Raw genomic sequence first — 72,089 nt, forward strand, 5'->3', positions numbered from 1 at the left:
ATTTACCTCTATTTCCCCTATTGGGCCCCCCGCCCCTCCTGCCCCCGGGGAGTCAGAGTCAAACTTTATACAAGTTCTGTTCCCCTTCCCCCAAGGATGTTTGTGGCCAAATTTGGTTACAATCCATGCAGAACTCTAGGACAAGTAGCGATTTATAGGATTTACCTCTATTTCCCCTATTGGGCCCCGCCCCTCATGCCCCGGGGGTCAGAGCCTAACTTTATACAAGTGCTGTTCCCCTACCCCCAAGGATGTTTGTGGCCAAATTTGGTTACAATCCATGCAGAACTCTAGGACAAGTAGCGATTTATAGGATTTACCTCTATTTCCCCTATTGGGCCCCGCCCCTCCTGCCCCCGGGGGGTCAGAACCAAACTTTATACAAGTTCTGTTCCCCTTCCCCCAAGGATGTTTGTGGCCAAATTTGGTTACAATCCATGCAGAACTCTATGACTAGTAGCGATTTAAAGGAAATGTTGACGGACGGACGACGGACGGACGACGGAGGACGGACGCCGCGCCATGACATAAGCTCACCGGCCCTTCGGGCCAGGTGAGCTAATGATAGAAGATAACTTTCCGACGTATTCTGGGAAAGAAGTTGTCTTAGCAGGTATTTGGTATTTAATAACATTACTTATTGCCAATCTATAAATTAACTTTTTATTACCTTTAATTATCTGTAATGCACCAGCAATAAACTCATTACACTTCAAACTTCTAAACTGCCTTGGATTAAAGCTGACAATGCAATTTAAAAAACATACATTTAAATAAAATATATATATATTTAATTGAAGCTGCTACTCTCCAAACATGGTGCAGATTGTATGTTTGTTTGATTTTTAAACGTCCTATTAACAGCCAGGGTCATGAAAGGACGGCCTACCATGTATGCAGTATGTGTGAAGTGCGAAGTGCGTGTTTGTGGAGACTGCGGTATATTAGTGTTGTGTCTTCATGCATAGTGGAACTATTGCCCTTTTTATAGTGCTATATAACTGAAGCATGCCGCCGAAGACACCAAGCACCACCCGGTCACATTTAACTGATAACGGACGAACCAGTCGTCCCACTCCCTAGTATGAAATAGTAAGTTTACATAATGATATATGTATTTTCCAGATCAAATTTATCATAATAAACGATATCCGCTAACATTTCTTCTGCGAGAAAGAACCCGGTTTTCCGTGTCGTTTTCTCGGTGAATGATTTTGATAAGAGATGACATCCCTCCGCTGTGACGTCATCTGAGCCAAACACAAATGAGGGATGACAGCTGAGGGTACCAAATGTCAAATGGTGCATTTAATTGTAGGAACAGAACGGGTAGCACAGGGAAGATCAGCTTGTTTACGTTCCCGAAGTTCCCAAGGCTACCTAAATAGTGGACTCATTCGATTAAAGAGGAAAGACTTCGTGCCGACTGATCACAGCAGGCTGTGTCAGATACACGTCTCACCGGAATTTTTCACCGAAGATCCCCGCATTGTAAGCTGCATCGGTTATCTTAATCGAAGTCTTTTAAGACTGAAGCCGGATGGTGTCCCCACCATTTTTAACTTTTCATCGCCTACATCTAGAGATGCAGCCCCAATTGTAGATAGTCAAAGAGCAAGTATGGATCGAACCCCTTCTGTTTATGAAACACCAAACAGGAAACCGAGGTATATTTTATTGTTTATGCATTTTAATTAAACATACTCTTTTTATGTGTGAAAAAGGATTTTTAACGAAAAATAATCAGTATGTTGCCCTTTTTATAGTGCTATATCACTGAAACATTCCACCGAAAACACCAAGAGAGCGTTCGCCTCTGTAAGGAAGACTTTGGGTTCTTTTTTGTTTGTTTAATTAATTACCGTCCTATTAACAGCTATGGTCATGTAAGGACGGTCTCCCATGTATGCGGTGTGTTGCGTTCCCTGACCGAGACACACCAAAGTTTTTAAAGTGGTAGTTTCTACTCCTGCTTTGCGCCCAGCATACATGGAGTGGGATGACTGGTAAAATGGGCAACAGTTCCACTATACAAGAAGACACAACACGAACATACCGCAGTCTCCCAAAACACGTACTTCGTACTTTACACACTATAAGTTAAATCAAAACCATTTATATGGAATATAATATATTCAGCCACTATAGGGCCTTCTTCAGTCCAAAATAACACTAACACAACGTGTTCGTCTACATGTTTATTTACATATATTGTGCGCAGATATTAAATGAAGTATCACCCATACTGTGAATCTTGCAAAAAAAATTGTTTCAATGTAGAACAACAAATAGAACATTGTAAGACATCAAGATGCAATGGTTCTAATGCAGTCTGTCCAAGTTATTTTGTTTCTGGTAAACTTGCCATTCAATTGAAAGAAATTCTGGAGCGTGAAGGTATGTGGAGCTCAGTATTGGAGTTGAGACATGAATCAGAAGCAAAAACATCAATCTCAGATATCAGAATTGGGCTACAAGAAGCTGCAAGAAATCAATTTTTGGATGGAACACCCAACATAACGCTTTCCCCCTTCATAGATGGTATTCCCCTGTATAAAAGTCCATTCGTTTCATTATGGCCTGTCTATCTGTTGATCAACAAGATACCTCTGAAAAACCGTTTTCGGAAAAACAAGAGGCCCATGGGCCTTAACGGTCATCTGAATATTTGTATAATACAACATAGTCGTTTTAAGATTTAAGCCTATTTGACCCCTGTGACCTTCATTGAAGATCAAGGTTATTCATTTGAACAAACTTGGTAGCCCTTCATCCCACAGGCCCAATATCAGGTCTCTTAGTTATTCACAATAAGTTGTTAACAGATTTTAGCCTATTTGACCCCCGTGACCTTGAATGAAAGTGAATGTCATTTATTTGAACAAACTTGGTAGCCCTTCATCCCAGCATGCCACTGGCCCAATATCGGGTCTCTAAGCCTCTTATTTATTCACAAGAAGCCCTTCATACCAGCATGCCCAATATGAGTTTGTTTGTTTGTTTGTTTGATTAATTAACGTCCTATTAACAGCTATGGTCATGTAAGGACGGCCTCCCATGTATGCGGGTGTGTTGCGTGTATGTTGTGCGAGGTGCGTGTTTTTGGAGACTGCTGTATATTCATGTTGTGTCTTCTTGTACCCTAGGCCTTGTGTTTCTTGAGAAGTCGTTTAAAGATTTTAGCCTTTTAGACCCCTGTGACCTTGATTGAAGGTCAAGGTCATTCATTTGAACAAACTTGGTAGCTCTTCATCCTAGCATGCCACAGGCCAAATATCAGGTCTATTGGCCTCTTAGTTATTCACAAGTTAATTTTTTTTAACCTTTTTGACCCCTGTGACCTTGAATGAAGGTCAAGGTCATTCATTAGAACAGACTTGGTAGCCCTTCTTCCCAGCATGTTACAGGCCAAATATCAGTTCCCTGGGCAAATTATTTATTGGGAAGAAGTCGTTTGAATGAAAAGTTTACTAACGGTGGACAGCGCACGACGACGCACGATGCATGATGATAAAAGGTCATCTTTGGATATGGCACTCCTAATTGCGGGATATTTCATTATATATATATATATTTTATTTCAAATGTATGTTTTTTAAATTGCATTGTCAGCTTTAAATCTCGCACCCCATTCTGTGATCTCTCAAACAGTATTCAAGACAATGTATTCCCAATAGAGCGCTCGTAAAAAAGAGGGGCAAGAAGAATGGCGTGTAAAGAGTGATCAACAACCCGACTGATTTGTAGAATTTTGGAGTGGAAAAACTAACATTTTGTGAAAATATAGGTCACTATCCTTATATAACTTTTTTTTTTATTATTTTAGTGTATGTCTTGGTGTTGACCACATCGAAGAACACCGCTTGGTTTTCGAAAAAAATGCAAGCACATATAAACAATTACGAACAAAAACCTCAATAACAAAAATAAAGTATTTTCTTCAAAATCCGAAATAGCTGACGCCTTTGCCAAATATTTTGGTAACAATTCATCCGTCAGAAATCATTCAAAAAAAAAATCAAAAAATTAAAAAGGAAAAGGAACGTCTTAATTTTAAATCCTCCAATAGTGAAAGTTACAATAGCCCTTTCGAGATACCAGAATTGCTCGAGTCCCTTGAGAAATCAAAGGACTCGGCAGCTGGACCAGACGAAATTCCATATATGTTTTTAAAACAATTACCAGACTCTTCACTAAAATGTCTTTTAACTATATTTAACCAAGTTTAATCTTCAGGCAAAATTCCCGAGTCTTGGAAGGAATCTACTATTATACCCCTTCCGAAGGCCGGGAAAGATGCTACTGATGCCAATAACTATTGTCCTATTTCATTGACGAGTTGTATTTGTAAAACTCTAGAACGTATGATAAATACTAGATTACTTTGGTTCCTGGAATCAAACAATATTTTAAGTCCTTTGCAAAGCGGCTTTAGAAACCGCAGGGGAGCGGTAGACCACCTAGTTAGACTAGAAACATTTATACGAGAAGCATTTGCCAAGAAAGAACATCTTCAATCTGATTAAAATACAGATCCTTATTATCACTACGTTTGATAAGAGGATCTGAGAAAATCCCATTAGGGGTCATGTCCAGATGACCTTTAAAAATAGCCAATCAAATTGCTACTTGCAAAATTTTGACAGTGAATTTCAGGGGACGAAATAGTTTGAAAAACTGTCAGAATTATTTTGGTTTATGTAGTCATCTCGTACAAAGAGCACAACAAAGGTAATTGTGTATGTATAGTGGGACGAAATATCGTTTTCAATTGATGTAGCAAGGTTAGAAAATGGATTGGGTATGAATACCACGTGGTATAAAGGTCATCTGGATGTGACCCCCTATGGGATTTTCTCAGATCCTATATTTAACAAAGTGGTTGTAAGGATCTTTATTTTAATCAGATTGGAACATCTTGTGGCCGTATTCTTTGACCTTGAAAAGGCATACGACACAACTTGGCAATATGGAATCATGAAAGATCATGAACGATCTCCATGATATCGGTATACGTGGTAATTTGCCAAAGTTTATTTCAAATTTCATATCTGACAAGCATTTCAAAGTTCGAACGGGTTCAACTTATTCAGAAACAGAAACACAGGAGATGGGCGTCCCCCAGGGTGGTATCCTGTCCGTCAAACTACTAAATGTCTTGGCCAATCTACGGAAGGGTCTCTATTTGTGGATGATTTTTTGATCTGTTACAGATAAAAAAAACATGCACACCATAGAACGACAACTACAACAATGTTTAGGCAAATTACAAAATTGGGCTGACGAAAATGGCTTTAGATTTTCAAGATCAAAAACTGTCTGCATGCATTTCTGTCAAAAACGAAACCACACAACGATCCAGACCTCACATTCAATGGAATTAAAATTCCAGTAGTTGAACAAACTAAATTTCTTGGATTAATATTTGATTTGAAACTGTCCTTTGTTCCACACATAAAACACCTTAAGGATAAGTGCTCGAAGGCGCTGAACGTTTTACGTGTTATGTCCCATTCTGATTGGGGTGCAGACCGTGAAATGCTTCTGCGTATCTACCGGGCACTTGTTAGATCAAAACTTGACTACGGCTCGATTGTCTATGGATCGGCTCGCAGCTCCTATCTTCAGATGCTTGACCCTATCCAGAATCAGAGACTGCGTCTGGCACTTGGAGCTTTTCGAACAACACCTGTGAAGAGTCTCCATGTGGAAGCTAATGAGCCATCTCTAGACGATCGACGAAAGAAATTATCCTTACAGTATGCTGCTCAACTGAAATCCAATCCAAAAAACCCCGCATTCGATCTTGTATTTAATCCACAACACCAGGACATATTCAGACAAAATCAAAAGCTCATACCAACATTTGGCATCAGAATTTCAAAGTTTTTGCAGGAACTAAATATAAATTTCGACACCATTGACGAGTACACCATATCGGATGTACCACCATGGCTCATTCAAACACCTGATATCAATTTATCTTTGCATGAGAGGGCAAAGTCCAGTGCATTACCCGAAGAACATAAATCTTCCTTTCTGGAGTGCATCAGAGCTTTCCCCGATCATGTTAAGATCTACACTGACGGCTCAAAAGATGGTGATAAAGTTGCGGCAGCATGCTGTACATCTAATCACTGTCCACTATCCGACTTCCAGATGTTGCCTCCATTTTCTCTGCGGAATCTTGTGCTGTTGGTCTGGCTCTTGACCACATCGAAGAACACCGCATTGAAAAGGCAATCATCTGTTCAGACTCTCTTCCGGTTCTTCAGTGTAGGAGTGTAGAGTATACGAAGAGTGAGGTGCGTGTTTGTGTCTTCTTGTGGAACTGTTGCCCTTTTTATTAGCCCACAATTATCACATGATTGGCTATTCTAATTGCCTTTCGTCCATGGTCCGTCATCCATCCATCCGTTAACATTTCTTGTTACTGCTAATTCTCAGAAATTTCAGAAGGGATCTCTCTCAAATCTCATATGTAGGTTACCTTAGGACCCTAGTTGTGCATATTGCGGCTATCTTGGATTTTGACAATTGACGTTTGTTACCGCTATTTCTCAGAAAGTACTGAAGGGATCATTCTAAAATTTCATGTGCAGGTTCCCTTAGGTCCTTACTTATACATAGTACGTTTTGGGACTGATTAGTCAACAAGATGGCCGATAGGCCACCATATATTATATCATAAGAGAAATTTGAGTTTTATTTTATTTTTAAAATTTGAATTTGAATCTTCAATTCCCTATTTATGTTAGGAAACAATTTGGTCAAATTTAACTATTCTAGTTTTCGTCTTTATAGTGCAGTATTTTGTAAATAAGTTATTGAGAAAACATGTATATGAATTACAATTGTTTAGAAAGACGGTCCTTTGAATTCTACCTTCCTGTTGTAATATTTGAGTAAAAGATATCAGCTGATTAGACAGACGCTGTCAATTTTTCTATCAAACAAGATTAATGAACAAACATTGCTTTGTACATAAATTTCGTATTTCCGTTCTGAGAGATTTATTATTTACCTATACTCTTTAAAGGTTTACCTCCGGCTACCGAGTGACACCAGCCTTTGTATTCAAGTTAATTTTTACGTCCTAATGTCATTAAGTATATAATACCCTTCACGTAAGGTTACCTAGGGATTACCTGCATATAGATCACTTCAGGGTCCGAACCCACGCGTAGTTCTGCGCATGCCTCTACAGTCCTTAGGGCTACACTATTTACATATCTAAAGGAAATCTCCAAAATGACCAATCAAATCATGTAATTAACTCTCACCTTGGAACAGCGATATTTAACTTTCCAAAATATCGCCCAGGTCCTCACTTTCGGACTGGACGAATAAAGAGAAACATCTATTTGAAAAGCTCTCTCCATTATATTTTACAGGTGAGAAAATGTTTTATTTTACAATCTTAATTGTATATATGATTTTGTATTGTAATTGTTCTATGTTTTCTTGTGAACTATTCTGTATTGTTATTCTAAAATGATTGTTCTCATATAGAATTTTTCTAGCATTACATGTATTTTCATTACACATTATTTAATTATTATTTTTATTAAAGAGAAATGAATGGTAACATTTTAATAACTCTTCAACAGTTCTAAATTGTTATCCTTAAATTATTGATCAAGTATTGTTTTTTCCTAGCACTTTGAATGTATTTCATTGCTTTTTCATTGCAAATTATCATTTTTGTTATTTTGTTAAAACCAAAATATGATAGCATTTGAATCACTTATATTCCTTTTTGGTAACCATTTCACTTTATTAATCATTCTAAACATTTACTGAAAACACCTATAAGTGAATCTAACCAGATCTATCAATCTGTTAATTGCCTTGTTACTTTTAATTTTAGGGAATTACCTCCCTTGTATTTATTGAGTGTTAATTAAAATCTTACGGAGTTACCTCCCTTGATTTGATCAAATTATACAATTTGTCATATAGAGTTATCCCCCTTGTTAACTTGTCAACTTCCCTTTATGTGAATGCTGAGACTAGAAAGAACTGATTGAAAAGTTTATAATTATGACTTTCAATAATGTAATCGATTGATTACGATGTAAAGTTAAGAAGGTAATTGTTGATAGAATAATCATCGAATGCGATTTTGATTAGACTATGTTTCATAGATTTCAAATACATGTAGATTTACTTTATAATAATGTGTTGTGGCACAGCAGGTATAATTATATTGTTTCTGAACATTTGTTCTATTCTATTTTTAAATACAATCTTTGTATTTTCACTGTATAGGATGACCAGTTATTGTTTATGTTTTGAATATAGACTATCAGGAATATTTACAAACAATGTTTCTAAACAGTATTGTACATCAAGTAATATAATTATATTTCAAACTTCTAAATTATAAAGTAATTATAACTTGTTTGGTTAACCTGACTTATACGTTATTTACATTTTAATTATCAGTTGTAAAGTGTTCAATAATTTCTTATCAAACTTGTAATCATAATCTTCAGCAGCCTTCATCCTAAACTTCTCATGCCAAGCTATATACTAATTTTCCCCATGTACATTATTATTCTCTGGTTGTATCTTAATCTCTGGTCTCCTATAATAATATAGGTTTACGCTATAGATTGTTGTTTGTAACTTTTACTGTATAACTACGGATTGTCATTATTATCTTTATAACTTTTGTGATTTTGTTTACTCACTTTCGGACTGGACGAATAAAGAGAAACATCTATTTGAAAAGATGTCTCCATTATATTTTACAGAAAAACCAACAAAAACTTTATAAAAACTTGGTGGAGCGATCCAAAAATTCCGTGGATGAAGAGGCTGCAAAACAACCGTCCAATCAACTACAACAAAGGTCCAAAGTCTCAGCCCTCAACAGTTCCGAGGTATAATTTACGCAGTTTCACCATGGCAAAGATTTTATAGGCAAAGCCCTGAGGTTAAGGCTGAAATGAATCGTCAAATTCAGGAAATGCTTGATAACGACATCATTGAGGAATCTACATCTATGTGGCAAAGTCCAGTTGTAATGGTCAAAAAGAACAAGAGGCCCATGGGCCTTAACGGTCATCTGACTCATGGCACAAAACAACAAAGTCACAGTATAAAGTATTGGTTAACGATTAATATAAACAATACAAGGAACTCCTTAGTTGAATATGTAAGTTTCTGAAAAAGGTAAATGTCATTTGTTGAACAAACTTGGTAGCCCTTCATCCAAATATGGTCGAAACCCATTCAAGGATTAATATAAGGAGGAGTCAGATTTTAAAGCCAAATTTCAGCAAAGCTCCCATTTTGGACCTCGGTCATACTATCCCCATGGGTCTTACCTCGGTCCTTTATAAAATATGATTGTCCTTACCTAAAGTTCCCCCTTCTGAATCAATTAAAACCACTATAGACCAATTTTCATAAAGATCGGAGACTGAAACCTTAAAACAGGAAGTGGGCCAGCGGCCATCTTGGAATACCAAAATCTTTAAGAAATTTTTTGCATGTTGTTCGGCATCAATTAAAACCCTTATAGACCAATTTTCATTGAGATCGGAGACTGAAACCTTAAAACAGGAAGTGGGCCAGCGGCCATCTTGGAATACCAAAATCTTTACGAAAATGTTTGCATGTTGTTCGGCATCAATTAAAACCTCTATAGACCAATTTTCATTGAGATCGGAGACTGAAACCTTAAAACAGGAAGGGGGACAGCGACCATCTTGGAATACCAAAATCTTTACGAAAATGTTTGCATGTTGTTCGGCATCAATTAAAACCCCTATAGACCAATTTTCATTGAGATCGGAGACTGAAACCTTAAAATAGGAAGTGAGCCAGCTAAAATTAAGAAAATTTGCCCTTTTGGGGCCCCACCCCTCAGTTCCTAGGGTTCAGACCAGACTCATTTATATAAAATATAATTGTGTTTCCCCAATGATGCTTCACACCAAATATGGATAAAATTCATCCAAGGATGGAGGAGGAGTAGTATTTTAAAGCTAAAATTAAGAAAATTTCCCCATTTGGGGCCCCACCCCTCAGCCCCTAGGGGTCGGACCAGGCTCATTTGTAATAATATTGTCCTTCCCCAATGATGTTTCACACCAAATATGGATAAAATTCATCCAAGGATGGAGGATGAGTAGGATTTTAAAGCTAAAATTAAGAAAATTTCCCCATTTGGGGCCCACCTCTCAGCCCCTAGGGGTCAGACCAGGCTCATTTATATCAAATATGATTGTCCGTCCCCAATGATTTTTCACATCAAATATGGATGAAATCCATCCAAGGATGAAGGAGGAGTAGGATTTTAAAGCTAAAATTAAGAAAATTTGCCCATTTGGGGCCCCACCCCTCAGCCCCTAGGGGTTGGACCACGCTCATTTACATCAAATATGATTATCCTTCCCCAATAATGTTTTACACTAAATATAGATGAAATCCATCCAAGGAAGGAGGAGTAGGATTTTAAAGCTAAAATTAAGAAAATTTGCCCTATGGGGGCCCCACCCCTCAGCCCCTAGGGGTTGGACCACGCTCATTTATATAAAATATGATTGTCCGTCCCAAATAATGTTTCACACCAAATATGGATGAAATCCATCCAAGGATGAAGGAGAAGTAGGATTTTAAAGCTAAAATTAAGAAAATTTGCCTTTTTGGGGCCCTACCCCTCAGCCCCTAGGGGTCAGACCAGGCTCATTTATATAAAATATGATTGTCCTTCCCTAATGAAGTTTCACACCAAATATGGATGAAATCCATCCAAGGATGAAGGAGGAGTAGGATTTTAAAGCTAAAATAAGAAAATTTGCCCTTTTTGTGCCCTGCCCCTCTGACCCTAGGGGTCGGACAAAGCTCATTTATATAAAATATGATTGTCCTTCCCCAATGAAGTTTCACACCAAATATGGATGAAATTCATCCAAGGATGAAGGAGGAGTAGGATTTTAAAGCTTAAAATAAGAAAATTTGCCCTTTTGGTGCCCCACCCCTCAGCCCCTAGGGGTCGGACCAGGCTCATTTATATAAAATATGATTGTCCTTCCCTAATGATGCTTCAAACCAAATATGGATGAAATCCATCAAAGGATGAAGGAGGAGTAGGCTTTTGTATAAATAGTCTTACGCACGACGCACGGCGGACGGCGCACGGCGCAGGACGACGGACGAAACACGATGACAATAGGTCATCCTGACCTTCGGTCAGATGACCTAAAAATGGACAAATGCGGTTTGCTGTAGATTATAGAAAACTTAACGCAGTCACAGAACAAATGTCATTTCCATTACCTCGTTTAGATGATGTTTTTGATTCAATTGGTGACACTAAAGCTTCAATCTTTTCTACACTTGACCTAGCATCCGGTTTTTGGCAGATACCTATGGATCCAGAAACAGCACATAAATCAGCATTTGTAACACCTTCAGGTACTTTTCAGTGGAAACGTATGCCATTTGGCAAATGGTTTAGGTAAGTGTAATATAAGAATTCGTGGTGGTATTAAAGTTATCTTAAAACGTTCTTGTTGTTTTAGACATTTTAATAATATGTATACACATATAAAAACACATGATGGATCAAGAATGAAAGTTAACTTTTTTCCCCCATATGATTATATACCAAGTATAATACATGTAGTATATTGAAAAAGAAAATTGGATAATCACTGTAATAGTGTCAGAAAGTGAAATAATTTGTGAGTATATATGATAATACATAATTTTATAGCCAAATGAAGTGAAAAACTCCTACGGTATGGAACTTGAAGGGCTTAAACAGGCACTGCATAATCTCCATGAAGAATGTGCCAATATCAGACTTAGTAACAGATAGACACAGTCAGGTAAAAAAGTTCATGAGAACATAATGTCCCAGTATCAGCCATTTGTTTGAGGTGTGGCGTGTTGGAAAAGGCAAGTGTTTTAATTTTAATCCCATATGTTTCAAAAGAAAAATTAAATAAATAGTACTTTCTTCTTTTAGCTAATAAATTGTTATGAATACACATAAGTTAATTTATAGTAGGAATTATCACAAAAATCACTACATTGTATTTAAGGAGTCCCTGTATTCTACCAGGTAGGGCGTTTGATCGTAAAAGGCGACAAAATTTAGGATATTATCTTTTCTCTTTATATTTATATAAATTAAACACATTTATTTTTGGGTTCGTGCAGCCTGAAGTTGATATTGTGGTAAGAATCCCTTGTTGGGTATAAACATGCGCAAAGCATTACATTTTACCACGCGGTCGACCGGGTTTCAGTCTCAGTAGTTTGTTTGTTTGTTTGATTTATTAACGTCCTATTAACAGCTATGGTCATGTAAGGACGGCCTCCCATGTATGCGGTTTGTTGCGTGTATGTTGTGCGAGGTGAGTGTACTGGGAGACTGCGGTATGTTCGTGTAGTGTCTTCTTGCATAGTGGAACTATTGCCCTTTTTATAGTGCTATATCACTGAAGTCTCAGTAGTACCATAGTTGAACAAAAGTAACAGTTTTAAGATACCGGTATATAAGAGTCAGGTTGCAGGAAGAAAAAGGCCGGCGGGTACCCAATCAAGGCCGTGAATGGAGAGGAAAAAGAACGAGGCCTTAACGGCCATCTGACTACCTCGGCAATAGTCAAATTAATCATACATGGTGTCATGGAAGCTTCGATTTGGCATCAACCAGATCATATCAGGATCATTTCATGCAAGTTTCAGCTAAATCGCACTAGTAGAACTTGAGAAGAAATTAACAATATGTTTTCAAGATGGCGGCTGTGGCGGCCATCTTCTAATTCGGATCGACCCGAAAAATAACAACACTTTGTCGGGACCATGTCAGGATCATTTCATGCAAGTGTCAGCTAAATCGCACTTGTAGAACTTGAGAAGAAGCTCAAAAAGTGTTTTCAAGATGGCGGCTGTGGCGGCGATCTTGGATTTCGGATCGACCCAAAAAATAACACTTTGTTGGGACCATGTCAGGATTATATCATGCAAGTTTCAACTAAATCGCACTTGTACAACTTGAGAAGAAGTTCAAAATGTGTTTTCAAGATGGCGGCTGCAGCCATCTTTGATTTTGAATCGATCCGAAAAACACTTTGTCGGATCCATGTCAGGATCATTTCATGCAAGTTTCAGCTAAATCACACTTGTTGAACTTAAGAAATAGTTCAAAATGTGTTTTCAAGATGACGGCTGTTGCAGCCATCTTGGATTTCGGATCGACCCGAAAAATAATAACAATTCGTCGGGACCATGTCAAGATCATTTCCAATCTGATTAAAATACAGATCCTTATTGTCACTACGTTTGATAAGAGGATCTGAGAAAATTCAATTAAGGGTCATGTCCAGGTGACCTTTGAAAATGGTTAATCAAATTGCTACTTGCAAAATTTTGACAGTGGATTTCAGGGACGAAATAGTTTGAAAAACTGTCAGAATTATATTGGTTTACGTAGTCATCTCGCCCAAAGAGCACAATAAAGCTAATTATATATGTATATTGGTTTTCAATGGATGTGACAAGGTGTAGAAAATGTATCTTATATGAAGACCACGTGGTATAAAGGTCATCTGGACGTGACCCCTTATGGGATATTGTCAGATCCTTTATATAACGGAGTGGTTATAAGGATCTGTATTTCAATCAGATTGTGGACGACGATAACCAAGTACCAGTCAAGCCCAGCACTAGTCGTGCCCCCAGTCCCCAGAGACCTCCAAGTGTCGAACCGTCGTCGAAGGAGACTGAGCGTCAACTGGGGTATGAATGTTTTAAATAACGATAACTTTTTAGGTTACGAGTTTGTCAATTTAAACAATGTTTTGGGATAGGCAGTGTCATCTGATGTAGCGTTAGGGGGTCGCACTAATGGAATCGCGGGCCTCGTATATCTGATTAGGATAACAGGCTATTCGGATCAGGTACATGCAAACTTTACCAAGGTTAAACCCTGATGTGTCCGGTACCAGTAGGTAGATACTCAGCATAGGGTGCTCACCGTTGCATGTACCTGGATTATACATAATATAATTCTAGTCATTTATTATTTTAGGTAAAGTTCCTACATGCTTTGGTTAACCCAGGGGGAGGAAATTACCTGTTTAAGTAAATCATATTTACCTGCTCGCCACATGCATGTTTTGGGATACTGTGGTATGTTCATAACACGACCCACCTGGTCACATTATGTATGAATGTATGTATGATCACTGTTTGTTTTGTTTGATAGTCCAAGTTTAGAGAATATGTTTACGTTGGTGTACATTTTTGTATAACAAAACAGGACGCTAGATTTTGGGTCATCTGACCCAAAGCCTGCTCCGACCCATAGGGTCTGAGGGGTTGGGTCCCAAAGTAAAACAATTGTAGTTAGAAATTCCCACTCCTCTTAAACACATGTGTGGATGTCATCCAATCTGATTAAAATAAAGGACGACCATTGAATCTTATTACCAAATTTTCCATGACCGATCCCCAGGGGCCTTAGGAGCGGGGCCAAAACGGATCAAATAGGCTAAAACTTCAAAAATCTTCTTCTGAAATTCTGGAACTGGTAGAATCAAATACTCTGCACAGATGGAAAGGTCTTAAAGTCCTTTACAAAAATTGTGAATAATATGATCCTGGGGTCTCGTGTTTCCCTCTGGGGAGGGGGTCAAGTTTACTTTAGTTTATATAGTAAAAACACATTTGTGAACATTATTTGCCTATTTTTCATAGGAAATCAGTCAAACTGGGTTATAATTATTAGTCTGAAATAGCATTTTAACATCATATCCATATTGGTAATGGCCGACCCCCAGGGGCCAAAGGGGCGGAGCCAAAAGGGGTCAAAATGGTAATTTCAAAAATCTTCTTTTTGAATTCACAGATTTTATGGAACCAGATACTCTTGATAGATTGGAAGGTCTTAAGGCCCTTTACAAGTATTTGTGAATTTCATGGCCCTGGGACCTCAGATTTTCCCCTGAGGAGGGGGTCAAATTTACTATAGTTTATACAGGAAAAACACATTTAGGAACATTATTTGCGTAGTTTTCATAGGAAATTTGTCAATCTGGGTTAGAATTATTAGCCTGAGATAACATTTTAACATCATATCCATTTTGGTCCTGGCCGACCCCCAGGGGCCAGAGGGATGGGGCCAAAAGGGGTCAAAATGGATAAAATTTCAAAAAATCTTTCTTCTGAATTCACAGATTTGATTGAACCAAATAATCTTCATAAATTAAAAAGTCAAATTTATAAGATTACTGACTGATTTCAAGGGCCTGATGGGCAAATATATAGTGTTTATATGCATGTCTTAAATTCATTCTGTATCTGAACTCAGATGACCGTTAAGGCCCATGGGCCTCTTGTTCATGTTTCGGTCTCCGATCTCTATGAAAATTGTGGAAAACTTACTGTTTTTAGCTCACCTGGCCCGAAGCGCCGGTGAGCTTATGTCATGGCGCGGCGTCCGCCCGTCAACATTTCCTTTAAATCGCTACTAGTCATGGATGGATCTGCATGGATTGTAACCAAATTTGGCCACAAACATCATTGGGTGAAGGGGAACAGAACTTGTATAAATTTTGGCTCTGACCCCCCGGGGGCAGGAGGGGCAGGGCCCAATATGGGAAATAGATGTAAATCCTATAAATCGCTAGTTGTCCTAGAATTCTGCATCGATTGTAACCATTGTTGGCCACAAACATCATTGGGGGAAGGGGAACAGAACTTGTATAAATTTTGGCTCTGAACCCCCGGGGGCAGGAGGGGTGGGGCTCAATATGGGAAATAGATGTAAATCCTATAAATTGCTACTTGTCCTAGAGTTCTGCATGGAATGTAACCAAATTTGGCAACAATATCGTTGGGGGAAGGGGAACAGAACTTGTATTAAATTTTGGCTATGACCCCCCGCGGGCAGCAGGGGCGGAGCCCAATAGGGAAATAGAGGTAAATGCTTTAAATCGCTACTAGTCATACAGTTCAGCATGGAATATAACCAAATTTGGCCAGAAACATCCTTGGGGGAAGGGGAATAGAGATTGTATAAATTTTGACTCTGACCACCCGAGGGCAGGAGGGGCGGGGACTGATAGCGGAAATAGATGTAAATATTTAAATTCCTTTAGAAAAGAAACAATGAACATGGATTAAAAACATAATTTGGCATTACAAACCAGGTGAGCGATACAGGCCCTCTGGGCCTCTTGTTATATTTAGGTCTCTAAACATGAAATTTAGTGTAAAGGAGTATTAAGGAATGCTCATCAGTATAAAAAAAATGGGGCAACCTGTTTTCAATTTTTTATCTGCAATGCATTGAATATAAAAGTAAATCAAAATGTCTTTCACGATGTTCATACACTGCGACTGCATCCTTGATTTGTTGCAGATAAGGAGGGGGAAGAGGAGGGTCGTTTGGGGATCATGCATTGGTTTTCATTAAAAATGAGTACTTGTTTGAGCTTTAAAATCCTACTTCTCCTTAACCATTGAGTGGATTTCATCCATATTTTGTGTAAAACATCGTAGGGGATTGTTTGTTTGTTTGATTAATTAACGTCCTACCAACAGTTATGGTCATGTAAGGACGGCCTCCCATGCATGCGGCGTGTATGTTGTGCGAGGTGCGTGTTTTGGGAGACTGCAGTATAGTCATGATGTGTCTTCTTGTATAGTGGAACTGTTGCCATTTTTTTAGCCCACCATCATCAGATGGTGGGCTATTCAAATCGCCTTTCGTCCTTGGTCCGTCCGTCCTTCCGTCCGTTAACAATTCTTTTTGTCGCTATTACTCAGAAAGTACTGAAGGGATCTTTCTGAAATTTCATATGTAGGTTTCCCTAGGACCCTAGTTGTGCATATTGCATTTTGGGACTGACTGGTGAACAAGATGGCCGACAGGCAGCCATCTTAGATTTTGATAGTAAAAGTTTGTTACCGCTATTTCTCAAAAAGTGCTGAAGGGATCTTTCTCAAACTTCATATGTAGGTTCCCCTGGGGCCCTCGTTGTGCATAGTACCTGGCGAACCAGTTGTCCCACTCCCTGTATGCTCAGCGCTAAGCAGGAGCTGAAACTACCACTTTGATAGACTTTTGTGTGTCTCGGCTAGGGGACAGAACCCAGAGCCTTCTTCACAGGGGCGAATGCTCAACTCAAAGGCCAAAAGTGAGGCGGTGCCAAGGGAGATATTAGGAAAGATAAAGTCGGTTAGGAAGAAGAGAAAAGAGAAAATCTTAAATTTAGTCGCCTTTTACGATCATACAATAGGGGCAGCATGTACAATTCTAACGCCCTACCTGCAGGGTCATATATCGTCCAATTACAAGCTGTGATGCAATAAACGCATGTGAAACTGGTGGAATATTTAAGTGGTTAACAATTGACTGAAATTATATATAAAGTTATGCATGTATTTTGAATATATCAATGCTGATACGGAGGCAAACAACACCATAATAACTGTGGTATATTGTATACGTAATAGAGTAATGTATCGGAAGTACAATAACTTCTGGTAAATACTACTTACCAACAAACTATCTCGCCAGAACGCAAACGGGACTTCTGTACAGCGGTACAGACAAATGACCTTCTTGAGGAGGCTTTACCTTTAATACACCGGCATCAGGAGGCCGAGACTCAATCAACCAGACGTCAAATGGATGAAGTGAAAGATAAACTCAAAGATTTACATGACGTGCTAGAAACTACCAAAAAGAGAGATTCAGGAGTTGTCAGCGTACGGTACTAGAATATTTATTTATTTCAACTTCAGGTCACATTCATGGTTTTGGGATTTCTCTCTTTCCTGTGGCTGTTTATTTTCCGTTTATTTTATCAGATAAATGTGCTATCAACATCTAGGATTTAAGGATGGTCTATTACATTATCAGGTTTTATTTGTCAAATCTGTTGGCATAGACAAGTAAACGGATTCAATGTTGTACAATATCTATTGGTTAATTATTATTTTTTTATAAATAGAATTCGAAAATATTATTAATGAATGTCTCCGCTTTTGTAGTTCCTACGAGTTGTAGTGAAGCCAGACATGGTAGTCCATCTGGTGTTTACCGTGAAGAACCGTGACCAAAACTACAAAGTACTCAGAGAATGGACGAGATCATGGGGAGACATTCCTCTAAAATGTTTATAGTTTTTTTTACATGTACAGGCTGTAGGTCTAGTCATTCTTCTGGTTAATATTACTTACCAACAGAATATCTCGCCAGAACGCAAACGGGAGTCCTGTACAGCGGTACAGACAAATGACCTTCTTGAGGAGGCTTTACCTTTGATTCACCGGCATCAGGAGGCCGAGACTGAATCAAGTAAACTTCAAATGGATGAAGTTAAAGATAAACTTAGAGATTTACATGACGTGCTGGAAACTACTAAAAGAGAGATTCAGGAGTTGACAGCGTACAGTAATGGGTTATTTATCTATTTTCAATTTCAGGTCACCATTCATGGTTTTAGGATTTCTGTATTTCCCCTGGCTATTATTAGGATGTTTATTTTCCGTTTTTTATCAGTTAAATGTGCTGTTAACAGCTAGGATTTAAGGATGGTCTATAACATTATCAGATTTTATTTGTCAAATCTGATGGCCTAGACAAGTAAACGGATTCAATGTTGTACAATATCTATTGGTTAATTATTATTTTTTTTATAAATGGAATTCGAAAACATAATTTATGAATGTCTCCGCTTTTGTAGTTCCTACGAGTTGTAGTGAAGTCAGACCTGGTAGTCCATCTGGTGTTTACCGTGAAGAACCGTGACCAAAACTACCCAGTACTCAGAGAATGGCGAGATCATGAGAGTATAGAGTTTGGGGAGACATTCCTCTAAAATGTATATGTTTTTTTTACATGTACAGGCTGTAGGTCTAGTCATTCATCTGGTTAATATTACTTACAAACATATTATCTCGCCAGAACGTACACGGGAGTCCTGTACAGCGGTACAGACAAATGACCTATTGGAAGAGGTTTTACCTTTGATTCGCCAGTATCAGGAGGCCGAGACTCAATCAAGCAGACGTCAGATGGATGAAGTTAAAGATAAACTCAAAGATTTACATGACGTGCTGGAAACTACCAAAAAAGAGATTCAGGAGTTGTCAGCGTACGGTATTGGGTTATTTATCTATTTTCAATTTCAGGTCACATTCATGGTTTTAGGATTTCTGTATTTCCCCTAGATGTTATCAAGGTGGTTTTTTCCCGTTTTTTTATTAGATAAATGTGCTGTCAACAGCTAGGCTCATTTAAGGATGGTCTATTACATTATCAGGTTTTATTTGTCAAATCTGATGGCATATACAAGTAAACGGATTCAATGTTGTACAATATCTATTGATTAATTTATTATTTTTGTAAATGGAATTCGAAAACATTATTAATGGATGTCTCCGCTTTTGTAGTTCCTACGAGTTGTAGTGAAGTCAGACCTGGTAGTCCATCTGGTGTTTACCGTGAAGAACCGTGACTACACAGTACTCAGAGGATGGACGAGAGCATGAGATCATGGGGAGACACTCCTCTAAAATGTATATAGTTTTGTATACATACAGGTTGTAGGTCTAGTCATTGCAATGTCCGTCGGGACATGGCAGTTCAGTGTAGTCTGTTGAGAGTTCGGAAGCACATGAGGGAGTACGTGGTCACTAAGTCAAGGGTTGTTAACGGTGAGACGATAACGGAGAGGGCCGTTCGCTCTACTACGTGGGAGGATTTGGACAGTGAAAGTGATTAGATTGTCGTTATTTTTCGGATAAACAGATGCTGCGAATTTCAGTTATTTTTAAGGACAACTCAGATAACTTTAGTGAGTGATTATGAGGTTAACTTCGTTCATTTAATAAAACTTATTGTCGGGACGACAATCGTGGTGAAGAGGGATAAATGTAGCGTTTTCAGCTGTTTGAAAGTGTTAAATCATGCGTGTCGTGTGAGTGTGTTGTTACAGGTTGTATATACACCTGCGTTTGGGTTACCCAGGTAGTGCTGCTCGTATAAAAACATGTGTGGACAGGTAATCGGGCTCTCTATCCGAACCAAGTTGGAACTGAAAGAGGCAAGCTCGGTGTTTGGGCGGTTCGGAAGCTGCGTGAGCGCGGTTCGCCGCAGGACGAACGGGGCTCATCATGTGCAAATGATTAAACGTAAGGTTATAACCGTAAGAGTTACTTGCTTTGATTGTATATGGTCAAGTACAAGTACATGTATTTTTAACTTTATATGTCGTAATATTATAATGTATGTTCCTGTATATTAATTCCATTAATAAATTGCCGAAATGACTGAACCCAAAATCCGGATTATATTTCTACCTCAATATACCCTCCGGTTACAATATGCTCAAATTCGACAGTGAGAACACCCTACTTAACCGTAGTAGCTATATAGACTGTCAGTACTTTGACAGTTAATAACGGTAGTTATGGTATAAAACGGGAAGACCGCAAGACCAGTTCCGCTACAATTGAAGGTCGCGGTGTTTAGACGAAATTGCATATATTGAGACAAATTTTTAGCTCCGTACAAATTATAATAAGCCAAATCGGTACGTCAAATGTACTTGTATGATTAAATGAAGTTGTTTGTAGTTGTATTGTAACCGTTGACACATGATGTTGATACTTAGTTGATTCTTCGAATGTTGAATTTGCATCCATATTAAGGTCATACAAGAGTAATATTGTAGGGACGAAACAGTATCATTTCGTGACCGAAAGTGTTGCGTACTTTTTGTAGGCGTATCGCCCACCACACCTAGCCCAGGCCCAGATTTTGTAAGTTGACCATGACAATGGTGAAGTATGAATGAATGCTAAATACTTTAATTACATGTGAATATGTGCATGTGGCTACCGGGAGGGCCACATGTATCTCTATATATATATTCTACTTTCACTTTCAGTTATATCGTTTGTTTCTAAACTGTCCTTTCTTTGGGCCAGGAAACTATAAAATGACATATACGCTATCTACATTAAATTTGTTGGCATATACCAAGTTCACCGGGGCATGCTGCATTTTTTCATAAAATACATACATTTCTGAAGCTAAAACTTCAAAAATCTTCTTCTGAAATTCTGGAACTGACAGAATCAAATACTCTTCATAGATTGAAAGGTCTTAAGGTCCTTGACTAAAATTGTGAATAACACACACCACATACATGGGAGGCCGTCCTTACATGACCATAGCTGTTAATAGGACGTTAATTAATCAAACAAACAAACAAACAAAATATATATGACCCAGGCGTCTCATCTTTCCCCTGGGGACGGGGTCAAGTTTACTATAGTTTATATAGGAAAAACACATTTATGAATGTTATCTGCTTATTTTTCATAGGAAATTAGTCAAACTTGGTTAGAATTATTAGCCTGAGATAGCATTTTATCGTCATATCTATATTGGTCCTGGCCGACCCCCAGGGGCGGGTCCAAAAAGGGTCAAATAGGCTGAAACCTCATGAATCTTTTGCTGAATTCACAGATTTGATTGAACCAAATACTCATCATAGATTGGAATGTCTTCAGGCCCTTTACAAAAATTGTGAATTTCATGGCCCTGGGATCTCAGATTTTCCCCTGGGGAGAGGGTCAAATTTAATATAGTCTATATAGGAAAAACACATTAATGTACATTTTTTGCTTAGTTTAAAGAGGTAGTGTAATGGAAATGTTCCTTTATTTCTTCTGAAAGAAAATTTTTATCCAACAAAAAAAAAAGAAAAATATTATGAAAATCGATCCAGAAATATATTCAAGATCGAAATTTGCCCATTTGCACCTGTTTGAAAAACAATGAATGCAACTTCCGTTTTGGCTTCGAAGTAAAACCGGAAGTATCATGACGTCATATGAGCAACATTCCGCCGGTTTTATTACAAGATGTCCGATCATAGCAGTGAGAGCGACGAATTGGAAAGTTTTTTTGATGATTCAGGCGAGATAGAATTAACAGACATGGAATCAACTAGTCAAGCAGATATCCTACCATATCAGTTCGAGCCAGAACGAGATATAGAAGGTGATTATGATCATGAGCAGAACAACGACGTTGTGCCAAACATGGTTCAAGCTGACCAGGGCCCGACTCCTGAACACGGAATGGTAGGCCAATTTCTGTTTTACTTTCATAGGCCTATCGAGTTTAAAAGAGAAACGTAAGTTACGTAAAGCTGTGATATTGGGATGTATGTAAATATATTTTAAAGTATGTTTTTACCGTATATTAGACACAAAATAACTATAGGCCACCTACTTTTATACATATCTTAATGTTTTATCATAGACTTCTACTAGACCAGATACATGTACATTGTTCACGTACAAGCGCGTTGCTGTAGGTCTAATAGTAGTATAATGTACCTCTGAACTGGGCATTTCTGTAGTATTTTTGTACTTCATAGATTACATCACATCTTCTTTTATACAATATATACATGTACATAAAATATTTAGATGTAGACTACGTGCATGTATTGTACTTTATATCTGTGCAGTCATCTTATGGAAAATCCAGATATATGCCTAAAGGCATGTGGTATATTATTGTATATCTTTCAATTTCCCCATGTGTGAATCTGCATCAGCAAGATACTTTGGCCTCGAGACCAGACTTAGGCAATAAGACAATAAGACAGATAGATGTCTGGTGTACACGCTAACATTATTCATTTGTTATTACGTAACTATACCTGTTGCATCATAATCGTGTTATTATATGTGTGTCTTACGATATTTATGACATGGGCTGGCTGGGTGGGCCATTTATGTGATAAATGGCATGTACACCATTGTAGCCATTGTTAGATCATGAAATCATATATACTATAATTGTTGTAACTTGAAGATGCAGATGTGGAAACTGTGTGGCCATGCCAACTGTAGCAGAGAGCCAGTGTTGCAGGGAGATAGAGAGGAAATCACAGAAAATGGAAGATTTCGAATTTGAAAACGACCTGAAGTGCATTCTAGACCATCCAGGCTTTAACCCAGTTTGCCTCAACGTTTATTTGGAAACGGCATACTACCAATACCAGCAGCAATATGGAGGATAACATAAGACAGATGAACAGTAAATAATCGTCATTTTAATATAATGCAAATAAATAATATGACCTTTATATTTCGATGTCATAAATCTTTTTAAATTTTACATTCAACATTTTTTTTTAAACTTATACAGAGATTGAGTGATTACCGTATTCGACCCTGTCACCTCGCCATTGTGATCGTGGTTGCAAAATTCTCTTACAGTCAATTTCCTCTGCTGATTGGCTTAGAAATTGCTCGCAGATACTAGCGCTCCTAGCGGCAGTGTATTCAACAAGTTTGATTTTACTGGGAATTTTAAATAGCAAATTTTGAATATGAAAGTTACTGAAATAAGCATATCTGTAACGTTGAAATAGGAATAGTATATTACGGCTTTCATATCCTTACTATATACACTATCCAAAATATTCTGTTTGAAAATTTTCACCTGAATTGTTTACAAAGGAACTAGACTTTTCGTCCCTAAAATGGTGTTTACAATGAATGAAGACGTTTCGTCCCAAAATGCTTCGCTCCGAAGCTGGTTCCCCCCAGACCTTTACTCCCTATTAGTGACAGTTATCGCGCAACGGAAAAAATGAAATCAATATTTCACCTCGAACATTAAAATTGATACCATAATGAATTTTGTAATTTGAATCAAATTTGTCTCGGAGCAAATACATTTCATGGCGAAATGGAGATGCATTTATCACGGCTGTGTTATGGCACATGACCTTCATCCGGAACTCCTCGGGGAATAGATTCTCCCGATAATACCCGATGAGTTAAGGATGACATGGACGTAAAACTACAATGGAAGAAAGACAACTCTAACAAAATTTTGAACAAAGCTTAGTCTATTGATAAAATAGCACCTGACAGACGGTGAACATTTTGTCCAAGGTGGCGTAAACTTAAAACTTACGGCAGTTAATAAGGTATGAATATTTACCACATCCATAATTATCGATAATTTTATAAGCACATGTATAAATATCAGATCATATCTATATACTAAAGCACGTTCAGAGATTACTTTTAAAACATTTTAGTTATTTTCACCACAGGAGCTTGACGTTCTGATCATATACATACAGCATATTCATTAAACTAGGTAACACTAAGTAAATTTTTGGCCGAATGACATAAATCATGTATGGAATGTTCATATATCTCGAAGTGTAGTTTTTGGACTACTAGATCGACGAAAATGCCGATTTCTTTTTCATAATTCTTCCGTAAAACGGCACTTAAAAAGCTGTTTCAATCTGTAACAAATGTAGAGAAAACTGTTTATTGTTTAGCAATTATCCTTAGTTATATTTTACCAATAAGCATCAGAGATTAGCAATTAAAACTTGCATAAACATATTCCCGACTGTCACTTGCATTGTGTGATCACTTGAGCGGAACTAATCTCTACCACCTGGAACAGTCTAACAAATACAATCGCACAAAAGCCCACATGATCACTGTTTTAGTGCGATTACATCTTAGGGTGTGAACAATGTTAGTTTTTTTAACTTTTCACTCAACAAAATAGACTTTACGCTTTTCATGATCAGCACCATTTTCTGTATTACTTATTAAGTTACCACTGTACCCATGCATACGTGTGTATATTTATACTTCTTTGTCCACATTATATAACAACTGCTATATTACAATCAATTTATGAAGGACAAAACTCTTACATGTAAGAACAGGAGGACTGAAGAACAGTGGGAATTAAACTTCAATAATATTTCCTCTATGCTGGTATTGCTATTTATGATTAAAATGTTTAATTATATGATATTAACCTTTTCAGTAATTACTCTGTTAATACATTTATTGTTTCCTTATGTTTTACAGAATGTCAGCATGCATGTATCATTTCAACTGGAAACAGTCTAGGAGAAGAATTGTGTGAACAAAAAGAATAATTTTCAACTGTGGAAGCTTAATGTTGTAATCATTTTCAATCCGAAAATAATTACTATCATCATCTTCAAATTCCTTATTGTGAATTTAACTGTAATATGATTTAAGCATATACCCGATATTTGTTTATATTCTATGACATGTACATTTTGAAATGAAATGAATAAATAAAAGATTATTTAAATCTAAAACACAATATTACATTAGCTGTTTATATTTTTTTTGTCAAAAACATATTAAGCTTATCGTTCATAACACGCTAATCATCACCTTCAAGACAATTTAATGAAAATCAATTAAACATTAATTTGTATAACACAGGTTGTCTTATGTTTTCCCCGCCTTGACTATCAATGTTCCCTGATCACTCTGAAAGTATTGATTTTCACTTTTTTTCGGTCACCACATGAACTGCTTTTAAATCAATCACACCAATGAGACATACATTTACTGCATTCATTATAACACTGTAAGGCAATGCTGCAAGATCAGCGAACATTGTTGATTTACCTTGAATATCTACATGCACAGTATGGTACCATATGTATCAGGAGAGGAGAAAATGTAGCGGCAAGACCGGGATTGGATCACGGGATTCTCTGAACACTAGCTAGCTGAGTGCTCTACCGACTGAACTACCTGGTCATCGATAATCGACCCAGTCCAGTCCCGCTACACTCCTCCCTCCTTTTTTGAATACATACGAGACCCTTTCAAACACCACAACCGTTGGTTATTTAGTTGGGTGCAAATTCTGTAACAGGAGAGAAGAAAATGTAGCTCTTCCGACTGAGCTACCTGATCACCGATAATCAACCCAGTCTGATCCCGCTACAAATATTTATCTGGTTATTTTATCTCCCTTCCTATTTTCAATCTACCTTTATGACTTAGAATCTTACCTGGTGGAAGATTTTGTCTTACAAATCTTGACAAATTATGCACACTGTGATTGTAGCAAGCTAAACTACGTATCCGCTAGCTGATTGCTGTTGATTGTTAATGATCTCAAACACACTTTTTACTTATTGTGCCAATTTAAGTAAATATATCTTACTATATTCATGTGTAATATCTCAAAACATTGACATGTGCATGGAGTACGGCGGACCAGACCGCCGATGTTTTGGACATCTGCTAGATATTTCAGTTTCAGGTTACGGTGGCCAATAAAAGAAAACAAACACTATGCGGTTTTCATATGTTATTTCTTCTAAATACAACACTTTTTGTGCAAGTTGTCAAGCATTTATGGGGAATATTTTGCACTGAAATTGTCACCTTCATACATCGGTTTTGGGACTCCCTGGACATTGTTTTCCCCCATTTGTTTGATGCGCTAAATATACTGAAAGTAGGTTTTTTAAGCATTTTCAGCCCTAAAAAGTACCTGCTCAAATTATACCAGTTTTTACGGTATATGATATTGGAATGTATCCCAAACTTTTTATCATATTATTTGCCAATAACACTGTTATGATATCAGAAATATCTGATGATCTACAAGAAATATTACATGAATTTAAACAATATTGCATAACAATGGAACTTAGAACTTTAATGTCAGAAAGATAAAAATTGTTGATAATTCTCAAGACGTAAATCGGTTACAACAACACCAGTTGATGTTATTGGAATACAGAATTAGATTTATTAGAATTGTTTACATATCTAGGTACAGAAAATATAATGTTAATGGTAGCGTTTTTTAAAGAAAGGGAAAAAACCTGCTGAACAAACAATTAAATCGTGGTGAACTAAATAAAGGAATGTATCTCTTCCTGTTCATCTTAAACTGAAAATATTTGATTCACTTGTGATGATAGTTTTATTATACTCATCAGAGGTTTGGGGATTTGGAAATAAATAAATAATTGTTAGAAATAACTTCTAGATATATTAATTTTTTGTTAACAACATTCGCTGAAAGTATAAGAAAAGGTGGTACAAAACTATTGGAGAGTCTAACAATGTTATCCGGTTTGAAATGAAGTTCGGATGCTAGTTTATCAATCAACTTGCTGTTTTACAAAAGAATAATTACAAAACTTGTTAAAAGTAGACCAATTGACCAATTTATTAAAAAATCACATGGTGATATTGATAAGTCTTCTAGAGGACAGACATGTTCTATATTTAAGACATTTTGGCATAGAAAAGTATGCCTCTTGTCTTTCTCTGCTGCAAAACAATACTTGTTAACTGATACTGTGGTCCCAGGAACTTGATGACAATAGTCATTAAGAATGGATATTTTCATTAACATCAAATTAACAAGGAAAATGCTAAAGGTGTTATAAAATCATTTGACATATAACATCATAGGAAATATTAGAATGGGCTTCCAAGATTTTAGTATGTGTCTCTTATTTTACACCTTGGTGTCCAAGGAATCCTCAAAAGTCCAAACTGGAAGGAACGCCAGCCAAATTGATTTCTTATTGTACAAAACTACAGTAGTATTGACCTTAGAAATATATGCCTCCTATCATCGAGACCGAGCCATTTAGTACTTTCAGTACTTTGATTTCCTTCTTCTGACTTCTGGGTCAATGTCTGGATGAGCAGTCAGGAAATAGATTCCCATGACCATGATGGATGTTTTGGATGTGGTTTTCCAGAGAAACCCACTTGGCCCACATTATATTACCCTCACCAGGTGGTGTTGACGCAGCGCACCAAGAAAAGTGGTTTGTTAAGGACTTTATCCAGTCTGTCACCTTACCACAGTCTTTCTCCTTTGCCAGAGAACTTAAACAAACAAACAAACAAACTAACAAAGTTTTTTCTTGAGACCTAAAATGAAAGTGGTCATGGATGCTAAATCATTTTAATTTAAGCAGGTATGGTAGGGAGTGATAAATTAATCCGTATAGATATATGTAGACACACACATATATATATATGTAAGTAAATACAATGGCAACCTTCCAAATTCGAACTTAAGAGTTCATCAAGAATAAATCAATTGATATTTCTTTATTTGGTTAGAATCCTCTCATTACATGACAACTTTACATGTTACTTTAAACATAAGGCAAACAATCATTAAAATTCATCATGTCATTATACTCACCCTATGATACATGCCAGACATCATAGTAATGGTCAGTTGTTGGCAAAATCTCTCTAACCCACTTTTGAATCTATATGTGCCTGTCTGTTACCAGGGCACCAACACTCAATCCTCTCTCCTTCAACCCTCTTTCTCCATATTGTTGCTACTTTTTACCTCGTTACTCTGAAACATATCAATAATACAATTGTATGTTATATTTTAAAGAAATTGAAATAAGTTTATATTGAATAAGAGGACCAAGGGTCTAAATGGTCATCTGATAACATTTACACATTTGAATGGGAAATTGAATTTAGTTGAATTATAAGTTTTTTTTATAGTTAATATTACTGACTTTGGCATGCGTCCTGAATTTTGGACAGGATTGTTTTTTGGAGCGTCTAAATAACTAGTTTTTCACCTATACACGAAGAAGACAAATAAAAAGGTGAATTATACAGAAGTCATGTTTATAACTTTTCATGACACTTATAGATAAACACATACCTGTACTAACTGGATGTCTATTACAACACCATCTTGAAGGTTCATCAAGCCATAAGCCCATACTTGGCACTATGTCCTGGTGTGTCAGCACGGCCATCACCTCCTAACACCAATGGTGTACCTCGTGCCAAGGCATCCTGCACATAACGGGTTTGTTTGTTTGTTTGTTTGATTTATTAACGTCCTATTAACAGCTATGGTCATTTAAGGACGGCCTCCCATGTATGCGGTGTGTTGCGTGTATGTTGTGCGAGGTGCGTGTTTTGGGAGACTGCGGTATGTTAGTGTTGTGTCTTCTTGTATAGTGGAACTGTTGCCCTTTTTATAGTGCTATATCACTGAGGCATGCCGCCGAAGACACCAAGCAACACACCCCACCCGGTCACATTATACTGACAACGGGCGAACCAGTCGTCCCACTCCCTGTATGCTGAACGCTAAGCAGGAGCAGAAACTACCACTTTTATAGACTTTGGTGTGTCTCGGCCAGGGGACAGAACCCAGAGCCTTCCTCACAGGGGCGAACGCTCAACTCAAGGCCAAAAGTGAGGCGGTACCAAGGGAGGCATTAGGAAAGATAAAGTCAGTTAGGAAGAAGAGAAAAGATAAGATCCTAAATTTAGTCGCCTTTTACGATCATGCAATAGGGGCAGCAGGTACAATTCTAACGCCCTACCTGCAGGGCCAACACACAATAACGGGACTGGTGACTGTCTAGCAGAAGCTGATTGCAGGAAAAAGGTAGTAACATGAAGGTTTGTTTACTTACATGAGAAATGTTCATAAACTGAAACATTCGGAGTGCTTTTGTTGGAATTGCTCCAGAGAATAGGGTGCTTGCTGACATAGCTGAATTCACAGATGGAATAGCCCCAACAAATGGCTGACTGTACCAGTATGTAGGGAATGTACATGAAGCGCAAACAGTCTCAATTTTCACTAAAGTACACATAACATGTTTTATCTCCCCATGAGATTCATTCCCACAGAATCGACAGACCTGGAAAAGTTCAATCAGGTTGGACTCACAGACTTTGACTTTTCGTTCACCTGATTGTCCACTGGGAAAGTCCTCACTAAAACACAAAAGGAAAAGAAAATTTATTTCTAAAAGTTATAAACTGTGAACAGACATTTGATCATACCATACCTTGTTAAGCTACAGTATATTTTTTCAGTATTAATTTCCTCCATCCCTTAACCTGACACATCCTTACTAAATGACTCTGGCTGTTACATTACTGTAATTCATGTAAATTTGCACATTACAGAGTTATCTGTTCTTATGAGTAGGTAATGATTGTGAAATCATACCAATATTATTGTGCAATGGGAGCTATTAACAACATTGTACCAAAATTATCGTACAATGGGAGCTAACTTTTCCGAAACTATTAACCAGCATAATGGTATTTGTAAACAAGAGGCTCAGAGGGTCTGTATTGCGCACCTGGATTTTTAGCCAATTTATGTTCTGAATACAGGTTCATTGTTTCTTTTCTAATTTTAAAGTAAGAAATTTAAATATTTACCTCTATTTCCCCAATCACCTATCAATCCCCGACTCCCCACCCCTCCTGTCCCCCCGGGGAGGGGGGGTGTTCAGAGTCAAAATTTATGCAAACTCTGTTCTCCTTTCCCCCTTTTGGTTACAATCTATGTAGAACTCTATGACTAGTAGCTATTTAAAGGAAATGTTGACAGACGACCGGATGGTGGACGACGCCATGGCATAAGCTCATACTGTATCTTCGTAGTGTATCTTGTAAAATATTTGTTTTTGTATTCATATAAAGAAACAACAATGTAAATTTATAATATTGGTTTCAATGACACAATGTTATTTTGTACAAATTATATTTTCTTTCTAATTACATACTCACTGGCTATCAATGTCACTGTCTGATGAGTTATCTGGCAAAGATGGTTGATATAGAGACGCATCTTCATCAGATAATGAATTAAGGGTGTCTACACTATCCACAACTGATATTACAGGACAGGACTTTTGGTGCAGGAATAGGAGGCTCCGGATCAGTAACTTTTCCCCTTGGCTCACTGGGCAACAGATCACACTGTATACCTATACTTCTTCAATCTGATTAAAATACAGATCCTTATTATCACTACGTTTGATAAGAGGATCTGAGAAAATCCCATTAGGGGTCATGTCCAGATGACCTTTAAAAATAGCCAATCAAATTGCTACTTGCAAAATTTTGACAGTGAATTTCATGGGACGAAATAGTTTGAAAAACTGTCAGAATTATTTTGGTTTATGTAGTCATCTCGTCCAAAGAGCACAACAAAGGTAATTTTGTATGTATAGTGGGACGAAATATCGTTTTCAATTGATGTAGCAAGGTTAGAAAATGGATTGGGTATGAATACCACGTGGTATAAAGGTCATCTGGATGTGACCCCCTATGGGATTTTCTCAGATCCTATATTTAACAAAGTGATTGTAAGGATCTTTATTTTAATCAGATTGATACTTCTTATACATGGTGAGATGTCAACACCTATACTTAAAGGAAAACAGATGTAAACATTCTTATTAATTGTCTTTTTTTATATCTTTGTAAAATCAATTGCAATAGCTGGTGTACAAAATAATACTAAGTCCATGTGTTGTGTGCAAAACAAAATAGATATACGATTAATAATGTGGTACAGTAGAATATATCAGACATAAGCTTACATTTGTAAGTGGCAATGCGAAATAGTTTAACGAGCACTGAAATCACTTTTATCATGTATAATACAGTATTCTAAGAGGAGCTTTCAAATTTCCTTACTGGTAATATATAATTCGATAAAAATTTATGAGATCTATATCAAATACCTTATAAGCATTAGATTACAGTCATCAGAAAGTTTAAAAACTAAATTATTATCCCCCGCCCAACGAAGTTGGCGGGGGATATACAAATGGGTTCCAAGCCCTGCAGGTAGGGCGTTAGAATTGTACCTGCTACCCTATTGCATGATCGTAAAAGGCGACTAAATTTAGGATCTTATCTTTTCTCTTCTTCCTAACTGACTTGATCTTTCCTAATGCCTCCCTTGGCATCGCCTCACTTTTGGCCTTGAGTTGAGCGTTCGCCCTGTGAGGAAGGCTCTGGGTTCTGTCCCCTGGCCGAGACACACCAAAGTCTATAAAAGTGGTAGTTTCTGCTCCTGCTTAGCGTTCAGCATACAGGGAGTGGGACGACTGGTTCGCGCCCGTTGTCAGTATAATGTGAACGGGTGGGGTGTGTTGCTTGGTGTCTTCGGCGGCATGCTTCAGTGATATAGCACTATAAAAAAGGGCAACAGTTCCACTATACAAGAAGAAGACACAACACGAACATACCGCAGTCTCCCAGTCCACTCACCTCGCACAACATACACGCAACACACCGCATACATGGGAGGCCGTCCTTACATGACCATAGCTGTTAATAGGACGTTAATAAATCAAACAAACAAACAAACTGATGTGTTCAGGTTCTTTTTAATCACAACTTTTTAGTTTCTGTACACCATAAGGGCATCATTCATTGTGTTTAATCCTTTACATAATGTAGTAGTACTAGGTTGAAGTTCTTCTGTCCTCAGTCTTGTGTTATAAAGAATGACTCCACCCTGAAAGACAGGAAAATTATTTTTTTAAATAGACTACATTGCACAAAAAACAATCCTTTTGTTTCCAATCAAATTCCATCATTTAATCGGTCAATCCTGGTGAGCATACTGGTAATTAAGAAAAAATAGTTTTATTAAAAGTCTATAATTGACATATTACAAAGATATATCACATATCAATTCCAGCAGTGCTAGTCCACTGAACTTCGACTCAATTAGTAACTTTCTAATGATGGATGGTAAATATATATAGCAAAATTGAGACAACAAGAGATCCAAGAAAGATCTTGGCATCCAACAATGAATTATCTATGTTTTATATAGTGGACTGTTACATATCCATCTCTGTCAGGCTCTGTTAATATCTCGACAGGGTACCATCCAGCTTTCCACTGTTGTCTTGGCCGGCGCCTTTCCTTTAGCAATTCAATGGAGTTAAGATCTCTGAAAGAATTAAGACTACTGTTTGAAAAAAATTGGGTGTACATATATGTGTATACATGTATACAGTACTAGTCATCGAGATATTCTCAGTATACAATACAAATTAAAATATGGCCTGTTGAAACACACTTTAAATTTTAACAGCCTAAATCTCTAAAATCCTATTGTTTCACGAAACACTTCTCGTCAATATCAATTTAGCAATATACCAGTAACTATATTCTGAGTGAAGGTTTTTTGAAGACAAGGGTCTAACCATCTTTATTTGAAAGATAACTATAAATCACACATGGTCCCACAATAAACAATTAATACACTATATGCATTAATAATAGAGTGCAATCAAAAAAAATAATTTCATTACTGTACGTAACACTATAATAATCGTGATACATTTTTCGTCTTGATCTCTTTCAAACTTAGTATACATTATATATGATTATGGTATGAACTTGTGTCTCCCTGAACAGATTTTTGTTTCAAGAATATTTAAAATTTTTTGGGTACAAACGGTTTGGGACATAAATTCATTGAATAATCTTGTTGATTTGTGTCTGTTTTTTCAGGTCATTCAAAATGTCCTGTCCAGCACAAGTGTATGCTTCAGTAGACAGAGATATACCTGCAGAAGCTTGTCATCCTAAAGGTTACCTTAGAACATAACATTTGAAGAAGGCGAACACGTTTTCAAGCATTATCCTGAACAGCGAACGACTTGAGAAAGACTCTGCATTTGGTGGCGATGATGCTGAAAATAAAAATGAAAGTTAAAATTTTTCAATATTATATTCAAATTTACAAGTAAAAATTGTTGGTGTTAATAAATTATATATCTATAATATAATTTTTAAATCCATTGATGCCCTTGGCAGAATACATTAATGTAATAAAGTTACTTTTTAGTCATTGACAAATTACACTGTATAAAATATTTACATCATACCCATCTTAAGGGGGACAAACTACACAAAAAAAAACATATGAATATTTTATCAATTCATATGACATGTCATGTTTGCTCATAAAATGTAATTATTTTGATGTTTTAATAATGGGAAATTCTTCAATTCATGATTAAGTATAAAAATTAAATACTCAAAAGTCATTTGAAACAAATTTTAAGATGATCATAGGAACATAATGTTGGATTCAAAAGAAAATTCACAAACAGTTTACTATTGTTAGAGGAACTGGAAAACTAGTTATTTAAAATATATGATTTCTTACTTTACATCAATTAACAATTATTTTGATAATTAAATTAATTATAATCAACTATTTGAAACAATTATATCAAACGTTTACTGAGAAATATCTGGAAAAAAAGAGGTCATTGCAATGACAGCCAATTAAATTGTTTTATTTCTTTAAATACATGTAATTAATGATTTAGATTTCACTGGCCCATTTAGCCAACATATATATGCTTATGTTAAAAACATGCGTCCGTACGGACGACGGAACCATAGCAAATTTTCATACAACAGGGGGTCCAAAATTTATATTTCAATCTAAACATTAAAGAACTTATTTTTTGTCTTGCAATAAATAAATCTCGTCATGTACATTGCATGAGGGTTTTTTGATAACACATTATATTTTCATTTGTCTAATAACATGATGTTTTTTTGAAAAGTTTTAAAAATTGAAAGTATTACTTAAATTAAACGGAGCAAATAGGGTAAAAGAAAAAAACATTTTTTCCAATACACAAAATTTTTTTTTTTTTTGATCCTTATATTAAAAAAATTGAATGATTGAAAATCGTACACAATTTCAATAATTCATGTAAAATACATAAGTGATTAATTTCTTTTTCAATGTAATGCTTTACCTATATTATTTGAATCACTTAAATTAAATTCTGTATTTTTTCCTATTCATGATAAAGGTATTAAATATATATTTGTATATTTTTTCATTTTCCTGATACATCGAAAACATATAGATTTTGTAAGTGCTCTTAATGAGAAATAATCCAATTGAATAATTATAAATTATTCATTAATTAAAATTTTTTGAATATTTTCGTCTCCTTATATTCATTCAAATAATGAATAAAGAAAAAAAATAAATAATTGTTTGATTTTTTTCAATTATTAATTAACTAATTAACAGCTAAATGTAAAAAACTTCCCATGTCAATTTTCTTTCCGTGCATTTGTGTTTTTTTCAAGTTTTTTTGATTGTAAATAGTGTGGTCAATTAATTTAAACTGTATAAGAAATACAATTTCATGTGTATTCTGTCTTTTATGAGTGCAATATTTTTGATTTTTTAGTGCATATATTTTGGTAGCAGTGAATTCCGCCAAAATCAATGAAAAAGCAACAATTGTTAATTACCTGTCCATCACATTATACTGACAAATGTCAAGAACCATTTCAATTTAATCCTTTGTTATGAAATTAATGACAAATTGTTTCATAAAAAACTTATTAAAAAAAAAAAACATGATAAAATTAAAATAAGGTTTTACATTACATTGTCATCGTACATTGGCCGCTCATACAGCGAACATTCGTACAAATATAAGAAAAAAACTGAAAATGTACCATGTGAAATTCCTTTAACACGCGAGTTCAAATTTAGAATTGTTCTTTTATGGATAAAATAATGACACTTTAAAGCGAATTGGAAAAATGTTGTTTCCAATCACAAATTACATATTATTTTATTATCTCAATCTTTATGTCCATTTAGTTTAAGTTTTTTCAAATAATTTTTTTTAACGTCCTATTAACAGCTATGGTCATTTAATTTTTAGAATATCTTCATTAATTTTAATATTAATTTTTTTGTATGGTTTTGATATTTAAGATGCGTGTTTTTAATAATTTGGTTATGATTTCATGTCTCATTTGTTGTGTCTTCTAAACTTGTATAGTTGAACTAGTATTTTTATTATATATTGTAAATATTTTAAAGCTGACATTTCATAATGGTATTGATTTAAACAAATTTTTTAATACACCCCAAAATTTAATATTTTACAGAAATTTCTTTAACTGAATATTCCCCCCCTGTAATTCCTAATAATCTAATAACTGGCTTAAACTGTATTCATTCAACGGTTTATTGATTGATTGTCTGAAAACAGCTATTTTTTTACTATTACTTTTCTTTCCACCAATTGCCATTGTTAAACAAAAGGGGGGAAACAATAATTGCAGTTTAGAATGTGTTTTAATTATTAGTCTAAATTAAAACACTATTGCTATAAAATTAGTTATTTTAGTTAGTAATTTATGTCAGTGAAATCTTTAATTCATTTAAAAGTTTGATAATATTTACAAAATTTATGATTAACTATGAAAATACTCAAATTACAGAAAAAAATTAGTGATTGATTTTCAACCCTCTGATACTGAATTAATCAGAATTGACTGATTCTTTCCCCCTTAAAATTATTTTGATTAGCTCACCTGTCCGAAGGATCCAGCTCTGTGAGCTTATAAATTCAAAATTAGTGTTGAAGCTGAGTCGTCTTGTCGACCTAGGATGTAATCCTGTTCTTTAGTCAAAATCGACTTCTTCTGGGGGGAAAATAAATTTAAGATTTCAACAAAAATTGACTGGTAGCATCTTATTATACTAATAGAGAAATTGTACACAAATTAGCTGGCTCATTCCCCCCCCGAGGGGCCTGATTATTGCCAAAAGGGGTCAATTTGGCTACTAATTATATAAACGACTTCTTCTCTGAAACCAATCATGGGGATAGCACCCATAATAGCAATGGTATTTTCATCTACATAGGGTATAGCTGATTCTTTTAAGTCTCAAAATTGTAAAATGATATGGCTGACTAAATTGGGATTCTCCCCCTCTTGATTAAAAGGGGGGGAAATGTTTGGCTAGCTGATTTGGGCTATTTCCTATAAGAATTATTTTCTCTGAAACTATTTGCTAGCTATTATTTCCATAATGCAATGGTAGCATCCTTATTTGGGGAAAAATTGTACAAATGATGGGGCTTCCCCCCCAATTATATTGCCTGAGGGGGGGTCAAATGGCTAGCTGATTATCCCCAATTTGGCTATTTCCATATAAAACGACTTTTCTCTGAAAGCATGTGATTAATTCATAAAACAATTGGTAGCTGATTCATATTCTTATTAGATAGGGGATTCAAATTGTCTACAAATGATTCTCTGACCCCCCGGGGGCCCTGAGGGGGAAAACTCAAAAGGAAACAATTTGGCTATTTCCATATAAACGACTTCTTCTCTGAAACCAAGCATGGGATATTTGATAATGCAATGGTAGCATCCTTATAGGTTTAGCTGATTGATTCAAAATTTGTACAAATCTAGGGGGGAAACTGATAGTGTTTTCTGAACTTGGTTAATCTAGGGGGGTCAACTTTGGCTATTTGATATAAACGACTTTAATTCTCTGAAACTAAGCCCTGGATAGCACCTCTTTTAATGCTATGGGGAAAACTATCTCTAAGCTGATTTGGGGATTCAAAATTGATTATAATTCAAATGAAACTATTGGCTGATTCCCCCCGGGGGGCCTATCTAGGGGAAAAAAATTTTACAATTTGGCTATTTGATTATAAACGACTTAATTCTCTGAAACTAAGCATGCTGATCTTAGCCCCCATCATGCATATGGTATTGGGGGGAAACATTATTTATAGGGTCCCCCCCTTTCAAAATTGTGCAAATGATGATGCTATCTGGCTGTGATTCTTTCCCCCCCCCCCCAGATAGGGGGAAACTATTTGGGGCTGATTCTTTCCTCCGAAAGATTAATTTAGGGGGCTATTGGCTATTGATTTCCCCCCTCTTGACTTCTTGGGAATATCTAGCTGAAACTACAGCTACGGATAGCACCCATAATACAATGGTATTATCCTTCTAGGTGGGGAAAAAATTGTGCAAATGATTTTCCCCCGGGGGGGGAAAAAGCTGATTTTCCATTCCCCTTGTTATATCTAAGGGGGTCAAACTATTGGCTAGCTGATTTTTTTCCCCCCTTCAAATTAACAGGGGGAACTATTCCTCTTTTCATTTATCTCTTGATTAATAGGGGGAAAACTTTATAGCTGATTCATTCCCCCCTACAAATTTTTTCTTGCATTTTGAAAACTATTGGCTAGCTGATTCAATTTTGACATCTTGATTATATTCTAGGGGGGACAAAATTGGCTAGCTGATTCTCCCCCCCTCTCGATTAATGAGGGGGGGTGAAAACTATTGGCTAGCTGATTCCATTTCCATCTAAATGATTATTTCTAGGGATTGCAATATTGGAATGATCAAAGCATTTACCATCAACTAACTAGCTATCTGATTATTGGGGTTTGATTAATTTGAAATTGCTACAAATGATATCCCCCCCCTCTTGATTAATCTTAGGGTGAAAAAACTATTGGCTAGGTGATTCTTTCCAATTCTTGATTAATTCTAGGGGAATTACTTTGTCTCTGATAAATCCCCTATGTATTGGCTAGCAATATTTTTTACTTGATTATCTAGGGGAAAATTATTGGCTAATGATCTTTCCCCCCTATTGATTATTATTTAGGGGGGGAAATTTGATTCTTTTCCCCTTCTTGAATATTCTAGGGGGAAACTATTGGCTAAAATTCTTTCCCCCAATTATATCAGGAACCTATTGGCTAGCTGATTCTTTCCCCTAAATTGATTAAAATCTTGAATTTCTAGGGGGAAACTATTGGCTAGCTGAATTCTTCCCCATTCTGATGATTATATCAGGGGGGTAAACTATTGGCTAGCTGATACCAAGTGATTTAATCTAGGGGGGGAAAACAATTGGCTAGCTGATTCTTTCCCCCTCTTAAGGGGCTACAAGCTGATTCTTTCCATCAAATGATTAAAAGGGGGTCAACTAACTAGCTGATCCCCCCCAAACTCTTGAATTTATAGGGGGAAACTATTGGCTAGCTGATTCTTTCCCCCTCTTGATTAAGAAAACTATTTGCTATAGCTGATTATTGACCCCCCTCTTAAGATTTATATCAAGGGGGGAAATATTGGCTACTGATTGTTTCCCCCCATTTAGGGGGAAATAAATTAATTCCTAGGGGATCAAACTATTGGCTAGCTGATTACTGATTATGATTAAATATAAAAACTAAAATTGCTATTGTTCCCCCCCTCTTGATTAATTCTAGGGGGAAACTATTGGTAGCTGATCTTTCCACTCTCTTGAGTTATATCTAGGTGGTGATAACTTTATGGCAAGCTGATTCATTCCCGCGGGTAAAAAGAACTTGCTATTTTATTCTTTCCCCGGGGAAAACACTATTGGCTAGCTGATTCTTTCCCCCTCTAATTAGCTAAATTCTTGGTGGAAACTATTATGCTCGCTGATTCTTCCCCCCCTCTTAGATTAGTTTCAAGGGGAAAACCATTGGCAATTCAGATTCTTTTCCCTCTTTCCCCTCCACGAACTTCTTCCAGGGAGTGGGTGGAAACTATTGGCTAGCTGATCATTCCCCCCGTCTTGATTATATCTAGGGGGTAAAACTAGTGGGGCGTAGCTGATTCATTTCCCCCTCGTCGCATTAATTCTAGGGGGGAACTTATTGGCAAGCTGATTCATTCCCCCCCTCACAAATTTATATCTAGGGGGTAAACTATTGGGCTAAGCTGATTCTCCCTTTACCCCCCTCTCGATTTATGAGTCTAGGGGAAACTATTTGGCCTAGCTGAAATCATTTCCCCCCTCTCGAATTATATCCAATAGGGTGGGGGAAACTATTGGCTAGCTGAATCATTCCCTCACTTGATATAAATCTAGGGGGAAACTATTTTGGCTAGCTGATTCTTTCGCCCCCTCTCCGAATTATTATATCTAGGGAGTGAGGGGGAAACTATTGGCTATCTGATCGTCTTTCCCCCCCTCTTGATTATATCTAGGGGGAAACTATTGGCTAGCTTATTCTTGAATCTGTTCTCCATATACTCGCTCGTTGGATTAACATTTCTAGGGGGAAATTATACTTATATATGTTGTGACTTTACCGCTGATATTTTTTCTCATCTCCCTCTGTATTGGGTATCCAAATTATGTCCTGTGGATATAGTCAGGGGGAACAACTGAATCTCCCATCTTGGTTCCTAAGCTGGATTATATAATCCGGCCAATGTGCTCAGCAAATTATAAATCTAGGGTGTAACAGCTCAATGTGTGATAGGCTGAAACCAGTCTCTCTCCGCCCTGCTTGACCGATGATCCGTAGTGAGGAGCGATGAGACTCTATTTGGCTGCGTATGCGTAAGATCAGTCTGTCTCCCTCCGTCTTTGATCCTCCATATCTAGCGAGATGGAACAAACTAGTGGTCTCTATCTTGATGTCTTACCCCAGAGACCTCAAATGAGTATTGCTACAGTGAGTTATTGGGATCAACTATTTGGTGCTATAGCTGATTCTTTCCCCCTCTAAATCGATTAAGTGCAAAGAAGGAGAATAAACTATATGGCGAGTGAATGATCATTCCCCCCGCACCTCAACTGATAGTAGATATCGTTTACCCGGGTGTGAAATACCTCCTAATTCGAGCTAGCTGGATACATTACCTCCCCCTCTGATGACGTTATATCTAGCTTCGGGGAACTATTTGCTAAAGGGTCCCCCTCGGTTGATTATTCAAGGGGGGAACGTATTGGGCGAAGCTGATTCTTTCCCCCTCTCGATATTCTAGGGGTCTATTGGCTAGCCCATTCCCCTCTTGATTGATATCTAGGGGGGAAACTATATCTAGGGTTATATTCTAGGTGGAAACTTATTGGCTAGCTGATTCGTTTCCCCCGCTGCTCGATTAATTCTAGTGGGGGGAAACATATTTGGCTAGCTGATTCATTCCCCCCTCTTGATTATATCTCATAGGGGGGAAACTATTGGCTAGCTGGATCTTTCCCCCTCATTTAAATTATTCTAGGGGGAAACTATTGGCTAGCTGATTCATTCCCCCCTACTTGATTAATTATAGGGGGAAACTATTGGCTAGCTGATTCTTTCCCCCCTCTCGAATTAATTTTAGGGGGAAAAACTATTGGCTAGCTGATTCATTCCCACCCCTCTCAGCGATTACATATAGGGGGAAACTATTACGGGGGATAAGTTTATATCTAGGAGATGAACGCTATTCATCTGCTGATTCTATCCCCCCTCTCGATTAATTCTAGGGGGGAAAACTATTGGCTAGCTGATTCTTTCATCCCCTCTTGATTAATTTCTAGGGGGAAACTATTGGCTAGCTGATTCTTTCCCCCTCTCGATTTAATTCTTAGGGGGAAAACTATTGGCTAGCTGATTTCTTCCCCCCTCTCGATTGATTTTAGGGGAAACTTTTAGCTAGCTGATTCCTTCCTCTTCGATTATATTCTAGGGGGGAAACTATTGAGCTAGCTGATTCATTCCCCCCCTCTTGATTAAATTGGGTTAGGGGGAAAATACTATTGGCTAGCTGATTCATTTCCCCCTCTCGAATTATATCTAGGGGGGGAAACTATTGGCTATAGCTGATTCATTTTCCCCCTCTTGATTTAATTCTAGGGGGGAAACTATTGGCTAGCTGATTCTTTCCCCCCTCTCGATTAATTCTAGGGGGGGGGGAAAACTATTTGGCTAGCTGATTCTTTTCCCCCCTCTTGATTAATTCTAGGGGGGAAACTATTGGCTAGCTGATTCTTTCCCCCTCTTGATTATATTCTGAGGGGGGAAACTATTTGGCTAGCTGAATCATTCTTTATCCCCTCTTGATTTATTCTAGGGGGGGAAACTATTGGCTATAGCTGATTCTTTTCCCCCCTCTTGATTAATTCTAGTGGGGAAACTATTGGCTAGCTGATTCATTTTCCCCCTCTTGATTATTCTAGGGGGGAAACTATTGGCTAGCTGATTCTTTCCCCCCTCTCGATTAATTCTAGGGGAAACTATTGGCTAGCTGATTCTTTCCCCCCTCTCGATTAATCTAGGGGGAAAACTATTGGCTAGCTGATTCATTCCCCCCTCTCGATTAATTCTAGGGGGAAACTATTGGCTAGCTGATTCTTTCCCCCCTCTTGATTAATATCTAGGGGGGAAACTATTGGCTAGCTGATTCTTTCCCCTCTTGATTATATCTAGAGGGAAACTATTGGCTAGCTGATTCTTTCCCCCCTCTTGATTATATCTAGGGGGGAAACTATTGGCTAGCTGATTCTTTCCCCCCTCTCGATTATTAGGGGAAACTATTGGCTAGCTGATTCTTTCCCCCCTCTTGATTATTATCTAGGGGGGAAACTATTGGCTAGCTGATTCTTTCCCCTCTTGATTAATATCTAGAAGGGGGGAAACTATTGGCTAGCTGATTCTTTCCCCCCTCTTGATTATATCTAGGGGGGAAACTATTGGCTAGCTGATTCTTTCCCCCCTCTTAGGGGGATTAATTCTAGGGGGGAAACTATTGGCTAGCGATTCTTTCCCCCCTCTTGATTAATTCTAGGGGGAAACTATTGGCTAGCTGATTCATTTTCCCCCTCTTGATTATATCTAGGGGGGAAACTTATATTGGCTTAGTAATTTCTGATTCTTTCCCCCCTCTCGATTAATTCTAGGGGGAAACTATTGGCTAGCTGATTCTTTCCCCCCTCTATTCGATTAATTCTAGGGGGGAAACTATTGGCTAGCTGATTCTTTCCCCCCTCTCGATTATATCTAGGGGGGAAACTATTAGGATTCCTTTCACCCCTCTCTAATCTGATTCATTCCCCCTCTCGATTATATCTAGGGGGGAAACTATTGGCTAACTGATTTCTTTCCCAGTCTTGATTTATTTGAGAAGGGAAAACTACTAGGTAGCTTATTCTTTTTTCCCTCTCCATATATTTTGAGAGGGGTGATATATAGCTAGGTGATACCCCCTCCCCCTCTCGACTATTGGCTTGCTGAAGGGGGGCGGTCATCTTTCCCTCTTTTCTACTTACTTCTGGGGTGAACATGTAGGTGTGAGAATAAACATGTAGTATTGCATGACTATACTTGATTCTTGCACCAAACCCTTTTTTCTCAGGAATAAATTATTGGCTTTCTCATCTGTCCTTGGTGCCCCGCCCCCCATACTAAAGGAAATTAAAACAAAAATTAAGCCCCTTCATATTTCTAAAATTGCGTAAATGTTCAAAATATACAGATCTGTATATACAATGTATTTTTTTTTAATCTTAATTCTTTATATTCTTTATATAATTATACCACTGGTAATGGAATATTGCTACATTTCAGCAAAAATATGAAATTATTGAGTTATTTGAGTCTTTATATCAATAATTCCTATTTTGATATATCAAGTAATATAGAAATTAACGAAATAATGGAACCATGATGTACTAAATTTGTAAAAGATATAATCAAATACATATTGGAAGTTTTTCCCTTAAGTTTAAAAAGTACATTGCATTTTTACATTAATTGTCTTCGTGTAAAAATGTTTATATTAATTTTAATTTTGACATAGAAGTGACACCTGTACACCATTGAAATAACAACATCTATATGTTGGAATAGCTCTAAGGGATGGTAATTACAAGACAATTAAATAGGTGTTGATGATTGTACTAATTAATGACTGTCACCTGATCTAACATCGGTTCACCCTAACATATCACACCTGGCTGAAGACTCTTTTGTTTAAAGCATTGTAGTCTTTAGTCACCATGTCTGAACCATATAGCTAATAGTTGCTGTTTATTGGGTATGGCTTCACACCTTGACATCAGTAAGGTCCATATTTGGTAATATTATATATACATTTGTCTGCTTTTGTGACCACTATACATTGTATACTTTTCATTGATGCAATCAGCATCATCCCACCTTGAAAAACCATGGAAGATAATTCCTACAATGAACTTGTTATATACCTCAGTAAATCAGAGTACCCCTGCATATGTAACAAACATAAAAGATGCAAATAAGAAGAAATCTGAAAAAAAGAAGAATTCGCATCAAAGCTAAGGGGTTCCAGTGCAAAGATGGCACCTTATACAAAGATGACAAGAAGGTACTGAGACACAATGAAGTACAAGCTGTCTTGACCAGCCTTCACTCAGGTAATTATATATTCATGTATATATATATATCTTCAAAATTATTATATTTAAAGATGCTCCACTGTCGACAAATGGTATTTTTCTCCGTCAAAAACATGAGCAGAGACAATTCAGTATTTTTCTTCAGTTACACCATTACCATCATTTTGAAAAGTTTGAACTTCTAATTTTACTTCAAGATAAAAATATGTACATTAATCAATGCATCCAGAAAAAATTCCGTTCTATATGGAATGGAGTACTGATCTCACACGCACAAAAACAAAATAAATCATTTTATATTATTTTTTGTGTTAATTAGACATATACATTCCACACATGATTATTAACACCAATTATTGTTCAAATGACTAGTATCATTAATGATGTCAGCTATGGAGCTTAATTTTTGAAAGCAGATGATCATTTAAAATTTAATATCTAATTTAAATTTTACTTCTGTCCGATTTTTATGTTTTTATTCAAATAGTTTCAACAAGTATGCAAATTTTTGAATATATAAATTAGAACATGTTAAATTAATGTGCATATACAATGTATATCGATGTGATATACATGTTTACACATGCAGATGGTAATTAGCATTTGAGGTTTTGCCAGGTAAATCTGGGTATATTTAAACAGATTCTGTTTTCAAAATCAAAAAAACATTAAACTTGCATGTATTTAAGTTTAATTACACAATTCAGAGGAATGTACATGCCATAGGTGGCTTTTCATGTGCAAATGCTGCTATTTCCAAATTTTTAAAGCATTTAAAAACATTTAGTATGATTGTTTTTGTGTGTGCTTCATTTTTACAGTATAATGATATTGATCAATCTTCTATAAAATTCTTTTACATATTTCTTTTCTGAATAACAATAAGAAGCTCAAATTTTTCAATGATGCTTATAGTGTAGAGGAGTGTAAATTTTAAGTAAGTAACTTTTGTCTATGAAAACAAAATACTAGTTTGTACTTCACCCTTCGATATGTGTGTTTTCTCTGGCCTATTCTACACCAACTCATGGTTTATCCTATACTTAGTTGTTGCTGGGCCCATCTCTGATAAATGTTAGAGATGTCATCCTCCCAATTCTGATACTAATGTAAGAGATGTCACCCTCCCATCTCTAATACTAATGCTAAGAGATGTCACCCTCTCATCTCTGATACTAATGTTAGAGATGTCACCCTCCCATCTCTGATACTAATGTTAGAGATGTCACCCTCCTATCTCTGATACTAATGTTAGAGATGTCACCCTCCCATCTCTGATACTAATGTTAGAGATGTCACCCTTCCATCTCTGATACTTAATGTTGAGAGACGTCACCCTTCCATCTCTGATACTTAATGTGAGAGATGTCACCCTTCCATCTCTGATACTAATGTTAGAGATGTCACCCTCCCATCTCTGATACTAATGTTAGAGATGTCACCTCCTCATCCTGATATAGTGAGAGACGTCACATCTCTGATACTAATGTTAGAGATGTCACCCTTCCATCTCTGATACTTAAGTGAGAGACGTCACCCTCCCATCTCTGATACTAATGTTAGAGATGTCACCCTTCATCTCTGATACTAATGTTAGAGATGTCACCCTCCCATCTCTGATACTAATGTTAGAGATGTCACCCTTCCATCTCTGATACTAATGTTAGAGATGTCACCCTCCCATCTCTGATACTAATGTTAGAGATGTCATCCTCCTCATCTCTGATACTAATGTTAGAGATGTCACCCTCCCATCTCTGATACTTATGTTAGAGAGATCCACCCCTCCATCTCTGATACTAATGTGAGAGACGTCACACCCTCCCATCTCTGATACTAATGTTAGAGATGTCACCCTCCCATCTCTAATACTAATGTTAGAGATGTCACCCTTCCATCTCTGATACTAATGTTAGAGATGTCACCCTTCCATCTCTGATACTAATGTTAGAGATGTCACCCTCCCATCTCTGATACTAATGTTAGAGACGTCACCCTTCCATCTCTGATACTTAAATGAGAGACGTCACCCTTCCATCTCTGATACTAATGTTAGAGATGTCACCCTCCCATCTCTGATACTAATGTTAGAGATGTCACCCTTCCATCTCTGATACTAATGTTAGAGATGTCACCCTCCCATCTCTGATACTAATGTTAGAGATGTCACCCTCCCATCTCTGATACTAATGTTAGAGATGTCACCCTCCCATCTCCTGATACTAATGTTAGAGATGTCACCCTCCCATCTCTGATACTAATGTTAGAGATGTCACCCTCCCATCTCTGATACTTATGTTAGAGACGTCACCCTCCCATCTCTGATACTAATGTTAGAGATGTCACCCTCCCATCTCTGATACTAATGTTAGAGATGTCACCCTTCCATCTCTGATACTTATGTTAGAGATGTCACCCTCCCATCTCTGATACTTCATGTTAGAGACGTCACCCTCCCATCTCTGATACTAATGTTAGAGATGTCACCCTCTCATCTCTGATACTAATGTTAGAGATGTCACCCTCCCATCTCTGATACTTTAATGTTAGAGATGTCACCCTCCCATCTCTGATACTAATGTTAGAGATGTCACCCTCCCATCTCTGATACTAATGTTAGAGACGTCACCCTTCCCATCTCTGATACTTAATGTTAGAGATGTCACCCTTCCATCTCTGATACTAATGTTAGAGATGTCACCCTCTCCATCTCTGATACTAATGTTAGAGATGTCACCCTCTCCATCTCTGATACTAATGTTAGAGATATCACCCTCCCATCTCTGATACTTATGTGAGAGACGTCACCCTTCCATCTCTGATACTAATGTTAGAGATGTCACTCCTCTCCATCTCTGATACTAATGTTAGAGATGTCACCCTCCCATCTCTGATACTAATGTTAGAGATGTCACCCTTCCATCTCTGATACTAATGTTAGAGATGTCACCCTCTCCATCTCTGATACTTAAGTGTGAGATGTCACCCTTCCATCTCTGATACTAATGTTAGAGATATCATCCTCCCATCTCTGATACTTATGTTAGAGACGTCACCCTTCCATCTCTGATACTAATGTTAGAGAGACTGTCACCAGAGTTCCATCTCTGATACTAATGTTAGAGATGCAGCGTCACCCTCAGATGTCACCTCCCATCTCTGATACTAATGTTAGAGATCAGCGTCACCCTCAGATTCATCTCTGATACTAATGTTAGAGATGTCACCCTCCCATCTCTGATACTTAAGTGAGAGACGTCACCCTTCCATCTCTGATACTTAATGTTAGAGACGTCACCCTTCCATCTCTGATACTTAATGTTAGAGATGTCACCCTCCCATCTCTGATACTAATGTTAGAGATGTCACCCTTCCATCTCTGATACTTAATGTTAGAGATGTCACCCTTCCATCTCTGATACTAATGTTAGAGATGTCACCCTCCCATCTCTGATACTAATGTTAGAGATGTCACCCTCCCATCTCTGATACTTAATGTTAGAGATGTCACCCTTCCATCTCTGATACTAAGTGAGAGACGTCACCCTTCCATCTCTGATACTAATGTTAGAGATGTCACCCTTCCATCTCCTGATACTAATGTTAGAGATGTCACCCTCCATCTCTGATACTTATGTTAGAGACGTCACCCTTCCATCTCTGATACTAATGTTGAGAGACGTCACCCTTCCATCTCTGATACTAATGTTAGAGATGTCACCCTCCCATCTCTGATACTAATGTTAGAGATGTCACCCTCCCATCTCTGATACTTCAGTGAGAGACGTCACCCTCCCGGTCTCTGATACTAATGTTAGAGATGTCACCCTCTCCATCTCTGATACTAATGTTAGAGATGTCACCCTCCCATCTCTGATACTAATGTTAGAGATGTCACCCTTCCATCTCTGATACTAATGTTAGAGATGTCACCCTCCCATCTCTGATACTAATGTTAGAGATGTCACCCTCCCATCTCTGATACTAATGTTAGAGATGTCACCCTCCCATCTCTGATACTTATGTTAGAGATGTCACCCTCCCATCTCTGATACTTAATGTTAGAGATGTCACCCTCCCATCTCTGATACTAATGTTAGAGATATCACCCTCCCATCTCTGATACTTAAGTGAGAGACGTCACCCTTCCATCTCTGATACTAATGTTAGAGATGCAGGTGCCCCTCCCATCTCTGATACTAAGTTAGAGATGTCACCCTCCCATCTCTGATACTAATGTTAGAGATGCAGCGTGCCCCCTGACTTTCTCTCTCAGATGTCACCCTCCATCTCTGATACTAATGTTAGAGATGTCACCCTTCCATCTCAGATACTTAAGTTAGAGATGTCACCCTTCCATCTCTGATACTTAATGTTAGAGACGTCACCCTTCCATCTCTTGATACTAATGTTAGAGACGTCACCCTTCCATCTCTGATACTAATGTTAGAGATGTCACCCTCCCATCTCTGATACTAATGTTAGAGATGTCACCCTCCCATCTCTGATACTAATGTTAGAGATGTCACCCTCCCATCTCTGATAAATGTTAGAGATGTCACCCTCCATCTCTGATACTAATGTTAGAGATGTCACCCATCTCTGATACTAATGTTAGAGAGTCACCCTTCCATCTCTGATACTTAAGTGAGAGACGTCACCCTTCCATCTCTGATACTAATGTTAGAGATGTCACCCTCCTATCTCCTATACTAATGTTAGAGATGTCACCCTCCCATCTCTGATACTTATGTTAGAGACGTCACCCTTCCATCTCTGATACTTAAGTGAGAGACGTCACCCTTCCATCTCTGATACTAATGTTAGAGATGTCACCCTCCCATATCTGATACAAATATTAGAGATATGTCACCCTCCCATCTCTGATACTTCAGTGAGAGACGTCACCCTCCGGTCTCTGATACTAATGCTAGAGATGTCACCCTCTCCATCTCTGATACTAATGTTAGAGATGTCACCCTCTTCCATCTCTGATACTAATGTTAGAGATGTCACCCTCCTATCTCTGATACTAATGTTAGAGATGTCACCCTCCCATCTCTGATACTTATGTTAGAGACGTCACCCTTCCATCTCTGATACTTAAGTGAGAGACGTCACCCTTCCATCTCTGATACTAATGTAAGAGATGTCACCCTCCCATCTCTGATACTAATGTTAGAGATGTCACCCTCCCATATCTGATACAAATATTAGAGATATCACCCTCCCATCTCTGATACTTCAGTGAGAGACGTCACCCTCCGATCTCTGATACTAATGCTAGAGATGTCACCCCTTCATCTCTGATACTAATGTTAGAGATGTCACCCTCCCATCTCTGATACTAATGTTAGAGATGTCATCCTTCCATCTCTGATAAATGTTAGAGATGTCAACCCTCCCATCTGTGATACTAATGTTAGAGATGTCATCCTCCGATCTCTGATACTAATGTTAGAGATGTCACCCTCCCATCTCTGATACTTATGTTAGAGATATCACCCTCTCATCTCTGATACTTAAGTGAGAGACGTCACCCTTCCATCTCTGATACTAATGTTAGAGATATCATCCTCCCATCTCTGATACTTAAGTGAGAGACGTCACCCTTCCATCTCTGATACTAATGTTAGAGATGCAGCGTGCCCCCATGACTTTCTTGTCTGAGATGTCACCCTCTCCCCATCTCTGATACTAATGTTAGAGATGCAGCGTGCCCCCTGACTTTCTCTCTCAGATGTCACACTCCCATCTCTGATACTAATGTTAGAGATTTTACACTCCCATCTCTGATTCTAATGTTAGGGATGTCATGTTTCTGTTTGATTATTTGTTTCATACAATTTTAACATATTTGCAATTCACAGGAAAATATGCTGGTGGTCATCTAGGAAGAGACAAAACATACCAAAAGTGTCTGCAAGGATATTACTGGAAAGGCATGAAAGAGGATGTAACTTCGTTTGTTAGAGACTGTGATCAGTGTTGTAGAGTCAATCTTGGACCAGTAAAAAATGCTCCTCCACTTAATTCTATATCAGTGCCTTCCAAAGTTTGGAGCCTTGTTGGAATTGACATTGTTGGACCTTTACCAATAACGGATACTAGCAATAAATACATCGTGGCTGCAACAGACCATTTCTCAAAGTGGTCAGAAGCACGTGCCATTGGCGAGAAAACTGCTGAGAATGTGGGAAAGTTCATATTGGACTGTGTCTGTAGACTAGGACCAATGGATTCTATAATCACAGACCAAGGAAAGGAGTTCACCAACAAAGTTGTAGACTTTTTAACAGATGAACTACAAATTGACCACAGAATTTCCTCTGCCTACCATCCACAGACAAATGGACAGCGAGAACGTGACAACAGAACTTTGAAAGAAATGTTAAGTAAAGTAACAAATGAAAATGCGACCGATTGGGATGTGTTGCTTCAGAGCGCATTGTTTGCCTACAGAACAAGTATTCATTCATCTACAAAGTGTACACCATTTGAGGTGATGTATGGACGAAAGGCAAGGATTGTTCCAAACTCTGGGAAGAAGCCAACACTAGAATCATGTAAATTTGCAGATAGTGTCTTAACTAATATTGCAGATCAAAGAAAAGAGATCAACGAATGTGTCAAAAACAATATTGAGACAGCACAAGAACGACAGAAGAAAAATTATGATCGACGTCACCAATCACACAGCTCTTATCCAGTAGGATCTTCTGTTCTGATGAAAAACACGAGCAAAATTAGGAGGTTTGGATGCAAGCTTGCACCAAGGTGGGTAGGACCATACAGAGTCATTGAAACTTTAGACAAAGGACGGGTTAGACTACAGAATGCCAAAAGTAAGAAGACACTTTCAAACATCTACCATAGCACCCACCTCAAGCTGTACACACCTGATACACAGACATCACATTGCCAGACTCCCACCAGTACTCCAAAGCGCACATTAAAGACAACAAAGAGCGCACCTCTAACTCCAAAACAAACAAGAAAGCAGACCAAGACAACATCACAAAGGCAATCACAACAGCATCATGTGAACATCACAAAGGAAACACCTGCAAAATGTATATTCAAAACACTTCCAGCTTCAGCCCTCCCTAAATTGTGCAATAGGATGAACATTAAGTTTCTCAAGTGCCCAAATTATGGAAATGACAAGGAATCAGCAGGAAAGCCATCAGAAATACACAGCATCAGAGGAGACGGCAACTGCTTGTTTCGTGCGATTAGTTTTGCACTCTCTGGGACAGAAAATGGACATAAATCATGCAGAGACAGTATTGTTGCCCATATGAGGAATTCTAGTGTGACCACAAAACTAAGCAAATATTTGGACACAAATGTAAATGAATATTTAGAGGAGAGCAATATGGATTGCAACTCAGTGTGGGCAACAGATGCAGAAATTTTGGGTGCAGCGTCTCTACTAGATACAGATATTTGTGTGTTTTCTAAATGTGGAACAGACAGTAGGGGTGTGACCAAATTTAACTGGCTTAGGTACCCAGCTTCTCTCTCACTGGACAAAAAATCAAAGTATGCTATTTATTTGAACAATCTTACAAATGAACATTTCAATGTTGTATTGAGGTGTTAGACAAGACACTTGTTCCTACCTAAGCTGTAGTAGATGAAGAACTGTTTAATTAATGTTTTCAACCCGTTAAGCATCCTGGAGCCATTAAATATCAGTAATAGTTAACGGTGCTTACTAATAGGACCTCTTTTTATTTCCGCAAGGCATTTGAAAAGACTGTGCATTTATACCCCTTTGCATCATAAACTGGTAGCAAGTTTATTTATTTAACCAGAAGGGAGTTGTAATGAATATGATGTATCTACATATATGTGTTAACTTGCTAAAAAACAACATTTGCACCCATACACAAAAGTTTAAAAACTTTTATTTTGTTTTAAATGTATGAGTTGGTAACTGGGTCAATTGTCTGCAAGAGATCATGGAGGATAGCAAGGAAGGGGACATAACTCTTTTTTTTTTTTGCTTCATCCAATCATACTTTGAGGGAAATTCATTAATTAATGCCAAACTTGGTTTTAACCATGTTCTTTCTCTCTTGGAAATACTGGGGGAAAATTCATATACAAACATTTTTGTTTAGCAATACAAACTGAATTTATTTTTAAAATACATGTACAACCACAGTGAAAAAATTGGTTCCATGAATTTGAGAAAATGAGAAGCAGCAAAAAAGCTGGTTTATGGTACTTTTTCAAATCATCTTTATCTATGTATTTTGATATATTAGTGAAAGTTGATGTTTTTGTTAATGTATAAAGTACTTTAAACACTTCAAGCACAGACTTTAAAGGGAAGTCATTGTACTTATTTGTTTTATTCAATGCTTATTTTACTGAATTGCTAATGTAATAATTATGATAATGATTTTTATGGAATACACACTACAGACTTGATCAGGACAATTTAGGACAACAAGTAATATGAAAGAAGGAATCTCTGTATATGTACTTTTTTGAATGTAAACTATGAATAAATTATTTATTAAGAATTTTAACATATGTATTTATTTTGGTTTTTAGCTTAGTGAGATGATTAATCAAAGTTATGGTTTTCAAAATCAAAATTCATAACTTCATAATTATGGAAATTCATTGTATGAATATTAATTGCCTACAATTGAAAACGTAATTTTGATAAATCATCTACAAAAGGCAAAGAAATTTTGATAATACAAAGCCATTTGTGTAGGATTCTCTTATAATATTAATGGCATTTTGTTACAGCAAAAATGTTACTTGTGTGATTATCTGTTCAAATGGGGAAGTTTCGTTCTACATTAATGCCGCTGATGAAACTATACAAACTGTAAACCAACTTATTTTGTGAGAATTCAATTAATATTGTAACATATTGCCTGACTTATTCACAATAATTAAACGCATTTTGAAAGTACAAAAAAAGTTGAAACTTTATATTTTTTTTAAATTCAAATTATTACATGTGTGGTACTCATGAAATACACCAATTTCAATATGAAAAATAAGTTGGTTTTAGTTTAATGACTTCATCAAGTCTATTTGACTTTAATAATACTTATCTATTATGGCCTGGTTAAGAGGGCACTATTCTATCCCTCGACAATTCTATGAAGCAATAGTCTCGGCCTCCTGATGCCGGTGTATTAAAGGTAAAGCCTCCTCAAGAATCTTGACGTCATTTGTCAAAGCCAAGATATAATAACCGCTGTACAGAAGTCCCGTTTGCGTTCTGGCGAGATAGTTTGTTGGTAAGTAGTATTTACCAGAAGTTATTGTACTTCCGATACATTACTCTATTACGTATACAATATACCACAGTTATTATGGTGATGTTTGCCTCCGTATCAGCATTGATATATTCAAAATACATGCATAACTTTATATATAATTTCAGTCTCAATTGTTCACCAGTTGCACATGCGTTTATTGCATCACAGCTTGTAATTGGACGATATATGACCCTGCAGGTAGGGCGTTAGAATTGTACATGCTGCCCCTATTGTATGATCGTAAAAGGCTCTTCCTAACCGACTTTATCTTTCCTAATATCTCCCTTGGCACCGCCTCACTTTTGGCCTTTGAGTTGAGCATTCGCCCCTGTGAAGAAGGCTCTGGGTTCTGTCCCCTAGCCGAGACACACAAAAGTCTATCAAAGTGGTAGTTTCAGCTCCTGCTTAGCGCTGAGCATACAGGGAGTGGGACAACTGGTTCGCCAGGTACTATGCACAACGAGGGCCCCAGGGGAACCTACATATGAAGTTTGAGAAAGATCCCTTCAGCACTTTTTGAGAAATAGCGGTAACAAACTTTTACTATCAAAATCTAAGATGGCTGCCTGTCGGCCATCTTGTTCACCAGTCAGTCCCAAAATGCAATATGCACAACTAGGGTCCTAGGGAAACCTACATATGAAATTTGAGAAAGATCCCTTCAGCACTTTTTGAGAAATAGCGGTAACAAACTTTTACTATCAAAATCTAAGATGGCTGCCTGTCGGCCATCTTGTTCACCAGTCAGTCCCAAAATGCAATATGCACAACAAGGGTCCTAGGGAAACCTACATATGAAATTTCAGAAAGATCCCTTCAGTACTTTCTGAGTAATAGCGGCAAAAAGAATTGTTAACGGATAGAAGGACGGACGGACCAAGGACGAAAGGCAATTTGAATAGCCCACCATCTGATGATGGTGGGCTAAAAATGGCAACAGTTCCACTATACAAGAAGACACATCATGACTATACTGCAGTCTCCCAAAACACGCACCTCGCACAACATACACGCCGCATGCATGGGAGGCCGTCCTTACATGACCATAACTGTTGGTAGGACGTTAATTAATCAAACAAACAAACAATCCCCTACGATGTTTTACACAAAATATGGATGAAATCCACTCAATGGTTAAGGAGAAGTAGGATTTTAAAGCTCAAACAAGTACTCATTTTTAATGAAAACCAATGCATGATCCCCAAACGACCCTCCTCTTCCCCCTCCTTATCTGCAACAAATCAAGGATGCAGTCGCAGTGTATGAACATCGTGAAAGACATTTTGATTTACTTTTATATTCAATGCATTGCAGATAAAAAATTGAAAACAGGTTGCCCCAAATTTTTTTATACTGATGAGCATTCCTTAATACTCCTTTACACTAAATTTCATGTTTAGAGACCTAAATATAACAAGAGGCCCAGAGGGCCTGTATCGCTCACCTGGTTTGTAATGCCAAGTTATGTTTTTAATCCATGTTCATTGTTTCTTTTCTAAAGGAATTTAAATATTTACATCTATTTCCGCTATCAGTCCCCGCCCCTCCTGCCCTCGGGTGGTCAGAGTCAAAATTTATACAATCTCTATTCCCCTTCCCCCAAGGATGTTTCTGGCCAAATTTGGTTATATTCCATGCTGAACTGTATGACTAGTAGCGATTTAAAGCATTTACCTCTATTTCCCTATTGGGCTCCGCCCCTGCTGCCCGCGGGGGGTCATAGCCAAAATTTAATACAAGTTCTGTTCCCCTTCCCCCAACGATATTGTTGCCAAATTTGGTTACATTCCATGCAGAACTCTAGGACAAGTAGCAATTTATAGGATTTACATCTATTTCCCATATTGAGCCCCACCCCTCCTGCCCCCGGGGGTTCAGAGCCAAAATTTATACAAGTTCTGTTCCCCTTCCCCCAATGATGTTTGTGGCCAACAATGGTTACAATCGATGCAGAATTCTAGGACAACTAGCGATTTATAGGATTTACATCTATTTCCCATATTGGGCCCTGCCCCTCCTGCCCCCGGGGGGTCAGAGCCAAAATTTATACAAGTTCTGTTCCCCTTCACCCAATGATGTTTGTGGCCAAATTTGGTTACAATCCATGCAGATCCATCCATGACTAGTAGCGATTTAAAGGAAATGTTGACGGGCGGACGCCGCGCCATGACATAAGCTCACCGGCGCTTCGGGCCAGGTGAGCTAAAAACAGTAAGTTTTCCACAATTTTCATAGAGATCGGAGACCGAAACATGAACAAGAGGCCCATGGGCCTTAACGGTCATCTGAGTTCAGATACAGAATGAAACTAAGACATGCATATAAACACTATATATTTGCCCATCAGGCCCTTGAAATCAGTCAGTGATCTTATGAATTTGACTTTTTAATTTATGAAGATTAATTGGTTCAATCAAATCTGTGAATTCAGAAGAAAGAGTTTTGAAATTTTATCCATTTTGACCCCTTTTGGCCCCACCCCTCTGGCCCCTGGGGGTCGGCCAGGACCAATATGGATATGATGTTAAAATGTTATCTCAGGCTAATAATTCTAACCCAGATTGACAAATTTCCTATGAAAACTACGCAAATAATGTTCCTAAATGTGTTTTTCCTGTATAAACTATAGTAAATTTGACCCCCTCCTCAGGGGAAAATCTGAGGTCCCAGGGCCATGAAATTCACAAATACTTGTAAAGGGCCTTAAGACCTTCCAATCTATCAAGAGTATCTGGTTCCATAAAATCTGTGAATTCAAAAAGAAGATTTTTGAAATTACCATTTTGACCCCTTTTGGCTCCGCCCCTTTGGCCCCTGGGGGTCGGCCATTACCAATATGGATATGATGTTAAAATGCTATTTCAGACTAATAATTATAACCCAGTTTGACTGATTTCCTATGAAAAATAGGCAAATAATGTTCACAAATGTGTTTTTACTATATAAACTAAAGTAAACTTGACCCCCTCCCCAGAGGGAAACACGAGACCCCAGGATCATATTATTCACAATTTTTGTAAAGGACTTTAAGACCTTTCCATCTGTGCAGAGTATTTGATTCTACCAGTTCCAGAATTTCAGAAGAAGATTTTTGAAGTTTTAGCCTATTTGATCCGTTTTGGCCCCGCTCCTAAGGCCCCTGGGGATCGGTCATGGAAAATTTGGTAATAAGATTCAATGGTCGTCCTTTATTTTAATCAGATTGGATGACATCCACACATGTGTTTAAGAGGAGTAGGAATTTCTAACTAGAATTGTTTTACTTTGGGAACCAACCCCTCAGACCCTATGGGTCGGAGCAGGCTTTGGGTCAGATGACCCAAAATCTAGCGTCCTGTTTTGTTATACAAAAATGTACACCAACGTAAACATATTCTCTAAACTTGGACTATCAAACAAAACAAACAGTGATCATACATACATTCATACATAATGTGACCAGGTGGGTCGTGTTATGAACATACCACAGTATCCCAAAACATGCATGTGGCGAGCAGGTAAATATGATTTACTTAAACAGGTAATTTCCTCCCCCTGGGTTAACCAAAGCATGTAGGAACTTTACCTAAAATAATAAATGACTAGAATTATATTATGTATAATCCAGGTACATGCAACGGTGAGCACCCTATGCTGAGTATCTACCTACTGGTACCGGACACATCAGCTACTCTCCCTCTCCAGGGTTTAACCTTGGTAAAGTTTGCATGTACCTGATCCGAATAGCCTGTTATCCTAATCAGATATACGAGGCCCGCGATTCCATTAGTGCGACCCCCTCGCCCTGCAGGTAGGGTTTAAGAATTGTACCTGCTGCCCCTATTGCATGATCGTAAAAGGCGACTAAATTTAGGATCTTATCTTTTCTCTTCTTCCTAACTTACTTTATCTTTCCTAATGCCTCCCTTGGCACCGCCTCACTTCTGGCCTTGAGTTGAGCGTTCGCCCCTGTGAGGAAGGCTCTGGGTTCTGTCCCCTGGCCGAGACACACCAAAGTCTATAAAAGTGGTAGTTTCTGCTCCTGCTTAGCGCTCAGCATACAGGGAGTGGGACGACTGGTTGGCCCGTTGTCAGTATAATGTGACCGGGTGGGGTGTGTTGCTTGGTGTCTTCGGCGGCATGCTTCAGTGATATAGCACTATAAAAAGGGCAACAGTTCCACTATACAAGAAGACACTACATGAATATACCGCAGTCTCCCAAAACACGCACCTCGCACAACATACACGCAACACACCGCATACATGGGAGGCCGTCCTTACATGACCATAGCTGTTAATAGGACGTTAAACAAATCAAACAAACGATTCCATTAGTGCGACCCCCTAACGCTAAATCAGATGGCACTGCCGATCCCAAAACATTGTTTAAATTGACAAACTCGTAACCTAAAAAGTTATCGTTATTTAAAACATTCATACCCCAGTTGACGCTCAGTCTCCTTCGACGACGGTTCGACACTTGGAGGTCTCTGGGGACTGGGGGCACGACTAGTGCTGGGCTTGACTGGTACTTGGTTATCGTCGTCCACAATCTGATTGAAATACAGATCCTTATAACCACTCCGTTATATAAAGGATCTGACAATATCCCATAAGGGGTCACGTCCAGATGACCTTTATACCACGTGGTCTTCATATAAGATACATTTTCTACACCTTGTCACATCCATTGAAAACCAATATACATATATAATTAGCTTTATTGTGCTCTTTGGGCGAGATGACTACGTAAACCAATATAATTCTGACAGTTTTTCAAACTATTTCGTCCCTGAAATCCACTGTCAAAATTTTGCAAGTAGCAATTTGATTAACCATTTTCAAAGGTCACCTGGACATGACCCTTAATTGAATTTTCTCAGATCCTCTTATCAAACGTAGTGACAATAAGGATCTGTATTTTTAGGTCATCTGACCCTTCGGGTCAGGATGACCTATAGTCGTCATGTTTCGTCCGTCGTTCGTCCGCCGTCCGCCGTCCGCCGTGCGCCGTGCGCCGTCCGCCGTGCGTTATAACATTTCACATTTTGAACTTCTTCTCAAGTTCTACCAGTGCGATTTAGCTGAAACTTGCATGAAATTATCATGACATGGTCCCGACAAAGTGTTGTTATTTTTCGGGTTGATTTGAAATCCAAGATGGCCGCCACAGCCGCCATCTTGAAAACACATTTTGAACTTCTTCTCAAGTTCTACCGGTGCGATTTGGCTGAAACTTGTATGAAATTATCCTGACATGGTCTCGACAAAGTGTTGTTATTTTTCGGGTCGATCCGAAATCCAAGATGGCCGCCACAGCCGCCATCTTGAAAACACATTTTGAACTTCTTCTCAAGTTCTACCGGTGCGATTTGGCTGAAACTTGCATGAAATGATCCTGACATGGTCTCGACAAAGTGTTGTTATTTTTCGGGTCGATCCGAAATCCAAGATGGCCGCCACAGCCGCCATCTTGAAAACACATTTTGAACTTCTTCTCAAGTTCTACCGGTGCGATTTGGCTGAAACTTGCATGAAATGATCCTTACATGGTCCTGACAAAGTGTTGTTATTTTTCGGGTTGATCCGAAATCCAAGATGGCCGCCACAGCCGCCATCTTGAAAACACATTTTGAACTTCTTCTCAAGTTCTACCGGTGCGATTTGGCTGAAACTTGCATGAAATGATCCTGACATGGTCTCGACAAAGTGTTGTTATTTTTCGGATCGATCCGAAATCCAAGATGGCCGCCACAGCAGCCATCTTGAAAACACATTTTGAACTTCTTCTCAAGTTCTACCAGTGCGATTTGGCTGAAACTTGCATGAAATGATCCTGACATGGTCCCGACAAAGTGTTGTTATTTTTGGGGTCGATCCAAAATCCAAGATGGCCGCCACAGCCGCCATCTTGAAAACACATTTTGAACTTCTTCTCAAGTTCTACTGGTGCGATTTGGCTTAAACTTGCATGAAATGATCCTGACATGGTCCCGATAAGTATTGTTACATCTCTGGTTGATCACAAATCGAAGATGGCTACCATGACACTATATCTAAATTAATTTCCTATATATGTTTAGGCCCTTGGGCCTCTTGTTTGAAATAAAATTTGTTGAAAGAAATTGAAAATGATCCTGACATGGTCCTGACAAAGTGACACCATATATAATTAATTTTACTATTGCCAAGGTAGTCAGATGACCGTTAAGGCCCTTTGGGCCTCTTGTAATCAGATTGGAAATTATCTTGACAGGGTCCCGACGAATTGTTATTATTTTTTCGGGTCGATCCGAAATCCAAGATGGCTGCAACAGCCGTCATCTTGAAAACACATTTTGAACTATTTCTTTAGTTCAACAAGTTTGTATTTAGCTGAAACTTGCATGAAATGATCCTGACATGGATCCGACAAAGTGTTTTTTTCGGATCGATTCAAAAATCAAATGATGGCTGCAGCCGCCATCTTGAAAACACATTTTGAACTTCTTCTCAAGTTGTACAAGTGCGATTTAGTTGAAACTTGCATGATATAATCCTGACATGGTCCCAACAAAGTGTTATTTTTTGGGTCGATCCGAAATCCAAGATCGCCGCCACAGCCGCCATCTTGAAAACACTTTTTGAACTTCTTCTCGAGTTCTACAAGTGCGATTTAGCTGACACTTGCATGAAATGATCCTGACATGGTCCCGACAAAGTGTTGTTATTTTGCGGGTCGATCCGAATTAGAAGATGGCCGCCACAGCCGCCATCTTGAAAACATATTGTTAATTTCTTCTCAAGTTCTACTAGTGCGATTTAGCTGAAACTTGCATGAAATGATCCTGATATGATCTGGTTGATGCTAAATCGAAGCTTCCATGACACCATGTATGATTAATTTGACTATTGCCGAGGTAGTCAGATGGCCGTTAAGGCCTCGTTCTTTTTCCTCTCCATTCACGGCCTTGATTGGGTACCCGCCGGCCTTTTTCTTCCTGCAACCTGACTCTTATATACCGGTATCTTTTACTTTTGTTCAACTATGGTACTACTGAGACTTCAGTGATATAGCACTATAAAAAGGGCAACAGTTCCACTATACAAGAAGACACTACACGAACATACCGCAGTCTCCCAGTACACTCACCTCGCACAACATACACGCAACACACCGCATACATGGGAGGCCGTCCTTACATGACCATAGCTGTTAAAAGGACGTTAATAAATCAAACTAACAAACAAACAAACTACTGAGACTGAAACCCGGTCGACCGCGTGGTAAAATGTAATGCTTTGCGCATGTTTATACCCAACAAGGGATTCTTACCACAATATCAACTTCAGGCTGCACGAACCCAAAAATAAATGTGTTTAATTTATATAAATATAAAGAGAAAAGATAATATCCTAAATTTTGTCGCCTTTTACGATCAAACGCCCTACCTGGTAGAATACAGGGACTCCTTAAATACAATGTAGTGATTTTTGTGATAATTCCTACTATAAATTAACTTATGTGTATTCATAACAATTTATTAGCTAAAAGAAGAAAGTACTATTTATTTAATTTTTCTTTTGAAACATATGGGATTAAAATTAAAACACTTGCCTTTTCCAACACGCCACACCTCAAACAAATGGCTGATACTGGGACATTATGTTCTCATTAACTTTTTTACCTGACTGTGTCTATCTGTTACTAAGTCTGATATTGGCACATTCTTCATGGAAATTATGCAGTGCCTGTTTAAGCCCTTCAAGTTCCATACCGTAGGAGTTTTTTCACTTCATTTGGCTATAAAATTATGTATTATCATATATACTCACAAATTATTTCACTTTCTGACACTATTACAGTGATTATCCAATTTTCTTTTTCAATATACTACATGTATTATACTTGGTATATAATCATATGGGGGGGAAAAGTTAACTTTCATTCTTGATCCATCATGTGTTTTTATATGTGTATACATATTATAAAAATGTCTAAAACAACAAGAACGTTTTAAGATAACTTTAATACCACCACGAATTCTTATATTACACTTACCTAAACCAGCTGTATGTCAACGACTTATGAAGTCTGTGCATCCATCAAGGTGTAACTCCCATATTTGGCAGTATGGCATGTGAAGAGCACAGAGTATCCCCCCCAAGTTCAAGTTTTTGTACATGTTAATGACGCAATATTTGTAATAAATTTAGTTTTTTGCCAACCATCGATGGTGGGCTATTCAAATCGCCTTTCGTCTGTCGTCCGTCTGTCCATTAGCAATTATTGTTACCACTATTTCTTAGAAAGTACTAAAGGGATCTTTTTTCAAATTTCATATGTAGGTTCTCCTATGGCCCTAGTTGTGCATATTACATTTTGGGACTGATCGGTCAACAAGATTGCCGCCTGGCAGCCATATTGGATTTTGATAGTTAAAGTTTGTTATTGCTGTTTCTAAAAAGTGCTGAAGGGATCTCTCAAATTGTATATGTAGGTTCCCCTGGGGCTGCATATTGCATTTTGTAACTGATAGGTCGAACAAGATTGCTGTAAGGCCGCCATCTTGGATTTCATTGTTGAAGTTTGTTACCACTATTTCTTAGAAAGTACAATAGCGATCTGTCTCACATTTTGTATGTAGTGTGTTTTAAAAGGTTTGAAAAGCAGGGGAAAAGATCCTTCTGTAAGACATAGATCATTCTTTGGTGGGCGCCTAGATCTCTCTGGGGTCTCTTGTTTTAATATAGCCTAGCTACTGTTCTAGCAGAAAAATACATTTGTACACCTTGTGTATCTCGGTAACCTGATAGCCACGTTGGAAGACGATATAATACTCGCATCAGGTAATTATTTTTCGTTAAAAATCCGCTTTCACAAATAAAATGCTTAAAATTACTTAAAATGCATAAAACATACCCCAAATATTCGTGATTTTTTCTGTATCGTACGTTTCCTTGATGTTGATCGTTTTACATGACTCTGGCTGTTAACAAACTTCAATTATTAAAGTCAAAGATGAATACATGTCGGCCATCTTGTTGACCGATCGCTCTTAAAATGCAATATGCACAACTAAGGTCCTAGGAGAACCTACAAATATTTTATAAAGTTTTTGTTGGTTTTTCTGTAAAATATAATGGAGACAGCTTTTCAAATAGATGTTTCTCTTTATTCGTCCAGTCCGAAAGTGAGTAAACAAAATCACAAAAGTTATAAAGATAATAATGACAATCTGTAGTTATACAGTAAAAGTTACAAACAACAAATCTATAGCGTAAACCTATATTATTATAGGAGACCAGAGATTAAGATACAACCAGAGAATAATAATGTACATGGGGAAAATTAGTATATAGCTTGGCATGAGAAGTTTAGGATGAAGGCTGCTGAAGATTATGATTACAAGTTTGATAAGAAATTATTGAACACTTTACAACTGATAATTAAAATGTAAATAACGTATAAGTCAGATTAACCAAACAAGTTATAATTACTTTATAATTTAGAAGTTTGAAATATAATTATATTACTTTATGTACAATACTGTTTAGAAACATTGTTTGTAAATATTCCTGATAGTCTATATTCAAAACATAAACAATAACTGGTCATCCTATACAGTGAAAATACAAAGATTGTATTTAAAAATAGATTAGAACAAATGTTCAGAAACAATGTAATTATACCTGCTGTGCCACAACACATTATTATAAAGTAAATCTACATGTATTTGAAATCTATGAAACATAGTCTATTCAAAATCGCATTCGATGATTATTCTATCAACAATTACCTTCTTAACTTTACATCGTAATCAATCGATTACATTATTGATAGTCATAATTATAAACTTTTCAATCAGTTCTTTCTAGTCTCAGCATTCACATACACTGTACATCTAATCACTGTTCCTCTATCCGACTTCCAGATGTTGCATCCATTTTCTCTGCGGAAGCTTGTGCTATCGGTCTGGCTCTTGACCACATCGAAGAACACCGCATCGAAAAGGCAATCATCTGTTCAGACTCTCTTTCGGTTCTTCAGGCTTTGAAATCAAGATGCCCTAGAAATACTCTAATCCAAAATCTTTTAATCCGAACATTTCGATTATCTTCTAAAACTCAAATTACTTATCTCTGGATTCCCAGTCATGTGGGTATAAAGGGGAATGAACAGGCTGATAAAGCAGCTAAGACTGCTCTTCGCCTAGCACAAACAGATTTGAAACTACCATACACCGACATCAAACCTTCAATTCAGTCAGCCATCAAACACCATTGGCAACAAAGGTGGTCTACCGAAACAAACAATAAACTGTTTAAAATTCAACATACACTTAATCCTAAACTGTCCAGTCGGAGAGACCGCAGAGAGGAAGTTGTTCTCTCTCGGCTCCGAACTGGACACACATATTTTACACATTCCTATCTATTGAGAGGGGAGGATCCTCCCACATGCCATGCATGTGATTCTCCTCTCACAGTGGAGCATATTTTAATGCACTGTATTGATTTTAAGCACATACGAGATAAGCACTACGATGTCTCCGACATGTACACTTTGTTTCATGCCGTGAGACATAATCGTATTTTTAATTATCTCAAAGAAATCGGTATTTTAGATAAAATATGAACGTTTTTCTTATCATATCATCGTATCAACTCAACATTTCATCGTATCAACACAACATTTCATTGTTTCATCAACTTTTTGCATGAGTTTTCTCGTGTGTTTTAGCCGAAACTTTTATCCCATGCAAACCTTTTTTTTATCAAATAAACGTTTACAATCTGTGTTTTAATCTTTACTTGCCTTTTCTTACCCTCAGGAATTTTGCCAGAAGAGTAAACTTGATTAAATATAGTTAAAAGACATTTTAGTGAAGAGTCTGGTAATTGTTTTAAAAACATATATGGAATTTCGTCTGGTCCAGCTGCAGAGTCCTTTGATTTCTCAAGGGACTCGAGCAATTCTGGTATCTCGAAAGGCCTATTGTAACTTTCACTATTGGAGGATTTAAAATTAAGACGTCTCTTTTCCTTTTTAAATTTTTGAAATTTTTTTGAATGATTTTTGACCGATGAATTGTTAGCAAAATTTTTGGCAAAGGCGTCAGCTATTTCGGATTTTGAAGAAAATACTTTATTTTTGTTAATGAGGTTTTTGTTCGTAATTGTTTATATGTGCTTGCATTTTTTTCGAAAAACCAAGCGGTGTTCTTCGATGTGGTCAACACCCAGACATACACTAAAATAATAATAAAAAAAAGTTATATAAGGATAGTGACCTATATTTACACAAAATGTTAGTTTTTCCACTCCAAAATTCTACAAATCAGTCGGGTTGTTGATCACTCTTTACACGCCATTCTTCTTGCCCCTCTTTTTTACGAGCGCTCTATTGGGAATACATTGTCTTGAATACTGTTTGAGAGATCACAGAATGGGGTGCGAGATTTAAAGCTGACAATGCAATTTAAAAAACATACATTTGAAATAAAATATATATATATAATGAAATATCCCGCAGTTAGGAGTGCCATATCCAAAGATGACCTTTTATCATCATGCATCGTGCGTCGTCGTGCGCTGTCCACCGTTAGTAAACTTTTCATTCAAACGACTTCTTCCCAATAAATAATTTGCCAAGGGAACTGATATTTGGCCTGTAACATGCTGGGAAGAAGGGCTACCAAGTCTGTTCTAATGAATGACCTTGACCTTCATTCAAGGTCACAGGGGTCAAAAAGGTTAAAAAAAATTAACTTGTGAATAACTAAGAGGCCAATAGACCTGATATTTGGCCTGTGGCATGCTAGGATGAAGGGCTACCAAGTTTGTTCAAATGAATGACCTTGACCTTCAATCAAGGTCACAGGGGTCTAAAAGGCTAAAATCTTTAAACGACTTCTCAAGAAACACAAGGCCTAGGGTACAAGAAGACACAACATGAATATACAGCAGTCTCCAAAAACACGCACCTCGCACAACATACACGCAACACACCCGCATACATGGGAGGCCGTCCTTACATGACATTAGCTGTTAATAGGACGTTAATTAATCAAACAAACAAACAAACAAAACTCATATTGGGCATGCTGGTATGAAGGGCTTCTTGTGAATAAATAAGAGGCTTAGAGACCCGATATTGGGCCAGTGGCATGCTGGGATGAAGGGCTACCAAGTTTGTTCAAATAAATGACATTCACTTTCATTCAAGGTCACGGGGGTCAAATAGGCTAAAATCTGTTAACAAATTATTGTGAATAACTAAGAGACCTGATATTGGGCCTGTGGGATGAAGGGCTACCAAGTTTGTTCAAATGAATAACCTTGATCTTCAATGAAGGTCACAGGGGTCAAATAGGCTTAAATCTTAAAACGACTATGTTGTATTATACTAATATTCAGATGACCGTTAAGGCCCATGGGCCTCTTGTTTTTCCGAAAACGGTTTTTCAGAGGTATCTTGTTGATCAACAGATAGACAGGCCATAATGAAACGAATGAACTTTTATACAGGGGAATACCATCTATGAAGGGGGAAAGCGTTATGTTGGGTGTTCCATCCAAAAACCCTATTTCTTGCAGCTTTTTGTAGCCATGCCCAATTCTGATATCTGAGATTGATGTTTTTGCTTCTGATTCATGTCTCAACTCCAATACTGAGCTCCACATACCTTCACGCTCCAGAATTTCTTTCAACTGAATGGCAAGTTTACCAGAAACAAAATAACTTGGACAGGCTGCATTAGAAACATTGCATCTTGGTGTCTTACAATGTTCCATTTGTTGTTCTACATCGAAACAATTTTTTTTGCAAGATTCAGAGTATCGGTGATACTTCATTTCATATCTGCGCACAATATAAGTAAATAAACATGTAGACGAACACGTTGTGTTAGTGATATTTGGGACTGAAGAAGGCCCTATAGTGGCTGAATATATTATATTCCATATAAATGGTTTTGATTTAACTTATAGTGTGTAAAGTACGAGGTACGTGTTTTGGGAGACTGCGGTATGTTGTGTTGTGTCTTCTTGTATAGTGGAGCTGTTGCCCATTTTATAGTGCTATATCACTGGAGCATGCCGCCGAAGACACCAAGCAACCCAACCCACCCAGTCACATTACACTGACAACGGGCGAACCCGTCATCCCACTCCATGTATGCTGAGCGCAAAGCAGGAGCAGAAACTACCACTTTAATAGACACTGGTGTGTCTCGGTCAGGGGACAGAACCCAAAGTCTTCCTTACAGGGGCGAACGCTCTCTTGGTGTTTTCTGTTGAATGTTTCAGTGATATAGCACTATAAAAAGGGCAACATACTGATTATTTTTCGTTAAAAATCCTTTTTCACACATAAAAAGCGTATGTTTACTAAAAATGCATAAATCAATAAAATATACCTCGGTTTCCTGTTTGGTGTTTCATAAACAGAGGGGGTTCGATCTATACTTGCTCTTTGACTATCATCTCTAGATGTAGGCGAAGAAAAGTTAAAAATGGTGGGGACAGCATCCGGCTTCAGTCTTAAAAGACTTCGGGCCATATCCGATGCAGCTTACAATGCGGGGATCTTGGTGAAAAATTCTGGTGAGAAGTGTACCCGACACAGTGAAAAATTCTGTCGGAGAAGTGTACCCGACACAGCCTGCTGTGATCAGTCGGCACGAAGTCTTTCCTCTTTAATCGAATAAGTCCACTCTTTAGGTAGCCTTGGGAACTTAGGGAACGTAAACAAGCTGATTTTCTCTCTGTTTCCCGTTCTGTTCCTACAATTAAATGCACCGTTTGACATTTGGTGCCCTCAGCTGTCATCCCTCAATTGTGTTTGGCTCAGATGACTCACAGCGGAGGGACGTCATCTCGTATCGAAATCATTCACCGAGAAAACGACACGGAAAACTGGGTTTTTTCTTGCAGAGAAAATGTTAGCGGATATCGTTTATTATGATAAATTTGATCTGGAAAATACATATATCATTATGTAAACTTACTATTTCTATGTTTACATACTAGGGAGTGGGACGACTGGTTCGTCCGTTATCAGTTAAATATGACCGGGTGGTGCTTGGTGCCTTCGGCGGCATGCTTCAGTGATAAAGCACTATAAAAAGGGCAATAGTTCCACTATACATGAAGACACAACACTAATATACCGCAGCCTCAAAAAACACGCACACACTGCATACATGGAAGGTCGTCCTTACATGACCCTGGCTGTTAATAGGACGTTTAAAAATCAAACAAACACACAATCTGCACCATGTTTGGAGAGTAGCAGCTTCAATTAAATATATATATATTTTATTTAAATGTATGTTTTTTTAAATTGCATTGTCAGCTTTAATCCAAGGCAGTTTAATGAGTTTATTGCTGGTGCATTACAGATAATTAAAGGTAATAAAAAGTTGATTTATAGATTGGCAATAAGTAATGTTATTAAATACCAAATACCTGCTAAGAGAACTTCTTTCCCAGAATACGTCGGAAAGTTATCTTCTATCATTTTATTAAGGCATTGATTCCATGAACAGAGATTTTTGAACTGAATTTGATAGTGTGTTGATTGTGAAGTTATAGTATTGATCAACATTGAAGAGAAATCGAATTTTGTCAGAATTATTTCCACTGGCTAAAATTGATGAAGATAGAAGAAAGTTGCGTTCTTTTAATATTTGGCTGGTAATCCCATCTTTGGATTTCATGATTACTCGTATAAACATAAGACAAAATTGCAGTATCCCAAAACACGCACCACGCATTTCACACACGCTATACACTGCATACATGGAAGGGCATGTAAGGACCTTGGCTGTTCATAGGACGTTAAAATAATCGACTAACACAAAGCTATAGCTATGAAACACAAACTTGATTTGTCCTGAACTGAGTCAAATAAGAAAATACAATCTGATTAAAATACACATCCTTATTATCACTACGTTTGTAGCACTATAAAAAGGGCAACAGTTCCACTATACAAGAAGACACAACATGAATATACCGCAGTCTCCTAAAACACGCACCTCGCACAACATACACGCAACACACTGCACACATGGGAGGCCGTCCTTACATAGCTGTTAATAGGACGTTAATTAAGCAAACAAACAATGTAAAACTCTAGAACGTATGATAAATACTAGATTAGTTTTGTTCCTGGAATCAAGCAATATTTTAAGTCCTTTGCAAAGCGACTTTAGAAACCGCAGGGGAACGGTAGACTAGAAACATTTATACGAGAAGCATTTGCCAAGAAAGAACATCTTGTGGCCGTATTCTTTGACCTTGAAAAGGCATACGACACAACTTGGCAATATGGAATCATGAACGATATCCATGATATCGGTATACGTGGTAATTTGCCAAAGTTTATTTCAAATTTTGCTCAACTGAAATCCAACCCCAAAAATCCCGCATTTAACCTTGTATTCAATCCACAACGTCAAGAAATATTTACACAAATTCAAAAAATAAATACCAACATTTGGCATCAGAATTTCAAAATTTTTGCTGGAACTAAATATAAATTTCGACACCATTGACGAGTACACCGTATCGGATGTACCACCATGGCTCATTCAAACACCTGATATCAATTTATCTCTACATGAGAGGGCAAAATCCAGTGCATTACCCGAAGAACACAAATCCTCCTTTTGGGAGTGCATTAGGGCTTTCCCTGACCATGTTCAGATCTACACTGACGGATCAAAATATGGTAATAATGTTGCGGTAGTATGCTGTACATCTAATCACTGCTCCTCTATATGACTCCCGGATGTTGCCTCCATTTTCACTGCGGAAGCATGTGCTATCGGTTTGGCTCTTGACCATATCGAAGAACACCGCATTGAAAAGGCAATCATCTGTTCCGACTCTTTTCGGTTCTTCAGGCTTTGAAATCAAGAAACCTTAGAAACACATTAATCCAAAATCTTTTGATCCGAACATTTCGATTGTCTTCTAAAACTCAAATTACTTATCTCTGGATTCCCAGTCATGTGGGTATAAAGGGAAATGAAAAGGCGGATAAAGCAGCTAAGACTGCTCTTCGCCTAGCACAAACAGATTTGAAACTACCATACACCGACATCAAACCTTCAATTCACTCAGCCATCAAACACCATTGGCAACAAAGGTGGTCTACCGAAACAAACAACAAAATGTTTAAAATTCAACCTACACTTACGGCTCCGAACTGGACACACATATTTTACACATTCCTATCTATTGAGAAGGGAGGATCCTCCCATATGCCATGCATGTGATTCTCCTCTCACAGTGGAGCATATCTTAGTGCTCTGTATTGATTTTAAGCACATACGAGATAAGCACTACGATGTCTCCGACATGTACACTTTGTTTCATGCCGTGAGACATAATCGTATTTTTAATTATCTCAGAGAAATCGGTATTTTAGATAAAATATGAACGTTTTTCTCATCATATCATCGTATCAACTCAACATTTCATCGTTTCATCAACATTTTGCATGAGTTTTCTCGTGTGTTTTAGCCAAAACTATTTTATCCCATGCAAACCTTTTTTTATCAAATAAACGTTTACAATCTGTGTTTTAATCCTTACTTGCCTTTTCTTACCCTGATCTTTTATCCTGATAATAATGCATGACTTGTAGTTTGGCCCTAAATGACCTTAGTTGTCGATGGGCCGTAAAACTCAAACAAACAAACAAATCAACAAATAAACTTCTCTGTGTGAATATAACAAACTCATAAAAGTTACAGCCAGATATCATAAGTTGTCCTTGAACTTGAGCAAAGTACATATGATTCTTTTTCAAACCCATTGCTTGACCATTCCGCTCTAAACAAAAGCCATCGATTTCATCACATGCTCTGTCTGTCCATATTCCTTGCTGAATAAGGTCTTAGCACTTCCAGAATACCACATTCCCAACTGTCACAAACTTTTCCATCAGGTGATGCACCGAGAAAGTTAAAGCTGTTGTTGATAACAAAGCCGCAGTATGTGTGAAAACACGTAATAACTTGTAAATTAATTTATATAACGCATATATATATCTCTACAGAGAGAGTAAACTTTGTTTTTTCAATGAACACCTTGAGAGTGCATTATATCTAGCAGCCCGTGTAAATAACTTGGTTTACAGTATTAGAGAAATTCAAAGTTTATAAATGAAAATTACGATATACATAATGAATATTGATATCATATGTAAATGCTTTTTGTACCAATGTAAAATTTCTTCAGAAATTAAAATTAAAAATAAAGCCGCTGTCATGAATCTACCGTGAGGGAAAGGTCTCGAGATACTTTGTCTTGGCTTCTTTTTCATGATTGGAGCCGTAATTAGGGCAGGTGCAGATTTTGTTGTTCTGTTGAACACATCTTCCAAAAATGATGGTGTTGGCTTTGGTTTTCTGGTTGATTATTCGACCAATGTTAGATGTAGTCAGTGTCATTTTTTCTCTCATTAAGCCATGTATCAGATAGTGTTTGACTTCGTGTAATTTTCTCTATATCGTCTATATCCGCTTGCTCCATATGTCTGTTGAGAAATCAAAATACTGCCGGCAATAGAACTTGAGATTGTCTGTGTACAGATGTATCACCACATCCAAAGGATACTGTTGGGGCTGGTGCTGCTTTGAGGTTCCAAGTCTGTAATATACAAAACATTGATATTAAAAAACTATCAAAGAAAATGTATTACGATCAAAAGTAGATATCTGCATTTTAAATTTAATAAAGGTTCCTGTAATTTACCAATACATGTACATTTTCATATCTGTATCAAGTTGGTAAAAACACAACTGCTTGCCATAAAAATCCCTATAAAAGGCTTATTATCATTTACAGGAGTATCATCGTTAGAAGTGTTGACTATGACTGCAGCGTTTGAGTCACTGAAATCTAAAGTCAAGGAGCAGGAGAAAACAATATCTGATCTACAACAAGCCATTGTCACCACTCAGCCTGCTTCCAGTAGCATCATATGGTTTGGGGTACAGCTTTTTTTTGTTTGTTTGTTTGTTTGATTTATTAACGTCCTATTAACAGCTATGGTCATGTAAGGACGGCCTCCCATGTATGCGGTGTGTTGCGTGTATGTTGTGCGAGGTGAGTGTACTGGGAGACTGCGGTATGTTCGTGTTGTGTCTTCTTGTATAGTGGAACTGTTGCCCTTTTTATAGTGCTATATCACTGAAGCATGCCGCCGAAGACACCGAGCAACACACCCCACCCGGTCACATTATACTGACAACGGGCGAACCAGTCGTCCCACTCCATGTATGCTGAACGCTAAGCAGGAGCAGAAACTACCACTTTTATAGACTTTGGTGTGTCTCGGCCAGGGGACAGAACCCAGAGCCTTCCTCACAGGGGCGAACGCTCAAATCAAGGCCAAAAGTGAGGCGGTGCCAAGGGAGGCATTAGGAAAGATAAAGTCAGTTAGGAAGAAGAGAAAAGATAAGATCCTAAATTTAGTCGCCTTTTACGATCATGCAATAGGGGCAGCAGGTACAATTCTAACGCCCTACCTGCTGGGGTACAGCCAGTATTAGATAACACCAATCACAAAAATCTGTTTAAGCACTACACTGGTATAACATACATACGATTTGTAGCCATTCCGCTCTAAACAAAAGCCATCGATTCCATCACATGCTCTGTCTATGTCCATATTCCTTGCTGAATAAGGGCATTGCACTTCCAGAATACCACATTCCCAATTGTCACAAAATTTTCCATCAGGTGATGCACCGAGAAAGTTAAAGCTGTTGTTGATAATAAAGCCGCAGTCATGAATATATCGTGAGGGAAAGGTCTCGAGATACTTTGTCTTGGCTTCTTTTTCATGCTTGGAGCCGTAATATAGGGCAGGTGCAGATTTTGATGTTCTGTTGAGCACATCTTCCAAAAATGATGGTATGGGCTTTGCTTTTCTGCTGATTACTCGGCCAAGTTAGATGTAGTCAGTGTAATTATTCTCTCATTAAGCCATGTATCAGATAGTGTTTGACTAAGTGTATTTTCTCTATATCTTCTATATCTGCTTGCTCCATATGTCTGTTGAGAAATCTAAATACTCCCGGCAATATAACAGGAGATTGTCTGTGTACAGATTTATCACCACATCCAAAAGAT

At 37.7% G+C, this 72,089-nt stretch overlaps 1 protein-coding gene and 1 pseudogene across 1 annotated transcript; one reads left to right on the forward strand and one right to left on the reverse strand.

Annotated features, from left to right (window-relative positions):
- The first annotated feature begins 21,912 nt into the window (after window positions 1–21,912).
- On the forward strand, window positions 21,913–23,084 carry LOC138311465 (uncharacterized). The gene is made up of 2 exons (XM_069252808.1): window positions 21,913–22,187; window positions 22,877–23,084. Exons 1-2 carry the CDS (start codon window positions 21,913–21,915, stop codon window positions 23,082–23,084), a joined length of 483 nt encoding a protein of 160 aa, XP_069108909.1.
- Window positions 23,085–27,017: 3,933 nt separating this feature from the next.
- LOC138311466 (uncharacterized) lies at window positions 27,018–33,570 on the reverse strand (annotated as a pseudogene).
- Between the last annotated feature and the right edge of the window lie 38,519 nt (window positions 33,571–72,089).

Source organism: Argopecten irradians, unplaced genomic scaffold (genome assembly GCF_041381155.1).
Source record: "Argopecten irradians isolate NY unplaced genomic scaffold, Ai_NY scaffold_0027, whole genome shotgun sequence".
Lineage (NCBI taxonomy): Eukaryota > Metazoa > Mollusca > Bivalvia > Pectinida > Pectinidae > Argopecten > Argopecten irradians.

Bases quoted from the DNA above. Each gene is read 5' to 3' on its own strand.
- LOC138311465 (XM_069252808.1), top strand. From the start codon at position 21,913: ATGTCCGATCATAGCAGTGAGAGCGACGAATTGGAAAGTTTTTTTGAT. The intron at 22,188-22,876 runs GTAAGTTACGTA...TGTAACTTGAAG, and splicing joins ATCGAGTTTAAAAGAGAAAC to ATGCAGATGTGGAAACTGTG.